This window comes from Vicia villosa, unplaced genomic scaffold (genome assembly GCF_029867415.1).
Source record: "Vicia villosa cultivar HV-30 ecotype Madison, WI unplaced genomic scaffold, Vvil1.0 ctg.000643F_1_1, whole genome shotgun sequence".
Classification (NCBI taxonomy): domain Eukaryota; kingdom Viridiplantae; phylum Streptophyta; class Magnoliopsida; order Fabales; family Fabaceae; genus Vicia; species Vicia villosa.
Genome location: NW_026705287.1, coordinates 428858 through 500946, shown reverse-complemented (window position 1 = coordinate 500946; position 72089 = coordinate 428858). Strand labels below are relative to the sequence as shown.

Below are 72089 nucleotides of genomic sequence, written 5' to 3'. Positions count from 1 at the left end.
ATGTGGAAGGATTAAAACACAATCTTCTTAGCATTAGTCAATTATGTGATGATGGCTATGAAGTTAGTTTTAATCAAAATTCATGCATTGTAAAAATCCCATCTTCTGACAAAATTATTTTTCTAGGAAAAAGGCACAAAAATCTTTACACATTTTATTTAGATAATCTTTCATCTGAATCTTGCCTTTTATCTAGGGAAAAGGATAAGTGGCTATGGCACAGAAGATGTGGTCATACAAGTATGAAGAATATTTCAACACTTTCAAAATTAGATCTTGTTAGAGGTCTTCCCAAACTCAATTTTGAAAAAGACTCAATTTGTGAAGCTTGCATAAAAGGCAAACAGGTCAAAAGTAGTTTTCATTCAAAAAATATTGTGTCAACACACAAACCTTTGGAACTCCCATATTGATTTATTTGGTCCTGTAAAAACTTCAAGTCTAAGTGGAAAAAGATATGGCTTTGTCATTGTTGATGATTTCTCAAGGTACACATGGGTACTTTTCTTAAAAAATAAAGATGACTCTTTTGAAGCATTCAAAATCTTTTGCAAAAAAGTTCAAAATGAAAGAAACTCAAATATTGTTGTTGTAAGAAGTGATCATGGAGGAGAATTTGAAAATATTTCCTTTAAAACCTTCTTTGATGAAAATGGTATATCTCACAATTTCTCTTGTCCAAGAACACCTCAACAAAATGGTGTTGTAGAAAGGAAAAATAGAACTTTACAAGAAATGGCTAGAACTATGATAAATGAATCAAATGTTGAAAAATATTTCTGGGCTGAAGCTATCAATACTTCTTGCTATGTTTTAAATAGAGTAACCATAAGGAAAATTTTGAAGAAAACTCCTTATGAACTATGGAAAAATAGAACTCCAAATATTTCATATTTTCATATCTTTGGATGCTATTGCTATATTCTTAACAACAAAGATTCTCTAGGAAAATTTGATTCAAAATCTGAAAAAGGCATCTTTCTTGGTTATTCCTCAACATCAAAAGGTTACCGAATTTACAATTTGAAAAATCAATGTGTAGAAGAAAGCATGCATGTTATGTTTGATGAACTAAATGTTGCAGCGTTAGAAAATTCTCACGAGGATGAAGTAACCGATTTAGAAGCAATTCCTAACACTCAACCAACAGATACAAGCAACACTATGAACATTATCCAAGAAGCTAAAAACAACTCTGAACAACCTACAACAAATCCTCCAAAAGGATGGAAAAGTGTAACTGATCATCCTCATGAACAAATAATAGGAGACACCTCTGATCAGGTAAGAACTAGAAATTTCTTTAAAGATAACTCTAATAACATGGCAATGATATCTCAGGTAGAACCAAAAAATATCAATGATGCATTAAAAGATGAATATTGGATGGAAGCCATGACAGAATAATTATCTCAGTTTGAGAAAAGCCAAGTTTGGAAACTAGTTCCTTACCCTCAAGATAAAACTATTATTGGTACAAGATGGGTGTTCAGAAATAAACTTGATGAAAATGGAAAAGTAATCAGAAACAAAGCTAGACTCGTAGCTCAAGGCTATAATCAACAAGAAGGTATAGATTATGATGAAACATATGCACCAGTGGCAAGGTTAGAAGCTATTCGAATTCTTTTAGCATATGCTGCTCATAAAAATATTAAACTCTTTCAAATGGATGTAAAAAGTGCATTTTTAAATGGGTTCCTAAACGAGGAAGTATATGTTCATCAACCACCTGGTTTTGAAAAACATTCTCATTCTAATCACGTTTTTAAACTAACAAAAGCATTATATGGTCTTAAACAAGCTCCTAGAGCTTGGTATGAAAGACTTAGTATTTTTCTCATTAAAAATGATTTTCTCAAAGGAAAAATTGATACAACTCTTTTCAAAAAATCACACAAAAATGACTTACTAATAGTTCAAGTTTATGTTGATGACATCATATTTGGGTCAACCAATGAAAAAATGTGTGATGATTTTTCAAAACTGATGCAAAGTGAATTTGAAATGAGTATGATGGGTGAACTCAACTTCTTTCTGGGTTTACAAATAAAACAACTCAAAAATGGCATTTTCATATGTCAAGAAAAATACATTAAAGATTTATTAAAAAAATTTGGAATGAATGAAGCAAAAATTATGGTAACACCTATGCATCCATCTTCTAATCTTGATAAAGATGAACAAGGACTATCCGTATCAGAAAAAGAATATCGAGGTATGATTGGTTCATTATTATATTTAACTGCCAGTAGACCTGACATTGTCTTTTCAGTAGGTCTTTGTGTACGTTTTCAAACTGACCCTAAGGAATCACATTTGACTGCTGTCAAACGCATCTTTCGATATCCCGTTGGTACCACTGACATTGGTTTATGGTATGAAAAAGGAAATCACATCAACTTAATAGCTTACTGTGATGCTGACTATGCTGGAGACAAAATAGAAAGAAAAAGTACAAGTGGAGCCTGTCAATTTCTAGGACAAGCTCTTATTACATGGTCTTGCAGAAAACAAAATACAATTGCTCTATCAACAACTGAAGCAGAATATGTGTCTGCCGCAAATTGCTGCTCACAAATTTTATGGATAAAAAATCAACTAGAAGACTACTCACTTCAATACTCCAAGGTATCAATTTTTTGTGATAATACTAGTGCTATAAACTTGTCAAAAAATCCTATTCAACACTCGAGATCTAAACACATTGAAATAAAACATCATTTTATTAGAGATCATGTTCAGAAAGAAAATATAGAACTCATTTTTGTAGATACAGAAAATCAATTAGCAGATATTTTCACCAAACCTCTAGTGGAAGATAGATTTAATTTTCTAAAATCAAAATTATCTATTATCAAAATACCTAAGTAAATATTTTTTTATATATTAGGTAATAAAATTAAAAAAATAATAAATAAATAAAAAATATATCACGTGTGTTTTTCTTGAGTACATATATATATATATATATATATATATATATATATATATATATATATATATATATATATATATATATATATATATATATATATATATATATATATATTTTTTGCTCTTAGTAATATATATATATATATCAGATTTTTATATTAATCAAAATATTGCCTATATTAGAGTTTTCAAAAATTCACGTGTGTTTTCTCATTGTCTTTCTCGTTTCTCTATATCTCTTCATCATTACAAAAAAAGCTGCCTCTTCCCATACCAATCAAATCAGCACACCTTCTACCAACTTCCCATCAAATCCTTGCTCTTCCCAACGATCACTAATGATTCAACTTAATCTCTCTTAAATCTTTCAAATGGTATTCAAAGTTATAACTATCATTGTTCCATTTGCTGATACTATATTCTCTCTTCCTTCCAAAACACAGAAAACCCTCTCCATGGAAAAACCACCCACCAAGCGCCGCACCACCACCACTCGACAAAAAACGACCATGAAAACCACTGACTCTCGACCAACACCCACCACTCCCACCCGTCGCTCAGCACGACATGCAAACATCTCTCACGATCCAACTCCCTCTGAGCAAACTACAGAAGAATCTCAAAACCCTAATCTTCCTCTTCCCTCAACCCAGATCGTCTCTGCTCCTCAACCCACCAAACCATCCTCCTCACACGTTTCCACTCAATCAAGCGAAGGAACCTCTCTCGTCTCCTCGTCTTTCCAAGCTTATGACCATCCATCTGAAATCTCAACAAAAGAATTCATCTCTGATGATGATGTTCGTGCTCTCTTTAACGAAAAATGGCGTTCACTTCCTATCGTCGCCGGCAAAACCGTCAACTTGGATAGTTACTCTATCTGGGGTTACGACATAAACGAACTCGCAATAGCCACAGGTTGGACCAACTTTCTCCAACTCTCTGATGTCTTCTACCCTAGACTAGTTAGAAATTTTTTTGCTGCTATTAAACCCTCTGAAAGTGATACACAGCTAATCTCATCTGTAAAGGGTCGTCAAATAACCCTAACTCCAGAGCTCCTTTGCGACATTTTGCATGTCCCAAACAATGGACTTCATCTCTTTAATGATGACTGGCCCTCATCTTATGACCTAGACATTGAATCCTACAGACTCTCAATCACCAAACATCAAACTGACCGTTTTGTGTCTGCCAACCTTGAACCCCTCAGCCATATCATTCATAACTTCTGCATTCACACTATCCTTCCAAGAAAAGGCAGTATGGAACGAATCACTGATAAAGACCTCCTTGTTATCTATCATTTCTCAAAGAAAACTCCTCTCAATATAGGATATTTGGTGCTCAACTATATCAAACACACTGGTCTTAGAGCAAGAAGCGCCCCCTATGGTATGCTTCTTACCAAAATATTCAAGCACTTTAATGTTCCTCTGGACGATGAGGATTCCTTCGAGATCAACAAAATCCTGGATGCCTCCAAGTTGAAGCGCATGAAAATTCCTTCACTCAAGCGTGCACCATCACCTAAACCTGAGGCCAAATCAAAGCGCAGGCGTCTTGTCAAGCAATATGCTCCAACTGAACCTTTAACAACAGGTACTGAATCTCCCAACTCTCCAAACAGCCTGACCACAAATTCTCCCATTCCATTATCTGTGGCTCTTCCAAACACTGCTGACCTAGAATCCCCACAAGACCCCTCACCGATCTCTCCTCATGCCTCTAAATCCGTATCTCCAAACCCAAAGGAAACAACTAAACAATCTCCTGTAATCACACAATGCATTGACCTCACATCTACATCACCAATCCCAGTAGAATCCTCACCACAAATAGTTGTCATCACTCAAGCTCCAGTTTCTCTCCAAACTGAAACTCTCTCAAATGTTTCAAGTCCTCCAACCCTAGAGACTTCTAACACTGACATGATCAACATTTTCGCTCTTGAAAACCTTCTCTCAAGTCCTCCTAGTGCTTCAGCTCATCAACCACCCTCACCAATATCTCCTCACACTCCTGCTTCAGCTCAGCTGTCCTCACTCATATCCATGCTTGAGGCTGAATTATTAACTCCACCCACTTCAAATCAACAAACTTCAATTATTCCCCATGTTGCCACATACACTTCCCCTACTATGATAACAAATCCTCTCTCCACGACCTCACCTCTGAACTCTCCAAATTCCTACAAAGAACCTTCTCCTAGAAGAATTCAACTCTCCTCCATCAATCATACAGACTCCAATGATCTCACTGCTCAGATTGAAGCTTTTTTTAATAACTCCGTTCAGCTATCTGAACAAGATGATCCTATAGAATCACACGCCATGCCTTCTGTTCCACAACCTGATCCTTATGTCTTCCAAACAAACTCTCCAATATTTTCTTCTCCAAAGGAAGATGATGATAACTCCTTCAATGTTCAAACACTGCTTGCTCCGAGGTATGACTCATCACCTCCTAGAAACACCACCGATAAATCCAATACCCTTCCTCAGATTCCCATCACTTCCATCACATCCTCATTTTTTAACAACTTCCCCAGCATTGGTAATCGTCCTCCCGTTTATCCTCGATCTGCAACCTCATCTGAAACGGTTAACCCCCATCAGGGCGTCAACCTTCGATCCTACACAGCTCTCCAAAAGCAGTTAATGGCTTACCAAAAATTCTGGATTGATTATGTCACTGAACAAGTATGCCCGAGGTTTCCAGGAATGCCTCCTCCGGATCCCTCTCAGATTCAGTTTCCATTTCTGCCATTATCTTCTGAGGCAACATCTGATGATGAACAATCTGGTTCTTAATCTTCTCGTCCTCTGTCTTTTGGTGCCCCCTTTCTTTTTGTATGTTTGACAAAAGGGGGAGAACAAGCTTTGACCAAAGCTTTGTCTTGTTTAAGTTCTTTGTACTTTATTTATCTTTAGTTCACTAGGACTTTGCATTATATTTAGCAGTAATCCTCTAGGATCTTTTTGTGTTTGTGTATCAAAATATTGATGTAAATCAATTAATATATTGTTCCTCAAACATTAATCAAAAACTGTTATCTAGTCAACATGTATTTCAAATGCTGATAAATTTATTTACTATATATGAACTAACATTGAGGGGGAGCATTTGCCCTTTCAAAGTATGCATCTTTTCAGGGGGAGTTTCAAAGTCCTTACTCAAAGAAATTAAAATAAAAAGTTTGTCACCATTCAAAAAGGGGGAGAATGTTGAAACATATTCTGTTAATGTTTTGAATATTACAAACTATTTTATCTAAAGAAACTCCAAAGTGATTTCATCAATTAATCATCTAAATAATTTATGGTCTCTATCAAACAAAGAGTTAAAATGATGATTCAAGATTGAGCTGACAAAGAATAAAGCTTTAAGAACATATGGATTCTCAGAAGTTAAACAAGTTACTCTTCAGAATTATGGTCCCAGAGTTACTCTTCAGAATGACAGTCCCAGAGTTACTCTCCAGAATTATGGCCCCAGAGTTACTCTCCAGAATCATGGTCCCACAGTTACTAGTCCCAGAGTTACGTGTTCCAGAGTTACTCGTCCCAGAGTTACTAGTCCCAGAGTTACGTGTTCCAGAGTTACTCGTCCCAGAGTTACTCGTCCCAGAGTTACTTGTCCCAGAGTTACTCGTCCCAGAGTTACTCCTCCAGATTTACTTTGCCAAGAATAAGTCTTTGTTGAAATGGTCAAATGTCAGAACTTGCAGATTGTCAGCAGTACCAAGTCAAGCCAAGACCAAGTCCAAAGCTGCCAGCACTTCTCATGAGAAACTCTCGGCACTTCCTTCTCCTTTGCTTTGCTCTATAAATACAAGACTTATGCTTCATTCTTATGCACCAAAAAAATATCCACAAGCATACAAAGAAAACCAAAGTCTTTATTCACAAAGCAATCATACTCTCTATATATTATCTTTAGCTCTCACTACCATATAGTGATCAAAATATATTAAGAGTTATCATACACATTCTATATTTAAATACTCACTGCCATATGGAGAGTATTTAGGAACTTATTGTAAACCTACTAAGATCACAAAGTATATCATAGATATACAAACCAATCATTTTGTAAGCTATCTGTAAGCTATACCATTCAGAAGTGTAAGCCTGGTGAGGCTAAGAATACATAGAAGAAAAAGCCATTGTAAGAAGTATTTGATAAAGGATAATCTCACAGGGTGTGGGGACTGGACTAGCCAAGTTGGTGAACCAGGATAAATTTTCTTGTGTTCTTTAGTTATTGTCTTGTTCTTATATTATTCATACACTATATTTTATCACACACATTAACACTAATTATTTAAACCTCTAAAGACATTACTAATCACTTTCTTCTTATTAAAGGCAACCTTTTTAAATACTAAGATAAATTTTAAAAGGGACACAATCCAACCCCCCTTGTTGTGTCGCACCTTATTCCATCAGGTTTATGCTCCTTTCATTCATTCAAGTCCTTAGAATACAAGGCTGATTGAACTTCTTCAAACGTCAGGGACTCCCTTCCATACAAGAGAGTTTCTTTGAAGTGAGCATGTGATCGGGGCAAAGAACACAATAGTAACAGCGCTTGATCTTCATCATCGATCTTCACATCAATATTTTCAAGATCAAGAATCAACTTGTTGAACATATCTAACTGCTCAGCCAACACTTTGTCTTCAATCATCTTGAATGAATACAAAGCTTGCTTCAGGTAGAGTCGATTTACCAGCGATTTGGTCATATACAAACTTTCAAGTTTCACCCATAACCCTGATGTCGTCGTCTCCTTTGATACCTGCCGGAGAACCTTACCACCAAGGCTCAACAAAATTGCATTGTGTGCTTTTTCGATCATATTCGTCTTCTCCGCTGTCGTCAATTCTGCATTCATGGCTGCCTCTCCCTTCAACGATTCCAAGCAACCCAGCTGGACCAGTAGGGCTTTCATCTTCAAGCGCCACAGACCAAAATCATTCACTCCGGTGAACTTTTCAATCTCATACTTTGTTGACGGCATCTTCTCCACGCTCACCGCACCAATTTGTTGTGAAAAACGATGTCAAGAACAAAATATAATAGGAATTAGGGAAGATAAGAAGAACACAAGAATTTGTTATAACTGCTATTCTTTTACTTTCTCTTAAAACAAGATTACAAGTTTACAAGAATAACAAATAACCCCTCTCACCCTAAATTAGGATTTGCAGCTTAGCAATGATGAGAGACTAATATGATATTTATAATAAAACCTAACATACTAACTAATGGGTTTTTTCCACAAGGCCCATTATACAAGCCAACTTAATAAACAAGCTAACTTAAAAAATTAGGATTTAAACACTAAAATCTAATTTAATGCTAACAACCCTAGCATCTTCGACACAAGCATGTGAACAACCTTCGACTTCATGCTTAATCGTGTCGAACCAAGAAGCTACCATTCAACCATACTAGAGTTCGATCCAATATCTCATATATATATATATATATATATATATATATATATATATATATATATATATATATATATGCAAGTGAGAGCATTTTTTAAATGAGAGATGAGAGGAAGAAATATCAACCATTGAATTCAAAAAGAGAGAGAATGTTAATACATTAATGAGGCTATTAATTTCTCTCTCTTGATGAATCCAATGATTGATATTTCTTCCTCTCATCTCTTATTTAAAAAATGCTCTCACTTGATATGCTCCCATATAATATATATATATATATATATATATATATATATATATATATATATATGAGAGGAGGAATCAAATTACACTAGAAGATATATATATATATATATATATATATATATATATATATATATATATATATATATATATATATATATATATATATATATATATATATATATATATATATATATATATATATATATATATATATATATATATATATATATATATATATATATAGGGGACGACTCAAGTGAGAACACTTGGTTATTATGAGAAATGAGAACAATGAATCACGACCATTAAATTTGATTTTAATGGACTGGATTGGTTTCTCTTTCTAATATCCTTAATATTTAATGGACTGGATCTTAGAAAGAGAAACCAATCCAGTCCATTAAAATCAAATTTAATGGTCGTGATTCATTGTTCTCATTTCTCATTATAACCAAGTGTTCTCATTTGAGTCGCCCCCTATATATATATATATATATATATATATATATATATATATATATATATATATATATATATATATATATATATATATATATATATATATATATATATATATATATATATATATATATATATATATATATATATGAGAGGAGGAATCAAATTACACTAGAAGAGTTACACCACAAGTTATATTCACTCGTAATTTCATTTCGAATAAATATTTTTTGAAATCAACCGTTGGATTGAAACATACTATCATATATATCATATCTATAAAATTTGAGATTAATCTATAATGATTTACATTACCATCAAGATATCAAAAGATTAACGTCAAAATGAACTTTCATATAACGTTAATTTTGATGTAATTCAGTGACATAATAAATCATTATAGATTAATCTCACAGTTTATATGTATGATTTATATGATAATATGTTTCAATCCAACGGTTGATTTTAAAAAGTATTTATTCGAAATGAAGTTATGAGCAAGTGTAACTCGTGATGTCTAAAATTTCTATACTAAGCTTATACTCCTGATGTTGGTTTGGAGATTAAGTTCTGCCTGTAATTTGCAGACTTTTTATATTTTTATATAGTGAATTTATTATAACTGTTTAATGCTTAATAGATTAACTATTAATTTTATGAAGGGGGACAACTTCTCTACCCATCATAAAATGATGGGCAGTGTACCTCCAACCAATCACATGATTCCATCTCATTTAACACATTTAATTATTTATTAAAATACTATAAATATTTGTTGTTTTCAAAGCATTTTACAAAGGAGGTAATTTTACCTAACTTTTTGAGTTGGGTAAATAAGAATTCACCTTTACGAAGAACTGCATTAAGGGACAGACTTATGTTGCACACTCTGAGATGAAGTGAATTCTCATGTTGACTCCATTGTCAATTCAAGTTGATAAAAATAACTAATATGTATGATTTATATGATACATTTGTATATTTATCTTTCCTACTAACGTGTATAACGGTTTCCAAATAAATTATTAAAAAAACTAAGCAAGCAAGATTCGTAACTTCGTAAGTTATAATTTCAATATATTATAGTAAAATAAACCACAAACGGTTCACTTTAATTCTTCTAGAGTGAATGATATATATATACATATATACATATATATATATACATATATATATATACATATATATATATATATATATATATATATATATATATATATATATATATATATATATATATATAATTATTTTATAGAAAGATGTTTCTTTTTTGTGATGTTAAAATAAACATTTAAAATTTTTCAAAATAATAATAAAATAATAAAATTGGTTTTAAAATTGAGTTTTTTTTATTAAACTTTTTTTAACGGATTCTTTTTAAGAAAATAAAAAAAAAAGTTTTGAGAGAAACCGGTTTTAAAACTTTTTTTTTAAATTGGTTTTTATAAGATATCGGTTTAAAACTGAAACGATCCACATATAAATCGATTTTAAAGAAATCGTTTTAAGATTCAAACCAAATCATATATATTGTTCAATTTAGTTTGATTATTGATCCATACACACCCCTATATTTGAAATGCTTCTCCTCGGTTGTCCAACAACAGGCATGTCCAATACTATAACATGACAACACAACTTTTTAATGTTCTTCCATAACTTGGAAGTATGGATACATAAGGGTATTTTTTATGAGAATTTCTCAATGCACCCCATGATTCTCTCAGCCATCTGACGAATTTCCATTTATGCCTTCTGCTTTCTTAGATGTACATCCGGAAGCATATATTTTTTCAAAAAATTTGGTTTTTTCCGTAGATGCATCTTCGAAAGCGTGAAAACCATTGTAAACGGTGGAAAAATACAATGAATTTCAAGTCAACAATTATTCCGTAGGTACATCTACAGAACATGTTAAAAAAGAGTATTTTGTAGTTGTATCTACGGAAGAATTGCTGATATATTTTAAAAACTTTTTATAGAATTGAGCTCGTGGTGAAATTCCGTAGCTCTAATGGTGTATTCATTTGGTTGAAACAGTTAAGAATCATGATTTTTCCATAGTATTTCATAATAGTATAATGTAAATGTAATGATATATAGTACACGAAAAGAAAACATCTTATAAATCTTACAAATAGTGTCAAACATAATAAAAATAAACTTACATCAATCTAATAAAAATAGAGACATAAAAAATGTCTCAAACTGAGACTGATGAGACTAGTAGTTCTAATTTATATTCAAACAAAATAAGGCCCCCAAAAAAGCCTAGCAAACATCATCAATAAAACATAACTTTGTTGACGTTATCCAAGATAACTGAACTCTCCCAGAGCATAGTCGACCAACACATCACCGTTTGTTGTATGATGAAAATAGATTCAATGAAGAAGCTATTACGTTTAGCATAAGTTATTAGTAAAACTTTGTATTTGATCTCCACTCGATCTAATTTCATCATACAACTCATGGTAATGTTGGTCGACTATGTCCAGAAGAGTTCAATTATCTTAGATAACGTCAAAGAAGTTATGTTTTACTGTTGATGTTGACTAGGCTTTTTTGGAGGCCTTATTTTGTTTGAATATATAACTTATGTTTTGCGGTTGATGTTGATGCATGCTGTGCAATCCTCCTGGTCGGCCATAATATCTGCGTAATACAAATAAAGTCGAATTAGATACAATTAAAATAGAAAAGAAATGATTTTTCTATATTCCGTAGATTCAACTACAGAATGACCTAACATTCATCTCTACCGTAGATACATCTATGATAGTTTATGAAACTCTCAAAACCCAATAATGGCGTCGGATCACTGTTGCATAGGGTTAAAAACCTCATTTTTGGTGGCTTAAACGTCATTTTAACACATCAAACAACACCTTTATTGTCTCTAAACTATATTTTTAAAACAATTCAATCATTGCTACACCTAAAAATCGAATTCTAACTCTATATTACAAATACTCTTAAATAATTCAAAAAGTCGAAAATTTACCGATTAAATTGAGTTTTGAACTTGATAGAATGTGTTGATAGTTGACCTTGATGTTATCGGCCGAACTCGAGAAAAAGAAATGAACTTGTTTGAAAGTTTGTTTTTTTGAGTTTGAGAGAAAGTGAGGTTTTGAAAATGAGAAAGTGAAGAATGGGGGAGAAGAAGAGTCTGGTGCGAATATAACATCAAATGCTTCCGTAGATACATTTACGGAAGCTTCCGCATGTACATCTACGGAACAAAACAACGTTAATTAAAAAAATGTGTTTCCGAAGGTACATCTACAGAAGCAAAGGGACAATTTTGTCAAATCAGTGGTGCGTGAGAAATCTAAGGGATAGAGTGAGAAATTTTGTTTTTTAATGTTCTTCCATAACCTAAGAAGTATGGGTACATATGGGTAGTTGTAAAATGGTGAAGTATCTGTTCAGATACTGATACATGCCAAATATTACATAAAAAAGAGCAGACACTTAGATATCCCTTAGATATTTGTGGTTTAAACATATATGCGGCATGACAATTCTTATTAGTTGCATAATTGTTGCACCCCAAAATTTGCCCTCTTCACTGTGCTATAAGTTATGGTAGACGTTTATTTCGTCGGCCAAAAATCAAGAAAAATAATAAAGTTTTCCTTTGAAGATCATACAGTTAGAGTGACATCCTTATGTTTCAAATTCCTCACTATCAAGTAGGGATGGCAAACAGACCCAAATCCACGGGGCCCACCCGCACCCGAACCCGAGTTGACTGGGTTTGGGTTTGGGTTCGGGTGCCACCCGATATTTCGGGTTCGAGTTTGGGTAGTGAAACCCGCACCCGAAACCCGAAATCACACCTGCATATATATATATATATATATATATATATATATATATATATATATATATATATATTAGAAAGTTGTAGGAAAAATGTATTTTGTGTATTTTGTTACGGGTTTGGGTGAAAAAACCCGAAACCCAGCGGGTGTGGGCGTGGGTGTTGTTTTGCCACCCGAACATTATTTGGATTTGGGTTCGGGTGTCGATTTCGAGTGCGGGTTTGGGTAGTGTGAAACCTGACCCGACCCGACCCATTGCCATCCCTATTATCAAGGATTTCTCAAGGAGAGTCAATTTCGGCTTGGATTGTGAGAGATAGAGTTAGAGGCTCATTGGAAGTGCAAGTAAAGATGGAAGTACAAGGCAATGTGAGTTTGTTCATTAGAATTGGATTTTTGTTTAATCAACAAGGACCGAAATTTCAATGATTCAATCACGATTTGCAATTCAAAATTCAAAGTTATTGAGGCACTTATTTGTTGTTAAGAGTTGACTCAAAGGGTTCACTTAATATTACAAGGAGAAACTTGAATCTAAATTGAAGCATAATGGAGGGAAATTATTATTTGGATTGGTACTACTTGGTATACAAAGCTATTATCAAGTCAATAACTAATTCAAATTTTATCACAAACCAAAGTTCAAATATAAGATTCAAGAGAGTTTACAAAGAAAATCAATTACAAGGAACTTATATCAAAGTCCAATCCACTACAATCCATGTCATGCTTCATAATATGGGGATGGACTCATATTATGAAGCATGGCATGGATTGTAGTGGATTGGACTTTGATATAAGTTCCTTCTCACCAATTCCCCTTCCACCTTCTTCAAAGCACTCTCCATCTTCTTCATTACACCAGAAATCACACAGAAAAACCTGCAAAAACTCTCAACATACTCCAACTGAATCCAATCTAACAGCGTTTCAATTGAATTTCCACGCATCACCATCATCGCTCGTTCTTGGCATCATCGCATTATTGTCACCATCAAGAATCTAAACAGCAACAACGATCAGTTTCGTACTCGATTCTGCAAATCACATCTCAACAAGAAGAAGGAGGAAGAATATTGTAGAAGGAGTACACATACCTGAAGAAATCGCACCAATCTTCAACGCATATCTCGCATCGCCGATAAACCTTCATCATCGTCCTTGAATCATCAGCATCTTCCAATCATCATCACTACTTGCAACAACAATGATGTTCAACGTCATCATCCCCAACGCATCGCAACAACATTCATCGTCATCATCGTGGACTTTAACAACAATTACAACCTGCCAAAGATTCCACCGATAAACTCGACCACAAGTCGCAACCAACAAATCTCTAACACAACGAACAGAGAGATCAGAGAGATGAGAGAGATGAGCGGAGAATTGATAGAGAGCTTAAGGCGGAGAAGCTCCGATCGGAGGAGAACTCGAGCCACCGTCGCCGCCGTTTGCAATCTCGTGGGAAGGAGGAAGGAGAGTTGAAGTTGAAACGTCACATGTAAAAAACCCAATCCCTTTTTAGTTTTAACATTGTTTTTAATTTGAGTAATTGTGGATAATTGAGATTAATTGAGTAAAAGACAAATTAATCTGATCTGATAATATGAATTTTGTTTGAATCTGAGTTTTGATATTGGATCAATATTTTTGGGCTTGCTATGCGATGTACTGTTCACACACCTCCTTAGCCCATTGCATTTCCATGCATTTTTGTGCTGATTGAAAACTGTAACAAAAACAAACCTGATTGGGCCAGTGATTGGGCTGCAGCGCCCACACACCCCTGATTTCCACAATAAGTCCCATGTTTCTCATATTTCTCACTAGAATTAGAATTTTTTATCCTTACTTTTTTAGCATAATAAAAGATAATATAAAAAAACATGTGATCTCTTATTTTTGTTAGTTTTTAGATAGAAAAATGCCATGAAAATTACAATAATTTTGTTAGTTTCTTAGCATGATAAAAAATTAATAAAACATGTAATATTTCCTTGTTAGAATTTGATATTTTGTAACTTAGTCTTATTCTTTTATGTTTAGATAAAAATGCCATGAAAAACAATTTGCCCTTGTTAGATTTTGTTTTAGAATCTACTTAGCATTTAATTGCTATTATTTTCTATGGCGGTGTGCGTTTGTCTTGTTATTACTGACCGAATTGTTAAGATCTGCAAGGTACTTTTAGATAGCCTTCGATTGCGATTCGACTTGTTTTGTGTTCCACTTTATTTGTGGGACACGAATTCGCTTCCGGTGCGATTGATTTGCGTCGTGTTCCACTTTATTTGTGGGACACGAACTTATTCCCGATGTGATTCATCTGATCTCTCATTCATTGAGATGTATATTCCTGTATTGTCTGGCCTGTGTTCTCTTGCAGGTTGCTCGTGTGGTTATGCTCGACGTGTACCACATGTCGCTCGTGATTTATTTTCACGATGACGCTTTCTGACTTGCTTTGCTTGATGATGGCTTACGCGAAGTATTCCAGACTTATCTGCTTACGCTTGCTAGCTCATTGCGAATTTGCTATCCGTTCGGTATTGTCTCCTTGTCTCTTTTACTCTTTCGCACACCATACCTTGCCATGAGAAGTAGGGTAGGCATTCATGTGGCCAAGCCCTCGAAAGAGGCTCTGTTCTTGTTGGTGTGTTTATATTTGTGCTTTGCGGCAGGGAGTCACGGTGTAATAAGACCTTTAAAGGCATTCCGTTAAGTCCTCGTGGAAGGCATGTAGAAAGGGTTAGTAATCAACCCCCGCTTAGTCTCATCGAGTCCGTTCAGTATGCGCATGCTACGCGTCGTTTGCTTCTGAACTAGCACAAGATCCTGTTATCGATTATGTCAGGTAAAGGGTTCATGCAGTTGAACCCCCGCATTTCCTATAGCTCACGTTGTCCGACGTTGATGCTCGGTGTACGCACGCACCGTTTTCCTTTTAGATCTGTGACGGCTTGGTTGCTGAGAGGGATTCACTCCTCTTGTCTATGGCCCGATCGCTTTGCGCGAGGTCTAATGCTTGGTTAATTCGGGTGATGCGCTCCCCTTGGCTATAGCGGAACCGCTTTTCTACTACTTGGCCTGCGCCAGTAGGTGTTTGCTTTACGAGCGAGACTCGTTTGTGTGATACTATTGTTTGCATTCGCTTTTCCCCACAGGTTGCTAGCTTAGCTTAGACTTGTACCCTTTGTATGATAACATAGGTAGCAAGCTTTCCCCCTTAGCTTAGGTTTTCCTCATGCATTCTTTAAAACACAAACCAAACTCTTTGATTTTATTTTCTTAAGAGCTTGTTATTTCCGCTCCATTCCCAAGCGTAAGCCTCCATAGGTCGAGCAGCGGAGTGCGAATGTAACTCGTTCACCTAAAAAACACAAAACAAACAAAAACTAGTTAGTCGAGCTACGGTACCTCTGATTCTTCAAAAATGATACGTAGGTAGCGGGGTAGGGCCCGTGCGAGTATAACTATTTCTTTTCCCTACATTTTGCATGCATACTAGTTCAGTTTAGGCGTAGATTTGTTACACACCCATAGTTTTAGACATAAGCGTGGATACCATCGAGTACGATGGGCGCGAGGGGTGCTAATACCTTCCTCTCGCGTAACTGTCTCCCTTACCATTTTTCTCAGGTCGTGAGACCGTTGTTTTGTTTTGTGATTTGCTGGCATTCCCTTCCTTTTTAGGATAAATATGTTAGTGGCGACTCTGTTGATTTTCGCGGTAGCGACAATAATCTATTCAGACCTTGAAGCATATAGGTAACCCTGAATGATTAAAACTTTCCACAGGTAACATATTGTACCACTCACTAAAATGAAAATTTTAAAGATTGTAACATCTTTTCTTAGTCAATTTAGCTTTGCAGTTATTGCTTTAAACACTCATAGTTCAACTTCAACATCATTAACCTGAAAGGGAGTTGCAATGTTTGAGTTATGCTAGGTAAAGTGCAAATCTAAAACATACACCGTAAATTCATATTTATCTGAGGTGTGTCCCTAATAAGTTCGTACAGAATTTGACCAGATCCATCGGAGCTGAGATCAACAAATAACATCTGCCTCATTTTGCAATGCATTTTTCACGCACAAGGCCTAAGCAAAATTATTCTATCGACACATTTAGGTAGAAACATAAAGTGGAAGAGAGCTCTGCAAATACAACTAATTATTATCATTTGTGCATGAACAATATTTACCAATATGGTGGAATTTGCAGTGTGAAAGTCTAAGTATGCATCAAGCCTCTAAGTTAGAAAAATATAGAGAAGCCAATATAACAAAGCATATCTGGCACCCTTCTCCAGTTACCCAATAGCATTCATGTTAAGTAAATTACACTACAACATGAAAATCAAAATACAACTTTAGAGCATCTCCAATGGTGGTATTTTTCAAAATACACTACCAGACATCCTACCTACTAGGCTCAATCTAGGAAGAAAGAAATATTCACCTATTTATGCGCTGCCACATGATATAATTGACCTGCTTCTCTTCAAAGTTGGGGATTCATGTCCCAAAGGCCAAAAGTCCTGATCTGAATACTTGGCAGCTAGAGTGCCTAACATCTGATGTGATAGGAATTAGGAACATCTCAATAAAGTCAATCAGGCCAACCCAAAATTAAGAAATCAGTCCACTCAACCAACTCTCTTTGTTTGCACGTTGGTTAAAAACATATGTTGATGTGGTTAAAAACATATTTAGCAAGATAATCATTGAGTTTGATGTTGACTGAGATTATGATGAAACTAAAAGAAATCACCATGAACAAATTCGCTCAACTTCACCCAAATATGGAAAACAGTTGTTGCAAATACAAAGGTTTGCAGACACCATAAGAATTGATTTTCACTCGACCATTGTTTTACCATCTTTCGTTGATTCATTCCATTCGATTTTTCTTCTTTCTGTTTTGATTGAAGTCATCGGTGGGCTCTTCTTGAGTAAGAAATCTCTTGATAGAGCTTTCATTTTTATCCTTGCTACAAGCAATGACATTCAAATCTGGTAATTGATATAGATCAGTTTTACCAATTGGTTTATCGAATACAAGATAAACCGCTATCTTCTTCACAATGAAACTGTTCTCGAAAACAACAACCACCTCCACTTTGTTACCGGGTTCTAAACTTGATATTACTCTCTGGCTCTCTTCATCTTTAAAGGAGAGTAATGCTTCTCTCTTATAGAGCTGAATGGTGGCCTTTGTGAAATTGTTCACCAACACATTTTTAAGGCCATCTGTTGTTATGTTATCTGGGGTGGAAGTATAGACAATACACATCATTGTCTTCAAGTTACGCCCTTCCACTTGAGGGACTTTAAAAGTTACCGAAGAACCTTCGGAATTAAAGGTTAACCAATCTGGATAACTATCATCAGGGAACAAACAACCACCACTCCCATTGGCATCCATATTCTGTAAAAGAAAATATAGGCTCAAAATTTAATTGACAAGTATATTTATATCACCTAAAGTATCATACAAGCATTATAACTATGAGACCAGTATATAGACAAGATCATGACAAGTTACGGCCTAAGATGTCATTTCAATGAATGCCATTTTTCTAATGTAATCTCCTATTCCAAGAAGTATTTCAGTTATAAATGTTCTTTCTACTCCTATCAATGGCACTTCCTGTGCATCTTGAGGTTTAATAGAAAAATATGATGATAAATACAAGCATTTCAATTATAGATTAGTGATTTAGTATAACTTAAGTCAAAGTATGCAAAATAAGAGAGTATATCTTAAAAAAAGGTATAATAAAGACTTACATGGAAGGATTTCAATTGTATGCACTTACATGTATTTTACTACACTTACACAAAGAATTCAAATGTATGAGGTGATACACATACAGAAAGACAAACATAAAAGGGGGGACAGAGCGAGTATGCCAAACCTGTAAAATTTTCTCTTTGAGAATATTGGTGACTTGGCAATCCATTCCCATTTGAATTAAAAGAGACTTTAAGGAATGTTTTGAACCCAAAACCTGCACTTGACTGCTGTATTGAATCAATGTAGAAGTAGTCATATTTGATACTTGTGATGTAGTTGCAGTTGATTCAATTTCCTTAGAAACTGTAGCATATAAAGCATCCAAAATTATTTTAGCATCTAGAGAAAGTTGGTCTTCAGAGTTGCAATCCACCCAAAGACTTCGAAGCCAAGGAAGGTGGTAAGAAAAAGATGATAGTTCATGTGAACTACTACTTGGTACATCAAAAGAAACAAGGGATGACATGGCAGCAGATGTTTGAAATTGGGATGGGAGATTATTTGATGGTGACATCCAAGACCAAACGATAGATGGAAACACATCACGTGAAAATCCTTGATAGCCGCACAGAGAAATATATCCAATGCTTTTGGACCTTACCACTGAAAAGGGCACTCTTGTTATTGCAGTGTTATTTGCAAGTAGGGTGGTTAAAGATTCCATTTGTTCCAAATCCTCTTCCAACTTGTCAATCTTTATACAACCAGAAAGAATGAGAGTTTTCAATGATTTCAACTTATAGATGCTTCTTGGGAGGCTAGAAAGGCTAATGCAATCTTCCAAATTTATCAGAAGAATTTCATTGAGATGTCCAATGCTAGGAGAAACCTCAGACAACATTGGGCAATCCTTGAGTACTAGCTTTTCAAGATTAGGCATGTATGAAAAGTCAGGAGTGTGTGTCAAATAATGTGAATGGCTAAGGTTGAGAATTTTAAGATTTCCCATCATCTGCAAGAACAAAAAATATTAAATATTAAAAGGGAAACTTATGTAAGAAGCTTCAAAATACGAGTGGAAGCAGTTACAATATCTCACTAACCTTCAATTTTTCCTATACCAATACTAGTGCATAAAGTATTAAAAGCCTTGTCTATTGCTAATTTTGATTCATGCTTAGTATAAAATCTCTTTAAACTACCTTCCAATTCTTTAATGCTAAAAGCTTGAAAAACTTTCATTATCGCAACCACTTTACTTGAAATATGAGATTTTGATTAATGTGTAAATACATGACCGGATAACAGTATAAAATAAGTTTTAAAGTTTATAATTTTAAAATTTAGCTGAACTATTGTTTTATAGCAAAAATTAATATGCTTCCCAACTTGAATATTTGGAAAACTTTTGGTACTTGTAAAATTAGAAAGACTGACAGAAACAAAGACAAAAACAATGTCTAAAAGTGTTATATAATAAAATAGTATTTCATTTTGAGATGCATATCGGAAAAAAGAACTCATGAAATGCAACAACTACAAAAAATACCTGGGCCTCTTTCCATAGAATTTTGATATTGCTGCTCTCTAACTCGATGGAAACCAAATTTTCTCGACGAAAGTTTGTAGGTATATGTGTTAAAGGAAATTTGTTCCAAGATAGCCACCTCAGTTTTGGTGAAAGATATCCAAAATCTCCATCAAGTTTCACTCCAGCAAGTTGAAGCAATCTGAGTTGCGTCATCTTCTTAAATGCTTTAGTACTAAAACATTTTGCATAAGCTCTTGGTAACTTCAAAGCCAGCCCCTTGATAGCTTTTGTTCCCTATTAATTAAAATCAATCATAACATAATATATACAAGGCACATATACTAGTATTTAAACCAATCACTTATTACAAGCTAGCCTGGAAGCACAAAACAATTCACAGCCAAGCTACTATTCAAATCACAGTTAAACTAATGAATGCTAACAAATGACTTAGATTTTTGTTTTGTTTTCCTTTCTCAAGCTTTAGATATTTTAATTGAATAATTGAAAAATAAGTATATGAAGTTCTTACAGATTGGTCTGATAATACTTCATGCACATCATCATGAAACCACAACCTGCTACGCTTTTCAAGCACCCTTGGTGATTCCTCACGAATGATTTCTCTTCCCATATCTCGCAACAAATCATGCATTCCAAGCTTGTTCTTATCATCAACAATTACAAGGCTTCGCTCAATAAGAATACTTATTCCAATTTCTGCAAAAAGTCCACAGCCATTTAGTACAAGCATAACATCATTTCGGTCCATCCCAATAAAGAAACAAGCTATGTCAAGAAATATTTCTTTCTCGGTGTCATCACTTAAACCATCATAGCTTATTTTTAACTTCTTTTGTACTTGGTCATTAGGAATTCTTTTTAGTTTCTCCAATACAGAATGCCACTCAGTTACCGCCCTATCAAACAAATATGACCCAAGGACTTCCAGAGCCAATGGCAATCCCCCAGAATACTCAACTACATTTTTGGAAATTCCAACAAAATCTTTTGTAGGACCTGCTTGCTTGAATGCATGCCAACTAAATAGCTCAATTGATTCCCTATCATCCATATTCTTCATTTCATATACTTGATTAACCCTATTCCCACGAAGTATGTGTCTATCTCTTGTTGTGATAATTATTCTACTCCCCGAACCAAACCATTTATGACTTCCACACAAGGCATTGAGTTGGTCCAACGTATTAACATCATCAAGTACAATTAGTATTCTTTTATGGCAGAGCCTATCCTGTAATATGATTTTTCCTTTTTCAATGCTTTGTATCTTGGTTGTCATTTCTTTGCAAATATCAGAGAGAAGTTGTTCTTGTAAATTCACTTGACCAACACCAGCCTCCCAAACTTCCCTAATATTTGCAAGGAAGCTTCTACCATCAAAATTGCGGCCAATTTTATTATAAATGGCTTTGGCAATGGTAGTTTTACCAACTCCTCCCATACCCCACATCCCTAATAGGAGAACGTCATTTGATTGTTGGATATCTTGTTCTAACAATTGAATCATATCTTCCACTCGAGATTCAACACCCACTGGATTATTAGCAATAAATAGGTCTGTCTTGTCAAGCAAACGTGTAACATTTTCAACAATATCCTTGATGGCCTCACTTTCATTCCTACATAAAATAAACCAAATACGGACTACTTTTCATCATAAGTTTGAATAAACTTGCAAGTGTTTTTAAGAAAATATACTATTTAACAAGATTCTGACTATGTTTATTGCATAACATTTTTAGACAATCATGTAATCAAATTTCACTGATGTTTTTTTAAATCTTTGCATAATATTTTTTTCTCATTATTTGTGTATGATTAACAAGTCCTAACAAAAGTGTAAATATATATTAACAATGAACAAGTAAAAATTAGAGAAAACATTTTGACTAACTTAGGAGAGCAGTTTGATATTTTGTATACTAGGAGTCCCAAATTGCAAGATACATCCAGTTTTAAAACAGAAAAATGGGGGTTTACACCAATAATGTAGAATTTGAATGCAACAATAATCAGAATCCTTGCTTCATAGGAAAACATTAATAATTAGAGTTTAAAGGTAGTGCACAGAGACACTGTAAACCAATATTACACTTGCCACCAATCAAAATCCTTATATTTAACATGTTATATGATCAAAATCCTTATATTTAACATGTTATATGATCAAAATCCTTATATTTAACATGTTATATGAGTATTTTAAAAATAAAACTGTGTTTAATTGAATGTTGACTGTAAACTATGTGCTATTCCTTTATCTCTAATAATTAAGAGGAAATAGATTATGTAATACTGAAATTACCTGGAATTCAGGACCACGAAGCCAGAAAGGCTAGCGGCCTCATGAAGCTCTGGATATTGACGAAGCGAGTTTACAGAACCTATCCTCAATTCTAAATCCAGCATTTCATCATCTTCATTCTCCTCCATTGAAATCTTATTCAAAAGATCACCATACGCTTTTCCAAATTCACCTCTCTGATGACGAACTTCAGACGGATCAACACCGTAGAACACCGGTAGAACAATTTGGCCCGTGGTTCTGTGACACTCCATTATTTTCACCAACTCTAGAAGACACCATCGCGATCCGGCGTAATTGATTGAAAAAACGATAATAGAAATGCGAGAACCTTCGATTGCTTGAATAAGTGAAGATGAAATGGTATCTCCTCTTTGAAGTGAATGATCGTCCTTAAACACATCAATTCCGGCGTTTTGAAGAGAAGCGTAGAGATGTGAAGTGAAGGAAGAACGTGTATCTTCGCCTCTGAAGCTTAGAAACACATCATGGATCCTTGATTGGATTTTTACTGTATCATCTTCATCAAATGAAATTATTTCGGCGTCTTGGGGTAAGTCATTGGAGAAATGCATGAATTCAACAAATTATTAGGAAAACTGTGAAGTGAAGTGAAGAAAAGTGTGCGGATTCAACAAAGATATGATGAAAAGGAGGAGAAGATGCGGACTTGCGGAGTCAACATAACGTCTTTATCCTATTGTGTTTACTTGTTTATTCAGTCAACATTGGCGTTCCACAGGTTGAATAGGGTGTCCAATTTGGACAGACAAATAAATACAGATTCGACACTTTTTGTCATGATGGAAGAAAAGATAAACTAATCATAAAAAATACTCTATTTATAAACAAACATTATATTTTTAAAGGTAAATTCTTATGTACTCCTTATATTTGAATGGGTACCGATACCCAAATGATGTGGATGCACACGTGGAATATTTTTATATTTTTATATTTAAAAGTTTTAATTCAGAAGACACAATGTCTATCTTCTTACAAAATTGTACTGACAAATAATTGAGGCTGGGTAAGGTGATTCTAGGTTTACCATTAATAAAGGATTTCACAAATAACAATGGTTGCTAAGAATCACAAAGTTGTTGAAGCCATTGTTTTTCATCTAATATTACATTTATGATATAGTCCATATACCTAACAAATATCGAGTGAATTGCTAGTCAGAATCATAAGAATTGCGTTGAAAAATATATACCCATTTTAAATAGGTTTCATTTGCAGGTCTCCGCAAAAGGAAGAAGATGAATAGTGTGAAATAGAAGAAAAAATATATTTGAATAAAACATATTTAAAACATTTTAAATCTATAAAATTTCACCAACAAAACTTCTTTAATTCTAAACAAATCATAACAACTCGTTTGCAAAAACACAGATTCGGGCGAGAGCCCAACAATTTCCAACCACATTGTTGATTTCATCAAAGAAAAATCCAGAAGAACTGGAAAAACAATTTTCAAAAGATTTTCAATATTAATTTTCATTAAAAATGTCTTCGATATAAATAGGTTGAAATTTGATATTTTCTAATAGAAAATTTAAGTGGCATGACGTATGAACAATAATACTTCAATCTATGAAGATAGAAGAGGGAACAAATACTACTACACAAGTTATTGGAAGTTTTTATTTAAAAGTCATTACTATTGAATTGAAAGATATTCTGCAATTTCAAATAATAACTGATTAATTGGTAATTAAAGTGGTCAGAATGACATGTAAGTTTTTTATTGGATACAGCTCACTTGGGTACTTGTACCCAACACTTTCTCTAGGGTACCGTAGTCCTCACCATTTTTAAATTAGTTAACTTCAAATATAGACTAGATGTATTGAACTTTTAATACATTTGAAAAATAAAGATTTGTTTATAAGGGGAAACAGCAAGTTTTCTCGATCTAGATTGCATATTAACTTTCCCTGCTAAAAAAACTGCGATCACATCTTTTAATTCATGCCACAACATCTTTTTTATTTTTTAATAAAAAATTATTAACATATTATCACTACCTTTCATGGATTGAATATTATTGCCACTAAATTTGTGATTTCTTCAATATTTTAATTGTGTTTTTTGTTTTGATTTGTTTTTAAATAAAAAATAAATTTTCATTAGCGAAACCATTATCAACCCTAACATTTAGTGCTGGAAAAAAACACCATTTTCAACCAAATGCATCTTCATCATTCATTAACGAAACAAACTCTTTTCAACCTAAGAAGTCTTCATCGTTCAACCAATTTCACCGTTCTTGGCTTACGTACCTTCGAGGAGGAAGACGGCACCAAATTAATTGTTCTTGGCTCAACAGCCGTCGAGGAGGAAGACAGAGAATCTCACAACATTTATTTAACTATTTTACTTCTTCGTCACATTTTCGGTACGTAAACTTTCCCCCCGTTCTTTTCAGTTGCCATTTTTGTTGATATTTATGTTTCTATTTTGATGTTGAATGTTTTATGTTTTATGTTTATGTTTTTGATGTTGAATGTTTTTGGTTATTGTTGTTTTTTAATGTTTTTGGTTGTTGTTGTTTTTGAATGTGTATGATTAGATTTGAAAATCCTCACTACGTGGCAGACAAATATAAATTTGCATTAAACCTTTATCCTCCTAAATTTCCCCCTTTGCCTAGCAGTGAGTTGGCTTTGGCTTTTCGACCTCTATATCCTCTGTGGTTCGTTTGGATCACATTTAAACGTGCTTAAGAACGAATGTTTAAAATCTACTCAACTAGTAGTTTCGACTAAGCATGATATATACAGTTTCAAGGGTCACCTTCTTGTCGACATACAACATGTCAAGGTTCTTTCTACAAACATGAATGTGATGGAAGTGAAGGATTTTCGACCAACTTATCTTACTATTTCCATCGTGCTCTTCTTACACATCCTTTGTTGCTTTGTTTGCAGCGGTCGAACATAGAAAGCAAACCATAGATGCCGCTAGTAAGGTTGTTGCCACTTCCCACAAAAGAGCTCGAGAAGTACAAGCTCCAGTCGAAGAAAAGGAAGTGCATGTCCGCTTCCTACATCATTGGATTTGTATGTACTTTGTGCGGTTTTCTTCTTGTCTCTCATATTTTTTATTAATGTTTCAGGTTGAAGGGAAAAATCGAACTACTCCTCCTAAGCGACAAAAGGTTAAGCAGAGTAAAGACCCTGAGGATCAGGATGTTGTCGAAAATTCCTCTCCTGAAACCCCTAAATAAAAGACGAAAGGGAAGGCAAAAACTACTGGGGCCGGATCAAAAAAGTTCCATCCTAGTCCATGTGTTGCCCCCAGTGTTAAGGTAAAGAAAGGAAAACTACCACTTCTCAAGCTATCGAAAAGGATGTCGAGGCGAAAAGGCTGCCTGTTTTTGGCAATCTTGAAAGTGTCAGCTCTAGCCCTGTTATGGGTGTGCCTAAGATAAGCCTTTTTCGACTCAGAACTTTCTCTTGGCAATCATTTTTCCAATGTTAACCAACATATTTCTGCAGGGAAATCCTTTTGGGTAATGTTGCATCAAGTATTAAATATCCAATCCCTATCACTACTAGCTCTCCCTCCGTTCATCTTAAATCAAATAAAGGTTCAACTAGTGAGGTCGACCAGACTTCCAAAGTTCATAAGAAATTTCTTGGTTATGATGTCAAGAGTCAACAGTCTAATGAACCTCCTTAAGTGATAGTGGCGATTTAGGCCACAAAAAGATGGACTTCATCCTTGACGATGAAATTCTTGAAGAGGAGGAATATCACAAGGACTTTTCCCTTGATGGTCATGATCATGGTGAAAGGTGATGATGTTTCTTTGGAGGATCTGTCAAAAGTTGACAGAACTTTTGATCCCGTTTTGAATGCCAAGTTTCCTCTTACAGTAGCTAATTCTTTGTCCCAAGATGAGTTGGAAAACTTCAAGGAGACAAAGCCTTTTGAATACTTGAAGCTAATGGTGAGTGCTCAAAGAAGCTTTACTGAAAAATGTTCAAGTTCTTCGACCATCTTTGGGAGAGATTCACCTGTCAAACCATCTGAGGACGTGCTTCGCAAATTGAAGACTAAACTTCTTGGTGTGGATTTGTTTGTAGCCCTGGAGAAGGACCCGCTGCTTTACTATGGGATTAAAGATCTGATATTAAAAGATTGACATTCTCAGTGCCCCTCTTACTGTTGTTGGGTTTATAGTTGAGTTCGGGCCTTTGCTTGATCAAATCAATGTTGAAATATCTCTTAAGAATGATGCGCAAACTAAACTTCCACCCAAAAAAGGCTAAGTCTAAAGAGTGGGACTTGGCCAATAATTCCAAAAGTCGAGTCGAAGATTTAGAAAAATATTTTCAGAAATAAAAAATAGAGCTTAACGCTTGTGTTCTTAATATTCTCCAGTGGAAATAACAAATTGAAGATTTGCAGTCGAAGATAAAGGCAGCTTAAGTTAGGAAGATTGAACTTCAAAGCATAAGCTAACGGCAGATGGATAGTGAAGCTTTAGTAAGAGTCTGACTGCAACTGTATTTCTATAGGGAGTACTGCATCATGCCCATAGGTAAGTCGAAATGGTGTGGAGTTAGTAGACTCTTTAGGTGAATTTCGACAAGCCTACAACACTTGGTATAAATTCATATGCCAATTTTTTGGTTTTTGACCTATGTGTTTTTAGTCAGACCAATCATAATCTTGTTGGTAGCTTCGACCTGGCTTTTAACTTGAGCATAGTAGGGCGTTGAGGTTAACAGCTTAAACCTTGTCTATAAGGTGAAATCTTCATTTTTCGTCTAGTAAACATTGAACTTTGATCTGTGGCAATCTTTTCAAGGAATCCGATTCTATATATAATGTGATTGTGAATAAAGGTAATAATTGCTTCTTGGTCGACATTAGGTAGAGGGGTTTCTTCTATCCATTTGGTAAAATAATTTATTCCAACTAAGATGTATCTATGCCCCCTTGATGACGAAGTTTTAATTTCCCCAATGATGTCTAAAGCTCAGCCTCTAAAAGGCCATGATTTGACTATCAAGTGAAATTCGCTCGTAGGTACATGTTGGTCCATGAATGCCTTTGGCATTCTTGATATCCTTTGGTGAAGTCTATGCAATCTTTTAGCATAGTAGCCAATAAAATCCAAGTCAAAACAACAAGCATTTCATCTTATATGGATTGTGTAACTTTGAAATCACCTAGAATTTAGGACTATGAAGCCAAAAAGGCTAGCGGTCTCATGATGTTCTGGATATTTCCGACGCGAGTTTACCCAACCTATCTTCAATTTTAAATTTAGAAACTCATCATCTTCATTCTCATCCATTGAATTTTTATCCAAAAGATTACGACACGTTATTCCAAATTCACCTCTCTAATGTCGTACTACAGATGGATTTACACCGTAGAACATCGACAGAACAATTTGGCACGTGGTTATCTAACACTATTATTTTCGCCAAATCTAGAAGACACCAACGTGATCCAGCCTAATTTATTGAAAAAACGTAAACATACATGTTAGAACCTTCAATTGCTTGAATCAGTAAAGATGAAATGGTGTCTCCTCTTTGAAGTGAATGATCATTCTTAAAAACACCAATTCCGGCATTTTGAAGAGAAACATAGATCCATGTTAGATCCATACATGTTTCTTCCTCCAACCTCCATCAAGCTTCTCCTCCTCTCCGCCATCAACCATCAATCGCTTGCAACCCCAAAATCAAGTCCACCAACCGATGGCCTAGAGTGGTATCGACATGGAAAACGACCTCCACCGGAGCCACGGCCACAGGAAGATAAGGAGGCCCGGAGTTTATGTGTGTCTGTTCCTGTAATAGTTTATTTTATTGTGTTTGTTTTGTTGTGGGTTTTATTTTTTTTTCTTGGTTTGTTTTGTTGGGAGTGTTATTATTAGACCTAGTTTGTTTTAAATTTTTGCTCAAGGTATTTGATGGAATGCCTCAAAGAAGCTTGGATGAAGGAAATGTGTTTTTGAGTAAGAATCTTACTAGGGGTGTGGCAAGTCAAATTCCTCTTTTCAGTCAACAATTGTTTCATTCATAAGTTGTGAGATTAATCAATATTGTGAACCTGGATATCGATTTGAGCGTGATAAAGCTAGTGCCAAAGCTAAATATATGATCCGTAACTAGATAGATTTATTTGGGGCTCCAAAATTCACTTGTCTCATGCGGAAGAACTTTGATTGGTTGATTGAATTAAAGTTTTGGATTGGTACCTTCATTTTGGTTTCTAACCTCTAAAAACTTTCTGATGTCCATAGCTTGTTAGTCTTAATTATTAGTGCTATTGTTAATGTGTGGATGGAAAATGTCCTAACACATTTTCTTTCTCTATGTTTGTTCTCTCTTTTTCATCTAATAAATGAGATTGTTTTCCATAAAAAAAAAAAAAAGAAAAAAAAAAAAAGAGAAGCATAGAAATGTGAAGTGAAGGAGGAGCAAGTGTCTTCGCCTCTAAAACTTAGAAACACTTCATGGATGCTTGGGTGGATTTTTACTCTACCATCCTCATCACCCAATATTAATTTCATATATAAGGAGAGATGATACCATATTTAAGGAATTTTAATCTATTGCCAAAAATAATTTTAAATTTGAAGTTGACAACGGTGATAGATCAATATTGCTCTATTTTATCAGTTTTAGAAATTAATACCATAATGTTGACATTCCAATAGATTTTCTCACAAAAATTGTAAGATTAAGATATAAGCATTATCGCCTACACCGAAATACTAGTGTGGATCAAGATTAATAAGTTAACAACAACTCATAAAACAAGAGTAAATAAACTTAATGCCAAACGCACACCAAAATCAGGTTAGACCAAGCGCACATCACTATCCTGACATAAAAATTGCAAAATCTATTCAAAGCCAACAAAATTTCATCATAGTGTATACTCTAATTGCGCACTCCAAATTACAACAAGTGGCAGTAAACTAATAAAATTGCATCAGAAATTTTGTTTCATCTAGCCATCACCATACATTGTTTAATCAAGCCTCAAAGGTAGTTCCTTCCACCTAAAAATCTTCACCCAAAAACCAATATCTAAAATCCTACACCTCTTCATATTGACTCCAAATCCACAAAAGCATCACCCCAACAACAAGAGACACTAGTAGCTTAAGAACATATTGTACACAAACCAAAAACTAATGGTGTTTAAACTAACAACACTATGAAAAAAAAGGCTGTAAAAAAGAGATCAAGACGATTGTCTAAAACTTATAGCATCAGTACAAGAGAAGTGGCAACATTTTCACTAATAAGCATACTAAGCAAACACATACTCATGCTCTACTAGAGATTAGAGAAGTGGCAATACCCCCTCAAAATTCAATTCATGCAAAAGAAGTCGTTACCCTCATACTAGCAGATCTGTAGAGGCGAATATGTGCACCATTAAAAGGATGTATTTAAGCAGGATTAGTACAAACCCCGAAAGGGAAGCCTCCTCATGAAACTCTGCACTCCAGCTTCTCTTGGAATAATCACTAATCAAGTTTCCCTGATTTATCCATAATTCCAAATTTAACGAGTAAGTAACCAAATGAAATTTGAAATGCTTTTCCAAACTCACTTCAGATGGATCTACATTATAGAACATAGGCAAAACAATTTGTCCTATGGTTCTGTTACACTGCATGATTGTAGCACCAACACGATTCCGCATAATTTATTGAGAATACAATAACAAAATTAGTGTAGTTGAAATGTGATCTCCTCTTTTAAAAGTAAAAAACATCTCAACAAACATCTATTTCAGAGTTTGAAGAGATAAGATAATTAACGGAACAATATCAGGCATCAGTGGGGCATTGGAATCAAAGAAAATGGTAACAACATAATACATCTAGGAATTATTTACATAATGCAAGAATGGTTTCCCCTACATTACAGGAGATTATTGTTAAAAACGAATGATAATCAGAATACTCTATAACTATTCAAAGTAACCAACTTACACATTAAAGTTAACACTTAATATCAAAAAAGCTTTTACATGCCTTTAAAATGGGTACTGTTTCTATCAAAAATGATTTTTAAACTTTTTTTAAGATATGATTCACAATGAGATAACCAAATAAGACATCGAGTGTGAGATAACAGGACTTATAAAGACCAAAAGAACAAAAACTAAACCAAAGGCACACAGTAGTAACAAATTTATAACAACATTTAGCAGCATATCATAAATTTCATACAGAGATTGCCAAGTTTGTCCTCAAACTGAATGACTTCTGAAAAAATGGCTGATTTCCACCTACAAAATCAAGTCCAACTTGACTATCCCCAGCACTCCACTAATCTACACATAAAATTTGTAATCCACTGTCTAAAACTATATTTGACAGATCCACAACAACTACCGGCACTAACATTTTTTTCCACGAGTTCCACTTGTGGAGAGCTCGTCCTTAATATGCTTTCATTTTCATCAGCACTATAAGCATTAGCATTTTCGTCTGGTAATGGTTCTTCACATTGTACGCTTTCATTTTCATCCGCACTATAAGCGATAGCATTTTCATCTGCCGCTTCACATTGTATGCTTTCATTTTCATCAGCACTACAAGCAATAATATTTCCTTCTGGTGCTTCACATTGTTCCCTTTTTTCTCCCATTGGTTCATCATATACGAGATAAACTGTAGTTTTCTTCACACTGAAACCATTCTCAAAAACAACCACCACCTCCACTTTATCTCTGGGTTCTATACTTGATACTACTCTCTCCCCCTCCTCATCCTTAAAGGAAGCTAGTGTCTCTTTCTTATAGAGCTGAATGGTGGCCTTCGTGTAATTTTTCACCAACACATTTTTAAGACCATCCGAAGTTAAGTTATCCGGAGTTGATGAATAGGCAATGCAGATCAATGACTTCAAGTTATGCCCTTCTACTTGAGGGACTTCAAAACTTACAGAAGAACCATCACAATTGAAGTTTAACCAATTGGGATAACTATCACCCAGGAGCACACAACCACCACTCTCATCGCCGGTCATATACTGTACAAGAAAAATAGGATCAATTTTCAATCTTACAATATATTTATTTGGTCACAAGGGAAACCACAAAATTAGGAGATCATCACATTGAGTTCATAACAACTACCTTAAGGCTTTGGATATATGGATCTCATCATGTATATGTCACTTAAAAGTCATTCACATTTTCATCTAACATGTTACTTCTTATTTACATTTGAAAGAGCAATAATATTAACAATAAAATACATGCAAAGGAGAATGAGTAAAACCTGTAAAACTTTCTCTTTCAGAATATTTGCAACTTCGCAATTCATTCCCAGTTGAATGAAAAGAGATTTCAAGGAATTTTTTGATACTTGTGATGTGGTTGTTGTTGGATCCAATTCTCGAGAATTTAGGGCATATAATGCCTCTAAAATTATTGTTGTATCATGAGAAAGCTGATCTTCTGAGCTGCACTCCACCCAAAGACTTCTAAGACTTGGAAGGTACTTGGAAATCGATGATAGCTCCTGGGAACTACTATGTAGTACATCTAAAGGAACAAGAGATGACATAATAGTAGATGTTTGTAAATGGGGTGTAAAATTATTTGTTGGAGACATCCAAGACGAAATGATAGCTGGAAACACATCCCGTGAGAAACCTTCATAGCCGCACAAAGAAATGTAGCCAATGCTTTTTGATCTCACTATAGAAAACGGAACTCTTGTTATTCCAGTGTTATTTGCAATCAGAGTGGTTAAAGATTCCATTTGTTCTATGTCTTCTTCCAACGTGTCAATCATTAAACACCCTGAAAGAATTAGAGTTTTGAGAGATGTCAACTTATAAATGCTTCTTGGAAGGTTACATAGGTTAATACAGTCTTCCAAATTTATTAGAAGAATTTTATTGAGATCTCCAATGCTGTTGGAAACCTCAGATAACATTGGACAATCTACAAGTATTAGCTTTTCAAGATTAGGCAAATTTGAGAAGTTTGGGGTCTGCATAAGATGATGGGAATGACTAAGGTTTAGGATTTTCAGCATCTCCATTCTCTACAAGAACATAGATATTAAAAAGAGGATTTAGGAAAGAAGCTTACAAAAATAAATGGAAGCATTTACCATGATAAGTAAAAACAATACATGAAATGCAAAGAACTAAAATCAATATTAATACCGGGGTCTCTTTCCACACAAATCTCATATTGCTGTTTTCTAACTCCATGGAAACTAAGTTTCCTTGATAAAAATTTGAAGGTATGCTTGTTAAAGGAAATCCATTCCAACATAGCCATCTTAAATTTCTTGAAAGATATTCAAAATCTCCATCAAGTTGTACACCAAGAAGTTGAAGCAATCTGAGTCTCTTCATCTTCTTAAATGCTCTAGTGTTAAAACATTTTGAATTAGCTATTGGCATCTTCAAAGCTAGTCCCTCAACAGCTTTTGTTCCCTGTGAAATTAATGGACCAAATGTAAAACATGGAGAACTTTAAGAAACAAGACAAAAATATGAATATGAATATGAATAAGAAGTGCTTACATTTTGATCAAATAAAACACCAAGCACATCATCACGAAACCATAATCTGCTACGCTCCTCGGGCTCCTTGGGCGATTTTTCACGAATGATTTCTCTTCCCATATCTCTTAACAAATCATGCATTCCAAGCTTGTTTTTATCATCAACAGTTAACAGACTTCGCTCAACAAGCACACTTATTCCAATTTCTGCAAAAAATCCACAAGGATTTAATATCTGTATAACATCATTTCGGTCCATCCCAATAAAGAAACAAGCTATGTCAAGAAATATTTCTTTCTCAAGGTCATCATGTAAACCATCATAGCTAATTTTTAACTTCTGTTGTACTTGATCATTGGGAATTATTTTGATTTTTTCCAATACACACTTCCAATCTGTTAATCCTCTGTCAAACAAATAGGAACCAATGACTTCCAGAGCTAGTGGCAATCCTCCACAGTATTCAACAATATTTCTAGAAATTTCAGCAAATTGTTTTCTAGGACTAGGCTGCTTGAATGCATTCAAACTAAAAAGCTCAATTGATTCCTTTTCATCCATTTCTTTCATTGCGTATACTTTGTTAACTCGTAGTTCTCTAAGTATATGTTTATCTCTGGTTGTGATAATTATTCTACTCCCAGAACCAAACCATTTACGACTTCCACACAAAGCTTTTAGTTGGTCCAAACTATTCACATCATCAAGTATGAGAAGTACTCTTTTATGACAAAGCCTATTCTTCAATGTAATTTTCCCGGACTCAATGCTTTGTATCTTGGTTTTTGTTTCTTTGAAGATATCCAACAGAAGTTGTTCTTGTAAAGACACTTTTCCAGTAGTTCCTTCCCAAGTTTCCCTAATATTTGCCAGGAAACTCCTACCTTCGAAATTGCGGCCAATTTTGTTGTAAATGGCTTTTGTAATGGTAGTTTTACCGGTTCCTCCCATACCCCACATCCCTAGGAGTAGAACTTTATTTGATTGTTGGATATCTAGCTGTTGAATCATATCTCGCACTCGTGATTCAACTCCCACTGGATTATCAGCAACAAACAATTGTGTCTTGTCAAGCAAAAGAGTAACTTTTTCAACAATATGATTGATAGCCTCCCTTTCATTCCTAATAAATGAAAATGAACCAAAGAAATGATAAATAAAAGAGTAACTTTTTCAACAATATGATTGATAGCCTCCCTTTCATTCCTAATAAATGAAAATGAACCAAAGAAATGATAAATAAACCAAAGCACACATAGACAATCACCTACCAAGTCCAGCGCCAATCACCACTGGACCAACTAACGATTGGTTTAAGCATCAATTTTATTATGTCACATATTAATACTCTATTTGGTTGTAATATAAATTGAGAAGAAAAATATTGTTTCTAAAAATACAATGCTCCTAACTTTCAACTCCTAGTTACTGAAAACAAAATATTTTCCGCTAGTAACTGAACCTAAATTACCTTGCATCTAGAACTACGAAACCAGCGAGGGCAGCAGCTTGACGAAGTGCTTCTCTCCATTTGAGAGACTTTTTTTTCTTGCCCTTTGAAATCCTATCCAAAAGACTTCGAAATGCTTCTCCAAACGCACCAGTTTGGTGACGAACCTCAGATGGATCTACACCATAGAAGACTGGAAGCACCACCTGCCCTACGGTTCTCTGACACGACATTATTTTCACCAATTCTGCCAAACACCATCTCGACTCAGCATAATTTCTTGAGAAAACAACCACAGAGATCTTAGTGTCTTCAATTGCTCGCAGAAGTGATGATGAAATGTGATTTCCTCTTAGAAGCGAATCCTCGTCCATGAAAACAGAGATTCCATCGTTTTGAAGAGAAGCATGGAGATGTGAAGTGAAAGATGCACGAGTGTCATCTCCTCTAAAACTTAAGAATACTTCATGTTCGTTGATCACTCTATTAACGTCAAACCCGTCCTCTTGAAAAGAAGCATAGAATTCTGAAATGGCATATTCATAGCCTTTAATGCAACCACGGATAAGTGAAGTGAAAGATGCACGTGTGACTTCTCCTCTTAACAATACTTTAAGTTTTTTAAGAGAACGACGGAGACGTAAAGTGGGAAATGGTTTCGGTTCTATTTCTAAAAGGATCTCTCTATTGACGTCCACTTGAAGAGAAGAAGTGAGTTCTGAAATGAGAGATTTAAGGTATGGAATAGATTGTGAAGTGAAAGATGCATCTGTGTTTTCTTCTCTCAAACTTTTGATGAACGTTTCCATTTCACGGAACAGTTGAAGAGAAGCTTTAAAACGTAAAACGCGCGGATAACGATAGTCTTCTGTTACAATACTTCGTAACCGCGCTTTATCCCATTTTAATTCCTTCAATATGTCGAATTTTTTGTCCTTTTTTTTATCTCTCGCTAAGTCTTTTAAAACTGTAGAAAATAAATTATAAATTATGAAACAAATTTTTAAAAAGTATCGAAAGTAAAAAAAATAGAGTTTGAGGGTTTAGAATCTAACCTTTTCTTCTAATCTGTCCGCTTTTGGGTTGAAGTGGCACAATAGATGGAAGCTTTGAGGAAGACATGAACGATTGAATCAGAAAATTAAAGTCTGCAGATTCAACGCAGAATAAAACGGATGTTGCTGCTTTGCTGTAGCACAAGGCTATGTGAAAAAAATGGAATCTCTTACCTTGAATATGGATATTCAGTGTGTTTGGTTGAACTACAATACATCCTTTGACTTTTTGGAGGAAACTTTAGGGACTGGGTTTATTCGCGGCAAAAGCTTGTAAGTGGACCTCTCTCTCACCAACAGCTCTCTCTCTAAAGTCAACTTAATCTTTCTTTTTCTTTTATTTTATCTTTCACAAAATATGTTAAAAAAATCACTTTGGATCCTCTCCATCAATATTCTCTCCTTCTCTCCTTCCTCTCTATCTCTCTCTTAATCTCATTCTCTCTCTTAATTATTTTATGCTTTTTAATGATGAGTGAGAGTGAAATTAAGAGAGAGATAGGGAGGAAGGAGAGGGAAGGAGAAAATATTGAAAGAGAGGATCCAAGTCCGTATATTTGAACTGAACTGTATTGTATTATAAAAAAAACTAAATCACTTAAATGGTTAATGAACTAAATCATTTAATTTAAACAATTCAAATTTAGTTTAAAATTGACTTAAAACCGTTTTTTTATAAACTGGTTTAATTATATAAATTGGTTTCTTATAATAAATAAAAAATTAATTGAGAAAAAAAATCTGAAAATAAAAAATTAATAATTTTTGTCACTTTTTTTTATAAAAATAATACAAAAATTTTGAAAATAAAAAATACTTTTTGAAAAAATATATTTGTTTGAGATAATTTTTTGCATTTACTCTTTAAAAATGGATGCAAATTTATAAAAGAAAGTCATTGATGAAGGCGAAACAAGTTTTTATTTCCCTTAATTTCTTAGCTTATTTTAATTGAGTTTTATTTTATTTGTATGATTTATATCAAACTTTAATTCACCCGCATTTATTTATGAGTTTTTGATTTTCTGCTATTAGTTTTTAAAATTTGTTGTGTTCTATACCTAAATTTTTGAGGATTAAATTCTAATTTAAAATATGTCTAAATCATAAGATTGTAATATTATTTTTTTTTTAACATCTGTTCACTACTTCACTGCATGGGTTTTGTTTACAATTTTAAAAAAATATTGCTGTTTTTGGTGTCTCATCCATCTAAAACAACTCATTTCTCTTCTATATTTACACTTGGTGTTGTTATTATGACTTTCGCATTTGATTTTGCAAACACAAGTCTGAATTATAACATGTCCATGCTCTTTCTCTAAAATATTTATTAAGAAAACTGCATGGCGTTGTTTCAAGTTTCAAAACGGCTGTTTATCTTTTTGTTATGTTAAATTAGTAATCTATTTTTAAAAATATTTACACTGATGAACCAAGTTTTGGTTAAAGCTCAACCTGTGATAAAATCTTGTCTCTGTTTGAGATCAACCCAGTCGTAAAATCTCTTAGATTCTTAGTTAGTCTGGTATAAAACCAAGTTTTAGTTCATGAGCTTAGTCTGGTGTTAAAAGCTCTCCAAAGTTCAAGATTAATCTGTGATAAAATATTTGTTTGGAAGCTTGAAGACTAATCGTTCTAATTTTTTTTGTGAAAATAAGACTAACCGCTTCGATTCATCGTTTAGAAGGAAAACTCACTGCTTCACTCCTCATTTTGCTGTTTGGTTGGAAGTTAAACACAAACCTCATTTTTTTTTATATAAGGGGCTCAAGAGTTTAACCTAAACTCTTAAGTTTATTGGATACTCTCAAAAATAATTATTGAGAAAAAGATTAAGTATTTTTCTCTTTTGACCGAACCTTTATAACTTTTGGTGTCTTTTCTCTCCCCTTAACTTTTTATATTTATGCGTTTTATCTTTTGCAATTTTATTTTTTGCTGCATAACTCTAAAAATTTTCTAAAATATTTTTAAACTCTAATTTTAAACTTAAAAGTTTTTCGAATTTAAGTTTTTTTTAAACTCACAATTCACCTTCCTCTTTAGTGCGAAGTCACATGTCCAACAAATGAAATATAAGTTACCTTTAAAATTTGACAAAATATCAATCAAACAGAACTCTCAAAGATTCGCACCTAAGGTCAAATTGAAGAACAAATCTAAGATTGAAAGGCTACTTGGAGTCCAAATTCTTTAAGATGGTATTCATAAGAAAAACTTCATCGTTAAAAATGGTATTCATAAATAACTTTTAGCGGCCCAAGTGTCCTCGGAACGTTGGAAGTGTTCTAGTCTAAATTGAAGAAATATTATTTAAGTCAACTGATAGCTTTCAAAAAGATGATAAAACACAACTTGAAACTGACCCAAAATGTGTGTTTGTTTGATGTAAATGCAAGAAATTTGTTAAGGTTCTCTATCCTTTGAAAAGGTGTATCTGTTGGGTGATAAATTAGCTGATAGTTTATAGTTTATGGTTGATGATTGATAGTTTATAGTTTATAGGTGATGACTGATGACTCATAGCTGATAAGCTAATTAAATTGTTTGATAAAATTAGCGGTTTAATTAACTGATAAATTTAATTGACATAAAAAGATATTTTTTATTAATAATTAAATGTATATTTAAAATTATTAAAATTTATAAGGGTAATAATGAAAGAAAAAATAATAAGCTATAAACTAAAATGCTATTTAAAATAGCGTCAGTAAAATAAACTATAACTTGGTAAAATAAGCTATAAGCTCGTGATGAAAAGACTGTTAATAGATCTTTTATTATCATACGAGCTTATAAGCTATAAGTTATAAGTTCAAAATAGAACTTACGAAGAGAGTTAAAGGTGAAACCTCAAAATGACCATAGTTTGATAGTACACCCTCCGTCTCAAAATAAATGTTGTTTAAGGTTGTTACACACACTTTAAGAAAAGTAATGATTGAGTCAATAAAGATAACATTTTTACAAAAGTACTCTTAATTACTATTGGTTACTATATGTTGTCATTACTTGAAAAGGGTGTAGATATGGGGTAAAGTTAATAAAAATTAGTTAATGTTATATTGAAAGAGTAAATAGACTATTATTTTGAAACAACTTTTTATGGTTAAAATAACACTTATTTTGAGACATTTTGAGACAGAGGTAGTAGCATATTTGTGACATTCCTTACATCCTTAGAAAATTTTGATACAATCTTTGGCCAAAATATTAAAATTAATTTTAAAAATAAAAAATAAAAAATTGATGATTCCATACAACTCTATATATAAAAAGTTTTGAAATTAAAATTTCTCTAATTTTTTCTCTTAATTTTCTTACTCTCACATTTTCCTCTTCATAATAAATAAGAGAATTTCTTTATTGGCCCCTCTATGGGGATGACCCCCAGCGAAATTCCCAAGTTGCCCCTGCTTCGGAGATGTATCTCCGAAGTATTTTTTTTAGATTTTTTCAGACTTTGGAAATGCACTTCCGAAAACGCCAAATGGGGGGTGTTTTCGGAGATGCACTTTCGAAAACACCTTTTTTCACATTTTTGGGGGTTTTCGAAAGTGCACTTCCGAATTATGCAGAAATTGTGTTTTTTTTAATGTTTTTCTTAACAGTCCCGTATTTTTAAATAAACGAAAACGCCGAATAAAATAAACGACATATCAATATAAAATACTAATATAATAAATACAAGCCGAATAATATATACAAGCCGAATCAAATAGTAATAGTGTGCGAAAATGTACGTGAATGTCAAGAAATACAACCCGAATACAATAAAATCCAAGAAAAATAATCTGGAACCCCTACTGTGTATGCCTAACCCTAACTCCCTAGGACCTCCTCTGCCTCCTATATGCCGCCGCACCGCCCGCATCACCGACCATCCTCTCCACCACGGCGACTGCCTCTGGACCGCCCTGATCAATGATACTTCGCTCCAACGCGTCCCGCCCAAGCATCTCTATCCGCTGGCATATCGGCAAGAGATCAATGGCATGGTCATTCTCGGCCTGCTGGTTCTCTAGGATCTCCTCGTATGTTGGCCTAGGAGCGCCGGGAGCGTCGGCTGTCATCAGAGGATGTGACACCCGATAGAACCATGTGACGTACCCCTCTACACAATGCCACTCTTGGGTGGCCTGCATGCGACGATACTCCTCCGGGACCAAATGATGCTCCCAGTCCTCAAATATGGCAGTGAGCTCCACTCGGGTAACTGTGTCGGGAGCAGCCTCAAACGGTGACCTCGGTATCATCTGCACATGTCCAAACTGCCGCATGCACCGCTCAGTGAGATACCTCACCATGGAGGTATCCACGATATGGTCCCACTGCATTGTTCCCCCTTTGGAGAACGTAGCGGGCGGCCCTGGGCATGGCGTCATCGTACGCATGATCAATGGCGAAGCCGTGGATGCGGGGGTAGGTCACGTCGACGTATCTTACACTCTTGTCCACAAAGAGTGCAGTGCCTACCAAAAACATAAACCAGCACCAGAGAGCGCAGGCACGGTGATACTCCATAAATAGGTCGTTACCCACCTCCTCAAAATCGGCCGCCGCCACCAAGTGGTGCTCATACTGATCGCTTAATGTGGAGAACCGGATATGAGGCCCATTTGTCGTCCGGCACTCATAATGATCCATATAAGGGTCCATACCCAAATAGATCCCCATCCACTCGATCGCATCGACCCTTTGGATCCGGGAATGGTTCAGCAGCATCCCCCTAATCGGCAAGTGGAGAAGACAATGCACATCGTGCAAGGTGATCGTCATTTCCTCAACCGGTAAGTGGAAAGAAGACGTCTCCCTATGCCACCTCTCCACAAAAGCCCCCTACATGTCGTGGCTGATGGTGGTATACCCGGTCATGCACAACCCACCTAGCCCGGAAGCAGTCCCCGCATCATTAAACCACTACGCCTCTGGTTTAAAGAGACCAAAAATCTTCCGCGCGTGGTTCACCATTTTTAAAGTCGGCCTTTCCTGTTACAACAAAAACAAAAACAAAAACAAAAACAAAAAACATTGTTAATTAGACCGTTAAGAAAATGTGGAATAAAAAGTTAAATAAAAAACGGTTAAATAATAAAGTCGAATAAATTATAAAAAATACCTCTCCCTCCCAAACACGTCGAGCGACGTGCTCGTGGTAGGAAATCAGCACGGACGTGTCCCTAGGCCCTCCCGGGTAGCCCTCCTCCTCCTCCTCCTCCCCGTGTGGAGGATCAGCATCAGGTATCTCCTCCTCCGCCTCCTGGTATCTCACCTCCTCCTCCTCCCGTACTTCCTCCTGACGGGAAGAAGATACCCGAGCCAGCCGACTCCTCAATTCAGACGAGGAATCAAACTCATCTGTCTAGACGGGTGCTCGTACTCTACCCTGTCCCCGCGTCGATGCAATCTACGCCGCCCGCTCGCGTCTAGCCGACGCTGTCTGTGTCTCTCTCCCCTGTCTAATTCTAGCTGGGTTGCCTTCCATTTTCCTAAAACAATTGAAATCCATAAGCGAATAGGTTAGAAGGCTAAACAATCAACAAAAAAAAACATTTGGGTCAACTTCGGAAGTGCATTTCCAAAACTGGTCAGGGAGGTGTTTTCGAAAACGCACTTCCGAAAACACCTGCGGCACCATTTTTGCAGAAAACCCAAAAGCTTGCCCTAAGTGCATCAAAACCTCAATTTTCCTATCTAAACAACACTAGTGACATGTAATAACTTAAATGAACTACACTATAACACCCCTAATATCAATTTCAATCCTAAATTGAAAGTTTAGAAAACTTACAGATTTGAGATGTTGTTGGAGGTGCTTTAGAAGTAGTTTAAGAGCCTTTTGAGCAGCCTTTGATGGTCTTTGAATTTGCCTTTGGTGGTTATGCAACTGGTTCAGACGAATTTTTGAATGATTTAGGATAAATTTTGGGGGGAGGGTGTTTTGTTTAAACAGCAAAAACGCGCATTTTCGAAATATTTTTTTTAAGTAAAAAAAAGGTGATTTCGGAAATGCATTTTCGAAATCAGTCTTTTTTTCAACTTCAAAAATGCATTTTCGAATTAAAAGGACAATTACAGAATTTCGCTGAGGGTCACCAAGAAGATAGGGAGGTGGATAAAGAAATTCTCATAAATAATCACCATTTGCTTTATTGTGTATCCAAACAATGACATTAGATAACTTTAGGTATTTTTCTAACATATTTTGTGAAAGAAAAAGTAAAAGAAAAATTAAGTTGACTTCAGAAAGTTGTTGGTGAGAGAGAGCGAAAGTTACATGCTTTTGCCGCGAATAAACCCAGTCCCTGAATTTTTTTTTTCAAAAAGTCAAAGGATGTATTGTTGTTCAACCAAACTCACTGAATATCCATATTTAAGGTAAGATATTCCATTTTTTTCATACAGACTTGCCCGACGGCAAAGCAGCTGACTTTAACTTTACTCTCATAATTTTCTTATTCAATTCAATCATTTATGTCTTCCTCAAAGCTCCGATCTATTGTGCCACTTCGACCCAAAAGCGGACAGATTAGAAGAAAAGGTTACAATCTGAACCCTCTGATTCATTCTTTCTTTTTTTCTAAACCATTTTTTTTTTAATTTTTGTTTCATAATTCGTTTTATACAGTTTTAAACGACTTAGCTAGTAATAAAAAGAAAAACAAAAAATTCGACATATTGAAGGAATTAAAAGTGCATAAAGATAAAGCGTTGTTAAGAAGTATTCTAAAAGAAGACGATCGTTATCCTCGTATTGTACGTTTGAAAGCTTCTCTTCAAGTGTTCAGTGAAACGGAAACGTTCTTCAAAAGTTTGAGAGAAGAAAACACAGATGCATCTTTCACTTCACATCTCCATGATTGTATTCAATACCTTAGATCTCTCACTTCAGAAATCACTTCTTCTCTTCAAGTGGACGCCAATAGCCAAATCATTTTTCAAGAAATGCTCTCAAGTTTCGAAAGAAAAGCCTCGTCATATCCCGCTTCACGTCTCCGTGATTCTCTTAAAAAACTTGAAAAATATCTGATTTTACGGTTTGACTTTAATAGAGATATCCGTGAACTTGAAGTGTTGTTAAGAGGAGAAGTCACACGTGGATCTTTCACTTCACTTCTCCATGATTGCATTAGAGGCTATGAAGATCTCATTTCAGAACTCAGTACTTCTTTTCAAGAGGACGGGTTTGACGTTAATAGAGTCATCCACGAACATGAAGTGTTCTTAAGTTTCCGAGGAGATGACACACGTGCATCTTTCACTTCACATCTTCATGCTTCTCTTCAAAACGATGGAATCTCTGTTTTCATGGACGAGAATTCGCTTCAAAGAGGAAATCACATTTCATCATCACTACTGCGAGCAATTGAAGACACTAAGATCTCTGTGATTGTTTTCTCAAGAAATTATGCTGATTCGAGATGGTGTTTGGAAGAATTGGTGAAAATAATGAGGTGTCGCAGAACTGTAGGGCAGGTGGTGCTTCCAGTTTTCCATGGTGTAGATCCATCTGAGGTTCGTCACCAAACTGGTGAGTTTGGAGAAGCATTTCAAAGTCTTTTGGATAGGATTTCAAAGGGCAAGAAGAAAAAGTCTCTTAAATGGAGAGAAGCACTTCGTCAAGCTGCTGGCCTTGCTGGTTTCGTAGTTCCCAATTCAAGGTAATTTAAATTCAGTTACTAGCAGAAAATATTTTGTTTTCAGTAACTAAGAGTTGAAAGTTAGGAAGATTATATTTTTAGAAACAATATTTTTCTTCTCAATTTTATCTCACAACCAAATACACTATTAAGATGTCCTCATTCTATATAATTTTTCTCATGTGGAAGAATCATTCCATGTTTGCTTAATATGTAAAATAATGATTGATGCAAGAATTGTTACTCAAAGCATACTTTGAAGTACAATTTACTTCTTAGTGCTTTATGGACAACATCTTCGAAAGTCATTCATTGCGCTCAAATTTTTCATATACTTTTGACCCCAATTCGCACACACACACACATATGCCTGTCTGTGCGCGAATGATTGTGTGTGTGTTTTGGTTTATTCATCTTTTCTTTGGTTCATCTTATAGGAATGAAAGGGAGGCTATCAATCACATTGTTGAAAAAGTTACTCTTTTGCTTGACAAGACACAACTGTTTGTTGCTGATAATCCAGTGGGAGTTGAATCACGAGTGCGAGATATAATTCAACAGCTAGATATCCAACAATCAAATAAAGTTCTACTCCTAGGGATGTGGGGTATGGGAGGAACCGGTAAAACTACCATTGCAAAAGCCATTTACAATAAAATTGGCCGCAATTTTGAAGGTAGGAGTTTCCTGGCAAATATTAGGGAAACTTGGGAAGGAACTACCGGTAAAGTGTCTTTACAAGAACAACTTCTGTTAGATATCTTCAAAGAAACAAAAACCAAGATACAAAACATTGAGTCTGGAAAAACTACATTGAAGAATAGGCTCTGTCATAAAAGAGTACTTCTCATACTTGATGATGTGAATAGTTTGGACCAACTAAAAGCTTTGTGTGGAAATCGTGAATGGTTTGGTTCTGGGAGTAGAATAATTATCACAACCAGAGATAAACATATACTTAGAGGGCTACGAGTTGACAAAGTATACGCAATGAAAGAAATGGATGAAAATGAATCAATTGAGCTTTTTAGTTTGAATGCATTCAAGCAACCTAGTCCTAGAAAACAATTTGCTGAAATTTCTAGAAATATTGTTGAGTACTGTGGAGGATTGCCACTAGCTTTGGAAGTCATTGGTTCCTATTTGTTTGACAGAGCACTCACAGATTGGAAGTGTGTATTGGAGAAAATCAAAATAATTCCCAATGATCAAGTACAAAAGAAGTTAAAAATTAGCTATGATGGTTTAAATGATGACCTTGAGAAAGAAATATTTCTTGACATTGCTTGTTTCTTTATTGGGATGGACCGAAATGATGTTATACAGATATTAAATCCTTGTGGACTTTTTGCAGAAATCGGAATAAGTGTGCTTGTTGAGCGAAGCCTGGTAACTGTTGATGATAAAAACAAGCTTGGAATGCATGATTTGTTACGAGATATGGGAAGAGAAATCATACGTGAAAAATCACCCAAGGAGCCCGAGGAGCGTAGCAGATTATGGTTTCGTGAGGATGTGCTTGGTGTTTTATTTGATCGAAATGTAAGCGCTTCTTATTCAAATTCATATTTCTGTCGTGTTTCTTAAACCTCTCCATGTTTTACATTTTGGTCCATTATATTTCTCAGGGAACAAAAGTTGTTGAGGGACTAGCTTTGAAGTTGCCAATAGCTAATTCAAAATGTTTTAGCACTAAAGCGTTTAAGAAGATGAAGAGACTCAGATTGCTTCAACTTGTTTGTGTACAACTTGATGGAGATTTTGAATATCTTTCAAGAAATTTAAGATGGCTATGTTGGAACGGATTTCCTTTAACATGCATACCTTCAAATTTTTATCAAGGAAACTTAGTTTCCATGGAGTTAGAAAACAGCAATATGAAATTTGTGTGGAAAGAGACCCCGGTATTAATATTGATTTTAGTTTTTTGCATTTCATGTATTGTTTTCACTTATCATGGTTAATGCTTCCATTTATTTTTGTAAGCTTCTTTCCTAAATCCTCTTTTTAACATTTATATTCTTGTAGAGAATGGAGATGCTGAAAATCCTAAACCTTAGTCATTCCCATCAACTGATGCAGACCCCAAACTTCTCAAATTTGCCTAATCTTGAAAAGCTAATACTTGTAGATTGTCCAATGTTATCTGAGGTTTCCAACAGCATTGGAGATCTCAATAAAATTCTTCTAATAAATTTGGAAGACTGTATTAGCCTATGTAACCTTCCAAGAAGCATTTATAAATTGACATCTCTTAAAACTCTAATTCTTTCAGGGTGTTTAATGATTGACACGTTGGAAGAAGACATAGAACAAATGGAATCTTTGACCACTCTGATTGCAAATAACACTGGAATAACAAGAGTTCCGTTTTCTATAGTGAGATCAAAAAGTATCGGCTACATTTCTTTGTGCGGCTATGAGGGTTTCTCACGGGATGTATTTCCAGCTATCATTTCGTCTTGGATGTCTCCAACAAATAATTTTACACCCCAATTTCAAACATCTACTATTATGTCTTCTCTTATTTCCTTAGATGCACCACATGGTAGTTCCCAGGAGCTATCATCGATTTCCAAGTACCTTCCAAGTCTTAGAAGTCTTTGGGTGGAGTGTAGCTCAGAAGATCAACTTTCTCATGATACAACAATAATTTTAGAGGCATTATATGCCCTAAATTTTCGAGAATTGGAACCAACATCAACCACATCACATGTATCAAAAAATTCCTTGAAATCTCTTTTCATTCAACTGGGAAGGAATTGCCAAGTTGCCAATATTCTGAAAGAGAAAGTTTTACAGGTGTTACTCATTCTCCTTTGCATGTATTTTATTGTTCTTTCAAATGTAAATAAGAAGTAACATGTTAGATGAAAATGTGAGTTACTTTTAAGTGACATAAACGTGATGAGATCCATATATCCAATGCCTTAAGGTTTTTGGCTAATATGTGTGTCTAATCCATTTGCGTAGTTGCTCTTAACTCAATGTGATGATCTCCTAATTTTTAGGTTTCCATTGTTACCTAATAAATATATTGGAAGATTGAATTTTGATCCTATTTTTCTTGTACAGTATATGACCGGTGACGAGAGTGGTGGTTGTGTGCTCCTGGGTGATAGTTATCCCGATTGGTTAAGCTTCAATTGTGATGGTTCTGCTGTAATTTTTAAAGTCCCTCAAGTAGAAGGGCGTAACTTGAAGTCATTGATCTGCATTGCCTATTCATCAACTTCGGATAACATAACATCAGATGGTCTTAAAAATGTGTTGGTGAAAAATTACACGAAAGCCACCATTCAGCTTTATAAGAAAGAAACACTTGCTTCCTTTACGGACGAGGAGGGGGAGAGAGTAGTATCAAGTATAGAACCCAGAGACAAAGTGGAAGTTGTTGTTGTTTTTGAAAATGGTTTCAGTGTGAAGAAAACTACAGTTTATCTCGTATATGATGAACCAATGGGAGAAAAAAGTGATCAATGGGAAGCACCAGAAGGAAATGCTATCGCTTATAGTGCGGATGAAAATGAAAGCGTACAATGTGAAGAACCATTACCAGACGAAAATGCTAATGCTTATAGTGCTGATGAAAATGAAAGCATATTAAGGACGAGCTCTCCACAAGTGGAACTCGTGGAAAAAAATGTTGGTGCGAGTAGTTGTGGATCTGTCAAATATAGTTTTAGACAGTGGATTACAAATTTTATGTGTAGATTAGTGGAGTGCTGGGGATAGTCAAGTTGGACTTGACTTTATGTGTAAATTTTATCCAGAAGTCATTCAGTTTGAGGACAAACTTGGCAATCACTGTATGAAATTTATGATATGCTGCTAAATGTTGTTATTAAATTTGTTACTACTGTGTGCCTTTGGTTTAGTTTTTGTTCTTTTGGTCTTTAAAAGTCATGTTATCTCACACTAGATGTCTTAATTGGTTCATTGTGAATCATATCTTAAAAAAAGTTTAAAAATCATTTTTGATAGAACAGTACCCATTTTAAAGGCATGTAAAAGCTTTTTTGATATTAAGTGTTAACTTTAATGTGTAAGTTGGCTATTTTGAATAGTTAAAGAGTATTCCGATTATCATTTTTTTAACAACAATCTCCTGCAATGTAGGGGACACCATTCTTGCATTAAGTAAACAATTCCTAATGGCACTATGTTGTTACAATTTTCTTTGATTCCAATCCCTCACCGATGCCTGATATTGTTTCGTTAATTATCGTATCACTTAAAAACTCCGAAGTAGACGTTTGTAGGGATGTTTTTTACTCTTCAAAGAGGAGTTCACATTTCAACTTCACTAATTTTGTTATTGTTTTCTCAACAAATTATGCAGAATTGTGTTTGTGTTTGGAAGAGTTGGTGATATAATCATGCAGTGTTGCAGAACCATAGGGCAAATTGTTTTGCCAGTCTTCTATTATGTAATTCCATCTGAAGTACATCATCAAACTGGTGAGTTTGGAAAACAATTAGGAGAGTGATGTACCTTTGGTCTAACATGATTTTGGTGTGCTTATGGTGGTTAGCTTGGTAATGATTGTATACTGAGGTCCTATCTAAGGTGTTTGGAGATTAACTTGTTCTTAATCATGATCCACACTAGTATTTTAGTGTAGGCGAGAATGTTTATATCGTAATCGTAAAATTTTTGAGAAAATTTATCCCATTGGAATGTCAACACTGATATTAATTTCTGTTTTTTTTTAAATTGAGCAATATAGACCTATCACCAATGTCAACAAAATTAAAATTACTTTTACGGTTCTTGTCAATAGATTAAGATTCCTTATATTTAGTATCATCTCTCCTCACCAAAGACTTCATCCAGGGAAGCAAAATTGGTGAATGTATTTGTATAACTTCTGAGAATATCAATTTACAATCCGATAGATCTTTTAAAGGTGGTGACCTTGCTATGAAAAACTGATATTTGAGAGGCTTTTGACAATGTGGATTTGATTTGTTGTTGTTGCTGCTGCTGCTTAAAGTGCTTAATTTCTTGGGATTTGATATAATATTCTACAATTTGATTCATCTTATCACCCGAGGAAGATCCAAAGTCACTTTATATTAAGCTGTACTCCGCTGATGATGATTCGAAATCACCTTCTGTTAATACAAGATCATCATCGAGGAGTCAAAATCACCTTCTGCTGAGCCAAAATCACCTGACGAGATTTATAAGGACCAGCTGATGAGACAAAGTCACCTGATCAGGAACCAGAGTCACCTACCGATGAGACAAAAACCGAAAGAGGACTTAAATTTGCCTGCTTATGCTGATGAGACAAAGAAGAGTTTTGATAATACATTGGTCGCATGTCATTTGGCAAAAGAAGAGGCATTGATGAACGCTGATAAATTTGCAGTTGCTTAAGAAGAAGCTAGAGTAGCTTGTGCAGCTTCTGAAATAGAAGCTAGAAAACAAGCTAAAGCAGCACGTGCAGCTGCTAGGGCAGAAATTGAAGCAAATGAAACACAGCAGAGAAAAAGACTCCAAGAATTGCTTGAACAAGAAGATGTAGATATTATGAACTGAATCTATCTTTCATTTGATTGTTGTAAAAAACAATGATATCTCATTGATTTGGCTGTGTATACTTTCATACAATTAAACTTGAGGGTGTTTCATATGCCCCTGTTATTATATAAATAGTAGGATTTTTGCCTTGATTCACTTATGTCTACAGCGCAACAAATTTTACCCTGGATGCTATGTACAAAGTTGGAATTGGTGCACCTGAGCACGTTTCCGATATAATTGTGGCTGCGGGCCAGAAGTTTTATTCACCTGGATTGGGTGAAATCTACCAGGAATATATTTTTACGACAATACTCATCCCATTCCAAAGGGTTATGGAAATATATCTCTCGGCTCAATCTAATGTGGATACAGAAATGTATCTCTGGACGCACTCTTTTCACACACACATCAGCTCAAATTATTGACACTTTTATTTTGTTAAAATTTAGTTCGAAAATGCATATTTGTATCCACATTAGATTGAAACCAGAGATATATCTCCATAATCACCCGTAATTCAATATTCAATGAGTATTTCGGAGATGCATCTCCGAAATATGATGCATTAGGTCAAACAAAAAACAATGACATAATAATGAAAAAACAACATAAATTAACATGAAAATAAACATTACATAGATAATCGTTAACATTAATATAAATTTAACATTACATTTCATTACAAACGGGTGGTTCAGGACGTTGCAACATTCTTAAAATAAATTCGACTAATCTTGCAACCGTCACATCCATTTCGATCGAACTCTTTGTTGAGTAACAGTAAAATGTACTCCACATAACCTTCAAGTCTTCATCCATCTTCAATTCAAGCACGGTGAACCGTATATTTCATTCTTTGTCAATCGAGAGTAAACGGTACTTGAGCTTGACAACTCTCTGATTTTATGGATATCGCATGGAAGTATGTCATTGAAGACTCCACATACCAAGTCCATGGTCAACTTTTGGATGGATAATTGGTGTGGTGTGTAGTTGGCTAGTTGATTTAACATATATGTCAATTTTCACAGAACCCTCACGGTTACTGTGCAGAACTGGATTTGCAATGGAGCTTGGTTGATTCCTGCTGGTATCCTTATTGTGTTTTCGGGCCTGCAACCGCTTATTTCGCAAATTCCTCTTCATGAGCTAGACATAGTGGACTCGGTAATTTGGAAGGGCTCGGTCAATGGCAATTTTAGTGTTAAGCAAGCATTTGAGTCTGTTCAAAAGCCCAATAGTTCTGCTGTCTAGAATGATTTTCCGTGGGATAGAAATATCCCTCCTTTGTTAGTGTGGAGGTTTCTTCACAACAAAATACCTACGCACGAATTTTTTTGGCTTAGAGTATTCCTATTATCTCTAGGTGTTTTCTCTGAATGCTTAGCTTTGAGACATCTCATCATATTTTCTTCGATTTTCCTTTTGCGAGTTGTATTTGGAAGTGGTTGATGGATAAATTTCAAGTTACCTTGCATATCCGGGATATGTCGAATTGTTTAAATTTCTTGAAAACTACTTGGTCCCCTCAAGCAAAGGTGGTGGTATTCTCCTGTGTTATGAGTCTTTTTCATCATATATGGAGAGCTAAAATTTTGAGTAGATCTGAGGCATGAATATTCATTGGAAAACTTGTTTGTTGGTTATTTTGGCTAATGCAAAGTTGGTTGGGAACGGTACTTCTAGATGTTCGAATAACTCTATATCCAACTTTTCCCTTTTAAAAAAGGCTTCGACATTTGCATTCATCCTAGGAGGCCCTTAAAAGTAGTGGAGGTTTTGTGGTTTCCTTTGCCTTTAGGATGTATTAAAGCGAATATTGATGAGTTTGCTCGTGCCAATCCTTCCTTGACTTCATGTGGTAGTATTTTCTGGGATGACAATGCTTGTCTTGTAGGAAGTTTTAGCGCCTTCCTTGGGGAGGGAACACCCGAATCGGCGGAGTTACTTGCGGCTATTATCTCTATTGAGAAGGCTAAAATGTTTAATTGAAAAAAACTTTGGATAGAAACGGATTGCTCTCTTGTTGTGAAAGCTTTTTCTAACTCTAATTTAGTTTTCTGGAAGATGATCTCGTTGGCTTAAATGTCAAACATATATTTTATCTATTGATTTATGGTTTCACATATTTATCGGAAAGCCAAATTTTGTGTTGATATTCTAGCTAGTATTGGTTATTACAATAGAAATTTTGTTTGGTTCAATTATGTTCATTTAGAAATTTTGATGAATTACCTTTAAAATAAGGTTGATACCCCTAGACTAAGACTTTGTTCTCCCTTGGTTTGGTCCCCTTTGTGTCTTGTATTTTCCTTATGTTTTTTTGGTTTAATGGATTCCTTCTTTTGGTTTATAAAGAAAAAAAAGTTAACAATTTAAAATTAAATGAGCTAGTTGTTAAACAAATATAAATTAATATTTTAAATTCAATTTTGAACAATAATATTCATTTAAATTTATGTATTAATTTATTGATATTTATAAACTAAAGTGACGTTAAATTTAAAAAATAGCAAGTAGTATTTTTTTAAGCTGGAAGGTGTGAGAGAATACATTTTCTCAGACAGACGTGCGCGAAGAAACTCTTTTCTACTTCCTTCTGTTTCTTTCTTTGTTGAATCCGCACACACTAAGCTAACTTCATCATGTCTTCTTCAAAGCTCAGATCTACCCGGCCATCTCGACGCGAACAGATTAAAACACAAAGTTAGAGTCTCAATAACACTCAAATTCATTTCTTTTTTATTTTTCTATATTTTTATAATTAGTTTTTTTCATAATATTTTTTTCTTCTTCAGTGGCAAAAAGCATGATGGATTCTATACAAAGAAACACAAAAGGAAGTGATATAAGAAGCTATGAAGTGTTCTTAAGTTTTCGAGGAGAAGATACCCGTGCATCTTTTACTTCACATCTCTATGCTGCACTTCAAAATGACGGAATCACCGTTTTCATGGACGATGATTCGCTTCAGAGAGGAGATCATATTTCAAACTCACTGCTGCAAGCAATTGAAGAGTCTCGGATCTCTGTGATAGTTTTTTCAAAAAATTATGCAGATTCGCGGTGGTGTTTGGATGAGTTGGTGAAAATAATGGAGTGTCGTAGAACCATAGGTCAGGTGGTGCTTCCGGTGTTCTATGGCGTAGATCCATCTGAAGTTCGTCACCAAACTGGTGAGTTTGGAGAAGCATTTCAAAGTCTGTTGAATAGAAGAAAGAATCAGGAAGACTCTGTATCGCAGAAATGGAGAGATGCACTTCGTGAAGCTGCTGGCCTTGCTGGCTTCGTTGTTCTAAACTCGAGGTAATTCATTATCAGGGAATAGAAAATTAAGAAGAATATATTGAGAAAAATGATGGATCTATATTCTTTTTTGTTTATAAGTTTGAGTGAACATGAAAATAGAAAATACGGGAACTCACCTAGACAATATCATTTTTTGAATATAAGTTAATTCAATCGCTAATTCTTCTTTGCTTAATATGTGACATAATAATTGCTGCATGAATTGTTTACTAAAAATATAATTTGATATACAATTTACTTCTTATTGGTTACTGGACAACCTCTTGAAAAGTCTTTGGGAATTATTTTAGAAAAGTTGAATGGCTGTGTGAATTGGATTAATCATTTTTTCTTTGATTCGTTTTTATAGGAATGAAAGGGAAGCTATCAGTCATATTGTTGAAAAAGTTACTCTTTTGCTTGATAAGACAGACTTGTTTGTTGCTGATAATCCAGTGGGAGTTGAATCTCGAGTGCAAGATACGACTCAACAGCTAGACATCAAACAATCAAATAATGTTCTACTCCTAGGGATGTGGGGTATGGGGGGAACCGGTAAAACAACCATTGCAAAAGCCATTTACAACAAAATTGGCCGCAATTTCGAAGGAAGGAGCTTCCTTGCAAATATTAGGGAAACTTGGGAGCAAACTACTGAAAAAGTGTCTTTACAAGAACAACTTCTTTCAGATATCTTCAAAGAAACAACAACCAAGATACAAAACATTGAGTCTGGGAAACTTACATTGAAGGATAGGCTCTGTCATAAAAGAGTACTTCTTGTACTTGATGATGTGAATAGTTTGGACCAACTGAAAGCTTTGTGTGGAAATCGTGAATGGTTTGGTCCGGGGAGTAGAATAATAATCACAACCAGAGATAAACATATACTTAGAGGGCTGAGAGTTGACAAAGTATGTGCAATGAAAGTAATGGATAAAGATGAATCAATTGAACTTTTTAGTTTGAATGCATTCAAGCAACCGAGTCCTAAAAAACAATTTGCTGAAATTTCTAGAAAGATTGTTGAGTACTGTGGGGGATTGCCACTAGCTCTGGAAGTCCTTGGCTCTTATTTGTTTGAAAGGGGAGTAAGAGATTGGAAGTGTGTATTAGAGAAAATCAAAATAATTCCCAATGACCAAGTACAACGGAAGTTAAAAATAAGCTATGATGGTTTAAATGACGATACTGAGAAAGAAATATTTCTTGACATAGCTTGTTTCTTTATCGGGATGGACCGAAATGATGTTATACAGATATTAAATGCTTGTGGATTTTTTGCAGAAATCGGAATAAGTGTGCTTGTTGAGCGAAGCCTGGTAACTGTTGACGATAAGAACAAGCTTGGAATGCATGATTTGTTACGAGATATGGGAAGAGAAATCATTCGAGAAAAATCACCAAAAGAACCCGAGGAGCGTAGCAGGTTATGGCTTCATGAGGATGTGCTTGATGTTTTATCGGATCGAAATGTAAGCACTTCGTATATTTAAAGTTCTTCATCTTTCATAAATTCTTCATGTTTTACGTTTTGGTCCATTATATTTCACAGGGAACAAAAGCTATTGAGGGGCTAGCTTTGAAGTTGCCAATAGCTAGTTCAAAATGTTTTAGCACTAAAGCTTTTAAGAAGATGAAGAGACTCAGATTGCTCCAACTTGCTGGAGTAAAACTTGATGGAGATTTCGAATATCTTTCAAGAAATTTAAGGTGGCTATGTTGGAATGGATTTCCTTTAACATGCATACCTTCAGATTTTTATCAAGGAAATATAGTTTCCATGGAGTTAGAAAACAGTAAAATGAGATTTATGTGGAAAGAGACCCAGGTATGTATCTTGACTTTAGGTGTTTGCATCTGATGTATTGTTTTCACTTTTTGTGGTGAATGTTTCCATTTATTTTTGTAAGCCTCTTCCTTAAATTCTCTTTTTAATATTTATGATCTTGTAGAGAATGGAGATGCTGAAAATCCTAAACCTCAGTCATTCTCATCATCTGATGCAGACACCAGACTTCTCTCATTTACCTAATCTTGAAAAGCTAGTGCTTGTAGATTGTCCAATGTTATCTGAGGTTTCCAACAGCATTGGAGATCTTAATAAAATTCTTCTAATAAATTTGGAAGACTGTATTAGCCTATGCAACCTTCCAAGAAGCATTTATAAGTTGACATCTCTTAAAACTCTAATTCTCTCAGGGTGTTTAATGATTGACACGTTGGAAGAAGACATAGAACAAATGGAATCTTTAACCACTCTGATTGCAAATAACACTGGAATAACAAGAGTTCCGTTTTCTGTAGTGAGATCAAAAAGCATTGGCTATATTTCCTTGTGCGGTTATGAAGGATTCTCACGAGATGTGTTTCCATCTATCATTTGGTCTTGGATGTCTCCAACAAATACTTTTCCATCCCAATTTCAAACCTCTACTATCATGTCATCTCTTGTTCCTCTTGATGTACCACATAGTAGTTCCCAGGAGCTATCATCGATTTCCAAGTATCTTCCAAATCTTAGAAGTCTTTGGGTGGAGTGCAGCTCGGAAGATCAACTTTCTCATGATACAACAATAATTTTGGAGGCATTATATGCCACAAATTCTGAAGAATTGGAACCAACAGCTTCTACATCACAAGTATCAAAGATTTCCTTGAAATCTCTTTTCATTCAATTGGGAATGAATTGCCAAGTTGCCAATATTTTGAAAGAGAAAATTTTACAGGTTTGACTCATTCTCCGTTGCTTGTATTTTATTGTTAATATTATTTTTGTGTCAAATGTTAGATAAAAATGTGAGTGACTTTTGAGCAACATAATCGTGAAGAGATCCATATATTCAATGCCTTAAAGTTTTGGATGAACATGTGTATCTAATCCACTTGTATGGCTACTCTTAACTCAATGTGGGAATCTCCTGATTTTTAGGTTCCCCTTGTGACCCAACAAATATATTCTTCGATTGAATTTTAATCCTATGTCTCTTGTACAGAATACGACTGTCGATGAGAGTGGTGGTTGTGTGCTCCTGGGTGATAGTTATCCCGACTGGTTAAGTTTCAATTGTGATGGTTCTTCTGTAACTTTTGAAGTTCCTCAAGTAGAAGGGCATAACTTGAAGTCATTGATGTGCATTGCCTATTCTTCAACTCCGGATAACATAACATCGGATGGACTTATAAGTGTGTTAGTGAAAAATTACACAAAGGCCACCATTCAGCTCTATAAGAGAGAGACATTAGCTTCCTTTAAGGATGAGGAGGGGGAGAGATTAGTATCAAGTATAGAACCCGGAGACAGAGTGGAAGTTGTTGTTGTTTTTGAGAATGGTTTCAGTGTGAAGAAAACAGCCATTTATCTCATTTATGATTGACCAGTTGGAGAAAAAAAATGGAGCAATGTGAAGCATCAGAAGATAATGCTATTGCTTGTAGTGGTGATGAAAATGAACATATAGTAACGACGAGCTCTCCACAAGTTATGTTGGTGCTAGTAGTTGTTGTGGATTTTGTATATATAGTGTCAAAGAATGGATTCCAAATTTTATTTGTAGATTAGTGGAGTGCTGGGGAAAGTCAAGTTGGACTTGAGTTTGTTAGTGGAAATCAGCCATTTTTCCGGAAGTCATTCAGTTTGTGGACAAACTTGGCAATCTCTTGATGAAATTTGAGATATGCTACTAAATGTTGTAATTAAATTTATTTATACTGTGTGCCTTTTGTTTAGTTTTTGTTCTGCCGGTCTTTATAAATCCTGTTATCTCACCAAATGTCTTAATTGGTTATCTCATTGTGAATCATATCTTATAAAAAGTTAAAAAGTCATTTTTGATATAATCAATACCGATTTTAGAGGCATGTAAAAGTTTTTTTTAATTAAAAAAGTATTAACTTGAATGTGTAAGTTGGCTATTTTGAATAGCTAAAGTATTCTGATTATCATTTTCAAATAAAGGATATTTGACTGGTAGTTTAATTTGATGCTATTCAGTTTAGCTCTTTTTTATTTCAATTGAATGCAAACTATTTGATAAATGCTCTTTGAGGTGCATATACAAAAGATTCTTGGGAAGAAACATGTGGTTGATGAATGTAATTGGAGATGAGAGTGTATATGTTTTAACAACTAATATTTGCTTGGAAAATTGCGTGTTTATATATTTGTGTAGTTTAGCCATTTTTAAATTTAGGAACACTTGAAACTAACCATGTTGATAAAACCTTTAATTTTGGCGAAAACTAGGAATTCGTAAAAGAGTGATACCCATACATATTTTGTAATCATGACAAACTTGTGATACAATGTTGGTGAGGTGTATTGCTGTAAGGTTGTAGAGACCAAAGACAGAACACTTGTACAACTAGTTGGTTCAAATAAAGAAATATGTCATAGGAGGTTAAATGCGAAATAGGTTAAATCTTTTAGCAATCAATTTGCAATGATCTTTAATATAATAATTAAGGTGAATTTTAAATCCACCTCGTATATTTTTAATAGATAGTTCAAGAACTCTATTTTGACTCTGTTTGAAAAGATTCATTCTTACACTTTAAGTCTAGAACTATCCGCTGTTAATATTCCGGGGTTATCCTAAAATATGAAGATGGTGTACCTTGTTTATGATCTGCTAAGGCTCTGTCTTTTATTTTTAGAAGGGTGGCTTGGATATGGAAATATGGAGTAAAATTGTTGTGAATGCTGTTAGTGACGTGAAGAGGTAGCAAAAATAATAATTCCACTGGTACCTCATTAGTCATTACCTTACCTCAAGCACCATCATCCCCCAAACCCAACCCCTAAAATTGGCAGTAGCGATATAACATTACCAATAACATGCTATCAAATTCTAGTTTTTTTCTTCTTCATTTAGAAATAGTTTGATTCCCACCATATAGTAAGGACTGATTTCTTTCTAAAATGAGTGCTGCAATAAAGTTCTCCAACATGCATCAGTCACTCACTGATGATTAAACCACACTCCATGAATCTTTATGAGTGGTTGGCAAGAATGCAATTGAGAATAGAAACCTCACTCCAATGTTTGTGACCATAAAAGAACAAGTTCATAAGAAAATAATTTATCAAAGCAAGGGGCAAAATAATATGATGATGACAAGGAGAATCAAATTACCAGTGAGTTTGAATATGGATTTGGTGGTATTTTGGATCGAACTCTAGTCTCGACAAGGATAGCTTCATAGTTCGACAGAAATAGTGCATGCTATAGTCGAAATATGTTCAAGCGTGCAGGTGTCGAAAATGTGTGTGTTGTAGTCTAAGTTTGTTCTAGCAAGCAATTATTTAAGTTAGTTTACTGTTTAAATTAGCTTAGTGTCTAAGTTAACTATGTACTCATGTATGTGTGTTATCATCATAACATACATAATTAGTAGTCTATAAATAGACTGGTTCTCTCAGGTTGTAGAGAGAGCGTTGGTTGTTATTATTCACTTGTAACCTTTTGTCCTAATTGAAAAAGTGAATAGAAAAATAATTATAACCAACTCTGTTATTTTTTTCTTGCTTCTCTCCCTTCTTTTGCGTAAAACTAAAAGTTTTTCTTGTATTTGTTCAAGAAACCTTAATCTTTCTTATAGTTATGTTTATTCTTGACGACGATCGTTACAATAAATTGGTGTGGTGAGCGTGGATCAATATGTCGCCAATGAAGTATGAGATTGAAAAATTCACCGGAGTGAATGATTTCGGTTTATGGCACTTGAAGATGCAAGCTCTTCTAGTTCAACAGGGTTTGTTAGAAGCGCTGTAAGGATTAGAGAAGATGGATGCTGCTTTAACGGAGAAGGAGAAGACGGCGACGATGATCGAGAGAGCCCACAATGTCATCATATTGAGCCTTGGTGATAAGGTTCTCCAACAAGTCTCGAAGGAGAAAACAACAACAGGTGTGTCGAGCAAACTCGAAAGATTTGTGCATGACTAAATCTTTAGTAAATCGTATGTACCTGAAGTAGACTTTGTATTCATTCAAAATGAGTGAAAATATGGTTTTGTATATGTGGTTGACTTGATGGTTTGTGCATAATGTTGCAGGTCTTCATATTACAACAAGATTTTGGCATAGGACTAGTATTGCATAGACTTAGTTTGTAATATTGAGATAGAAAGTTGAGGCATTTGACATTGGCACAGAACTGCTTGAGTAAGTTCATGATCAATTGAAGTTTTCTTGGACAATGACCATGATAAGAGCATGGTCGGAGCAATGCGATTGAATATGGCAGCTGAAGATCTGAGCATCCATAAGTCCTAGGATGATAGTTTGACTTTGGTCAACTGTTTGACCAAAACGTCAATAGTTGACCAAAAGGCAATTATAGATCAAATGCATTTTTGTATGATTTTTCCATGTACAATGTTCTTGTAATGCATTAAGTAATGTACTTGGCCTTTGGAGATGTACTTCAATGTATGAACCTTGAAAAATAAGAAGTTGACCTCTTGTGTATTTTTTTTCTTCATGTTTGTACACCTTGACCTTATAAATAATCAACACAAACTTGAATCTTGAATCTGGCATATTTGTATGAATAGAACCAATGGAGATAATGACCAAAGAAAATAGCTTAACATGAAATTTGGTCAAAAGGTCAGCCTCTCATGGTTGACTTTGACCAAAGGTCAAAGTTATGCAAAATAGCTCCCCAAATGTTTTTTTCATCAATATGCATATATGCATTAATAATCAAATTCTATATTTGAAAATAGAAGTTCCATAAATTGACTTTGACCAAAGAGTCAGCCATGTCCCAAAAAGTCTTTTTCTTGAGTGAATCTTGGATAGAATAACTCATAACAAATACTGCAAAAACATCTATCTTTTGTAAGAGACCAGATGTTGCAATACACATGTCAGAACATCGGGTTCCACATGTGTTCATTCTACACCAGAACTAGCTTGAACCTAATCCATGTTGTTTTTCTTAATGCAACCAACCCCAAAATGAACATCAAGAACCTTCTTCTTTTCACTGGAATTTGTCAACACCGATGACAACAACCTCAATCTTGTAAGCTACCTGAAAATCTCAACCAAATTTTATAGAATGATTAGTTTCAAGACGACGTCTCCCTCAATCAATTACAAATTTTGCATTATCAAGATTTGAAATCAAACTAGAGGTTGAAGATGAAAGAGTTTCATTGCAAGAGTTTTTTTTTTTAAGGTGAAAGAAACTTGATTTTCACAAAATCACAATGCAAAAATATTGTAAAGGTATGTTTGAAAAATGATGACAAAAATGGATGGAAAAAATTAGTTAGATTTGAGTAAAATAAACAAGTGAAGTGGCATAAGGAAAAAGAATTTGACCCATTTCTCATCTAATTCGAATCAAGTGTAAAGTCTAATTCGAATTCGATAGCACGTGATTTGAATCAAGTTTAAATTCTAATTAGCATCAATTCCAACAGAGCCAAAGAGTAATGTGGAAAAGTTGTGTTATTTGAATTAGGTGTAAAATCGAATTTGAATCAAATCAAGTATAGGTGACCCAGAATTGCGTGATTTGAATCAAGTATAAATTTTAATTCGAATCAAAGTGTTTGAAAAACTTTGGTTTGCCTTTGTTCAATTTGATTCGAGTCAGAATATGTGTTTGATTCGAATCAAACACACAAAATCTCAATTTTTCATAATTTTCAAAATATTTTGAGATTTTATTTCCACTTAATTTGAATTAATAACACACATAATTCTTATTCAACTAACTCATACAAATGATTAAAAGCATCATAATTAAGCAAAAATCATTTATAATTATTATATTCACGATCACTTTTGCAAATTTACCCCTATTTTTTTTTTTCACATTTCCATGCTATTAACAATTTTAAAAAAAAATAAGTAAAATTAGAAAGGACAAATTTAGACATTTTTTTCACTCAAATATATTTAGACATTTCTCTCAAAGGACAAATTATTTTTTATAAAATTGATTATATAAGACCGGAGGGAATAATTCCTTTTAAAAGAGAAGAAAATTCAAACATTCTTAACGAGTATACTAAGAACAGTTTTCTATTTTCGCAATTTTTTATTTTTTAGGATACATTTTATGCTAAAAATATAACAAGACAGATTCATTATAATTTATAAAATAAATAAATAATTGCAGTTTTCATTTTTCTTGGAAATTTACTTGTGAGTTTTTCTTAACAATCCTAATCCTAAGCCATTAAATTTTAAAATATTAAATTAATAATGAAAGAAATGTATATGGGCAGACAAACTTAACAACTGTGTACCATAAAAGCCACCATAATAGTGTTAATAATATTTATCAATTTCTTAATACATATGGAGCAAAAACATTGACCTTTTGCTTTCTCGTGTCTCAATCAACAGCACTATGGTTATGCTTTTCAAAGATGAACAAGTCAAAAAAATTAACAAAATAATATATTTTGTATTAAAAATAAGTTTTTAAAACTGGAGTATCTTTCACAGTCTCATGCCTCTCTCATGGACAAATTTGTGTCTCCAAATTACTCTTTCTCATTTTTATTATGTCATTTAAAAATTAACTAAATTATAAATTATTTTAATTTATGAATGAATTATAAATTATAGTTTTTTAATATTTTAACTATTATTTAAATGTATATATCTCAAAAAATTAATAAAAAGTAATCTTATAAAATTATTAATTATTATTTTTAATATTAATGTTAACTTAGTTTATATTTCTCATATAATTAATAAAGGTAATCTTGTAAAAGTGTTAATAGTTTTTATATTTCTCATTAAATTATGATTTTTGAAATTAATTTTATATGTTAAATTCAAATAGTTTTAATTTTTTTTATACTTTTGGATTTAATACTGATTATTTATCTATTTTAAAATTACAGGTCATTTAGAAAATGTGACAAATTATCCTATATAAATCAGGATAAAATTTTAAAAATAAAATATATAAATTATATGTGATTGAAAAATGAAAACGTCTTCCATTTGTAAGTGTATAATTTGAGAAGTGAATCATAACTTTTAAAATTAAAATAAAGGAATTAATACAAAAAAAATTATAAGAACCAAACAGAGAGAAAATATTCTAATAGATGAAACAGAGACATCTCTCAATACAATTTACTATATTCACAAACACGAGAGATCAAACATTAAACGTCTCTTAACTTTAAAGATTAAAGTTTCTTCCATTCAAGCAAGAGGACTAAATTTGTCACTTATGGAATTATCTTCAAGTTTTTTTTGGCACTACTGGAGAACTTTCCCATACATACACGTTACCACAAACTTTTCATAATTTCACAAAATCACATCTTTTAACTCCTTTTTCAAATCTGAACAAGTCAAAGAAGTATTACACCATAGTATTTCATACCCATATATATATATATATATATATATATATATATATATATATATATATATATATATATATATATATATATATATATATATATATATATATATATATATATATATATATATATATATATATATATATATATATATATATATAGGAACCTGAAATAATTTTAGTTGGAGAACTGATGATCTTAAACCGTGACTCTGATCTCCTTTACAATGACGTGGCGTGGGCCTGCATGATTAGTACTCCAACACTGAATTCAGTTCAAGATTCAAGTTAAGTGTAGTGAAAATAGAGATCAGAGATTGTACCTTGTTATTAGCGTGTGAACTAATTGTATACTTTGAGTCATGTGGAGTGGATTTGAGATAGATTGGGTCTTTGGCCGGTCTAGAACACTTGCCCTCCAAGGCTTGGTCGTTCACTAAAGGAGTCGAAGTAAGCCTTAAATAATACAGGTCGGTCTCTATGATGGAGTCCGGTGCAAAGTGGAACTGAAATGCTTGGGATCAGTTGAAAAGTTGTGGGGAACAAGAATATTAAATGCTTTATTGTTCTATGAACATACCTACTCCCAGTATGCAAGCCCAATGAAATAGGCTAGGGAATGATTCACCTATCTAAGACACTCGAGTACTTCAGCAACTTCAATTTTTACATGGTGGAACGGTGTGGCGATTGCCTTTGGATTGATACCTTACTTTTGATCTAGATTGTTAACTTTTAATTGGTTTTTGTTATAAAATTGGGGTTTCCCCTAGTAGTTCATCCTGCTCTTCTTATTGCTCCTTAGAAGTTGCTTTCTCTATATCATTAATCGTTATCTTCTTAATTCCAGCTTCAAAATTCCACTGTGATTTCCTTTTTCTTCTATTTGCTGCATCATACAACTTGTAACCTCCGATGGAGTGATATCCTATAAGTATCTTCAATTCTCCCTTATCATCAAGCTTCTTTATAAGCTTCCCCGACACCTGTTAATATGTTACATAACCAAAAAATCTCAAATGATCCAGATTCAGTTTAAATTCAGACCATGCTTCCTCTAGTGTTATCTTCTCAAGCTTCTTTGTTGGACACCTATTAAACAAATATGCAGTCGTGAACACCACTTCTCTCCATACCTCTTTTGGTAAGTTCTTCCCTTTTAACATACTTCTCACCATGTTCATAATCAATCGATTCTTCCTTTCAACAACACCATCTTGCTGTAGTGTATAAGGTGGTACTACCTCATATACTATCCCTTCTTGATCACAAAACCTCCCAAAGTCATTTGAGACATATTCTCCTCCACCATCCGTTTTGAGAATTTTTTGAGCTTGTGTCCACTTTGTCTTTCAATCATGAATTTAAACTTCTTAAACACTTCAAATACCTCATCTTTTCTCTTGATTAGGTATGTCCATAATTTTCTACTATGATCATCGATGAATGTGAACTATATCTATTGCCACAAATCAAATCAACTTGCATCCGTCCATACACATCTAAATACAACACCTCAAGGTGATGCTTGATTCTACAACTTGCATCCTTGATAAATTTACCCTTATGTTGCTTCGCTTGAACACATTGTTCACAAATTTTAGCCGATATGTTTACAATGAAAGCTCTGTTACCATTTTGTTCTTTTGCAATGCATTGAGATCTCAGAAATTGAGATGCTCAAGACGATAGTGCCATATCCATTATTCTCGAATAACGTTTGTAGAAAGACACATGTGCTCCTTAATCTTCAACTCAACATTGAAAGTTCTAGTAGCAGCATTGGAAATTTTAGGATCAAAACCCCGCTGGCATACATAATGCACAACGTCTTGTTCTCCATACGAATCTAGTAACCTTTCTCAAGTAATTTGCCAATACTCATAAGGTTACATTTGATTTCGATAATATACAACATATAATTTATCAAAGAGTGTCTACCACCCCTTCTCTTGATCGATGCATCACTGATCCCTTCCGCCGCTAGAGAGGTGTCATCCGCGAACTTCACTTTGTTCTTAATGGCACGATTTCTTGTAACAAACCAATCCTTCATCCCTTTCAAATGGGTATAACATATGGAGTCCAAATACCATTGCTCACATAACTACACTACTTTTTTCAAAGTCACTATTGCATTTTCTTTTGCATGTAACCGATTACGACATTTATGTAATCGGTTACATCATGGGTCTGTAGCGTTTCCAAAACCGTTGTTGTTGGATCTCAGTTTGTTAGTGCTACATTCCCCTTATGTGATCATGATCAAGATTCAAGAGTATGTTCTCACCATCAAATTCTTGCATTGTTACCTTGGATTCATACACTTGAGGTTCCTTCTTGTTCGCATTGCACTCTCTTACAAAATGACCAAATTGTTTACAAAGAAAACATTGCATCTTGCTCTTGTCAATCCTTATCATTTCACCTCTAAAGTTTTCTTGACCGCCATTCTTGTTGGAGCTGCTCCCACCCTTTTGACAAGTCCAATTCTTAGAATTTTGGGATTCTCTTCAACCAAAAGTCTCAAAAATTTCCTAAAATTTTGTTCCTCAGAAGACAAGTATCGCACTCGATGTCTTGACAACTGGTCTGACAAATTAAACCACAATCACCACAACTTGTACAAGATGATAGAGCAGAGAAGAAATAAGTAACACAATCAATTGGTAACCCAGTTTGATGCAACCTGCACCTACGTTTGGAGGGTTGGCTTCCAAGCAACAACAAACCCTATGTTATTCAATGCATTTTCCTAACACTACCCAATAACTTCCTATTTAGGACTCCCCCTAAATATGAGACACCCTCTCACTTTTTGCTTCTCAAACACTAACCCCTAGTGTTTGGATTACAATCACCAAACTATGAGTGATATTGAATCTTACAACTCAACTAGATAAACCTACACTTCTGCCAAGTTACTGAAACATAACGTGGTGTACATAAAATAACATGGACTCTAGTAACCCTGACACTATAAAATCTTCAATGTGAATGATTGAATTTCAATGTAGGTTAGAGCTCCTTATAAACCATAATAAATATGGGCTTTTCTTCATGGATATTTGATATGATTTTGTACAAGAATAATGCATAATCTGTTGGATATTATTTGTTCCATAAATCTCTTTAACAAGATATAATTTGTTTCAATTTAAATATCCATTTAAATATGAATCAATCTTCTTCCAACTGTTAAACAAATCACCTAATAATACTGCTAAGCCAATAGCAATAAAATCTGATCCAATCTTTGACCAGAGAATCTTCCAAAATGCAGCAGCAATGATCTGTTGCACAAAGCCCTGATGTCGTAGCAACATGCTAGGACATCGTGTTTAGCATGTGCCGGCTTTACACCTTCATACAGATTAAGCAATCTAGAGTAATCTTGAACACTTATATATGAGACAAGATCTTCTCCATTTCCTCCCTTCTCCATTTTGTGCATTATCAAAGCTTTAGAAATATTAATTAATAATGTGACATTGGGTACATTTATTTTATATGCACTACATATGTCTCTAAGACTATAGTAATGGAAAGGAAAAATGGAGAGAAAAAATGGAGATGATCCTATCTCCTTATATATGTAGTTGTTTTTCAAAGTGCAACCAATACAAAAAGCTAATTCCAAAGGAACTACATTCCATTTACTCTTCATGGATCATTTTCCTTTCAACTTCTTGTCTTTCTCATTGAAATGAGCTTGCAAATTGATCTCTGCCTTTTCCTTATCACTATTTCTCTCATTCATTCTTTGCTCATGAGCCTCAAGAGAGCTTTGTAGCTCCTCACTGCTCATCGTCACAAGATCCTTCGATTCCTCAATCGCTACAACTATGTTATCGAATCTTGATACCAAAGAACACCAGATTTTCGCAATAACATACTGCTCCATTATCGTTTCTCCACATGCTTTTACTTTGTTTACCTACCGAGTAATTCTCGTCGTGAAATCGTTGATTGTCTCCTTTTCGTCCATTTGAATCAACTCAAGTTGACGTTTGTGAGTTTGTAACTTCACAACCTTTGTCTTGTCAGCCCCTGCGTATGCCTTCTCTAAGATTTTCCACTCTTGCTTCGATGATTCACAATCATAAACTTTCTCAAAATTATTTGTGTCAATGCATTGATGGATTAAAAAACATCGCCTTGAAATCTCTCTTCATTTCTTCCTTATGCGTTGCTCGTTGTGCATCTGTTGCACCTTCTACAAGAGGATTCAATATGTTCTTGATTATTTCAAGAACATCTTGGTAGTCAAACAACACTTTTATTTGCTTGCACAATTTGTCGTAATTCTTCACATCAAGGATGGGTAGGTTTGCAGGGATTCTTTCATTAGAGACCGAATTCATGTTGAACACTAGGTGTTTGGTGGATCAAACCAGGCTCTTGATATCAAATGTTAGAACTTGGAATCACAAGGTTGGCAAAAAATAAAGTAATTGAATGTGGAGAAGGAGAAAGATAGAGAATTAGAGAGTATAATTGAAAGTGAGAGTTTTCATTAACATTGATTGACATACCTCGGGTATTTATATACAAATTACAATGGATTGGGATACAAGTAACAAAATCCAAAAATTGAAAATAACTTTGTATGTATGTAATTGATTATGTTAAGACTTGTGTTTCAAGTTAGTCTCATACATAACTATAAAATGATTATATACCTTGTTAGAATAAATTTTTCTTAAGAATAAAAATGGAGAACTAATTTTACATAATTTTTTGAAACAAAAGGATAACTGTCAATTTTTTTAAAATGTCAAATTACGTCCATTTTTTATAAAAACATATAAATCAAAACTTTCATATTTACAATTCTGAATAACTTATTTCTCGTAATTATTAAATCCTGGACACAATTGCCTCTAAGATAATTTTCCATTTTCAAAGTTGAACAAGTCAGAGAAATAGTAGTAATAATTAGCTACTAGTTGCAATTATCTTCATGTTTTTTAGTAAGACGAAGACTTTTCCCCTTTCGCTACTTTCTGAACTCCACCATTCAACTCAACCAAAAATTCTTATCATCATCACAAACAAACCCTTCTTCACAACTCTTCAAACCCTTCAATTTCACACCTCACACACGGTCTTAACTCTAAAAATCATCACAAACAAACCCTTCTTCACAACTCTTCAAACCCTTCAATTTCACACCTCACACACGGTCTTAACTCTAAAAAAAAACATGAAACCATTAATCAACTTCAAAACCATAATCACCACCCTGTTCTACTTTTCCATCTCCCTCTTTCCCCTTCAAGCCTACGATCCAGTTGACCGTTATACCCTCAACTGTGGCACAACAGGAAACTCTACCGACGGAGAAAGAACATGGACAGGAGACACAAGCTCAAAACTTTTGTTATCACCACAAAACAACAACCCAACAACAATTTCTGTTCCAACAACAACACAAAAACCTTCAATCAACAAAATCCCTTATTCAACAGCTCGTTTATCACACTCAATATTCAACTACTCTTTCCCCGTCACTCAGGGTCCTAAATTCCTCCGTCTCTTTTTCTACCCTTCTACCTATTCCAACGGTTTCAACCGTTACGATGCTTCCTTCACCGTTGTATCTAATGGATTCACACTTCTTAAGGATTTTAATGCTTCACTAAACGCCGATGTTGGAGGTGTTGATACTTTATTCAAAGAATATGTTATCAACGTTGGTGATGATCAAAGGCTTGATTTGAGTTTTATTCCAAGTAGTGGAAATTCTAATAACTATGCTTTCATTAATGGAATTGAAGTCTTATCTATGCCGGATGATCTCTATTATACATCATCCACTGATCCTGGTTTTTCACTTGTGGGGCCCACTAACACAGCATATAGTATTTTAACCAGCGTTGCACTTGAGACAGGTGAACAATTATGTTAACTTTGCATTTTCTTCTCATATTATAGCTTATGAATTAGAGACAGAGAGGACATAAGACTACTGTAATAATCGGAGCACATAATTAGTCCCGGATTTACTGCAGTTAAATCACCCTGCATTCACACATTCCGTAGTATCTGCTTTTCGATTTTGATCACACAGTTCTGATTTCAAACTGGTAATTTTGGAAAAATCAAATCAATTTTTTATGAACCTTGGGATCAAGATCAGTAGCTTGACAGAGTGAATGCGCTAAAATCCGAATTTAGGGATTCAATTTCCACATATTAAGCATGTATCTGTCCTTACAAAAATCCACTCTTAATTTATGGCAAAATCATTGCAGATTTCAGGATCAATGTTGGAGTGCAAGCAAACTCACCAAATGTTCAAGACACAGACATGCTCAGAAACTGGAATGAAACCGACATAGACTATTTAAGAACGCCAACATCACGAGATTTTGCCTTTGGAGACATAAGAGGCACAAATAACATCACTGTAAACCCTGATTACATGGCACCCAAAGACATCTACAGATCATCACGTGACTTGGGCACCAATGCCACTCTCAACAAACTCTTGAACCTAACTTGGGAGTTCCCAGTTGATTATGGTTTCTATTACTTGATCAGGCTCCATTTCTGTGAACTCGACCCCAGCATAACTATCGTAGGTGATAGAGTCTTCATCATCTATTTACAAGGAAACGTGGCGGAAGATCATGCTGATGTTATGAAATGGACCCAAGATCAAAAAGGTCTTGCTGTACAAAGAAACTACGCCGTATACATTCCAAAGAGTAATAATAAGGGTAACAAGAAAGCGAGCCTCTCTCTTCAATTGCATCCATATGCTGATCGTAGAGACACCATATACAGCGACCCGTTTTTAAATGGACTTGAGATTTTTAAAATCAGTGATGTGGGTTCAAAGAATCTGGCCGGACCCAACCCGGATCCGGTTCAAAATCCGGTTCAAGAGAAAAAGAAAAGCAAAAGCATAAGTGGAACGACAATACTTGGCGTCGTTTTGGGAGTTGTATTCGGCGTTATTTTTGTTTCCCTTGTCGTTTTCTTTGTTTGTAGAAAAAAAAGACAAACGAAAGAAGAAAAGGCTACAACGACAAAAGACTCAAAGTCTTCAGCAACTTCGAAGTGGGGTCCACTGTCGTTTGCAACGACCAAGTCAAGCACTACACACAACTCAAATCTACCGTCAGATCTCTGCCGCAGCTTCTCGCTCGTCGAGATACGCGCCGCCACGAACAACTTCGACGAACTCTTCATCGTCGGTGTCGGAGGATTCGGCCATGTCTACAAAGGCTACCTCGACAACGGTTCAACACCGGTCGCGATTAAGCGTCTCAAACCGGGTTCACAGCAAGGAGAAAACGAGTTCATCAACGAGATCGACATGCTCTCAAACCTCCGTCACCTTCACCTCGTTTCTTTAATAGGTTACTGCAACGAGAACAACGAAATGATTATAGTCTACGATTTTATGATGCGTGGAACTTTACGCGATCATCTCTACAACACTGAGAACCCTGCTTTATCATGGAAACAGCGGTTGAAGATTTCAATAGGCGCGGCGCGTGGTTTACACTACCTTCATACAGGTGCGAAACACACGATCATTCACCGTGACGTCAAAACAACGAATATTCTGTTAGATGAGAAATGGATCGCCAAGGTTTCTGATTTTGGGCTTTCTCGCATTGGGCCTACGGGTGTAACTAAAGCCCATGTTAGCACTGTTGTGAAAGGTAGCGTTGGTTATTTAGATCCAGAGTATTACAAACGACAGCGTTTAACTGAGAAATCTGACGTGTACTCTTTTGGAGTGGTTTTATTTGAGATACTCTGCGCTCGGCCACCTATTATCAGGACCGCGGAAAAGAAACAGGTGTCACTCGCTGATTGGGGGAGATTATGTTACAAAAGTGGGGCCCTCGGGAGTATCGTGGACCCTTCTGTGAAGTGGAGTATAGCGCCGGAGTGTTTGAAAAAATTCGGAGAAATCGCTGTTAGTTGTTTGTTGGACGATGGAACGATGAGACCGTCGATGAACGACGTCGTATGGATGTTGGAATTTGCGTTGCAGTTACAAGAGAGTGCGGAACAACGTGACCGTGTTGTTGTGGATGGTGTTGTTGTTGGTGATGACGTGGAAGGTGGTGAAAGAAGAAATAAAAATGATGATGATGATGACGTGTTTAGTAGTAGTGGGAGCAATATTGGAAATGTTTCTGATTTTAATAAGAGTACTGAAGTGAGTGTGAGTACTATGACTGGTAGTAGTAGTGGTGAGAATAGCTATGGTTTTAATAAGGAAAGTGTTTTTTCTGAAATTGTGGATCCAAAAGCACGTTGAGGGGAATTGATTAATCAATAAGCAAACATGTAGTAGTGGAAAATTAGTGTATATGGTCTTTTTAAGGTAAAATGTTATGTTCGAATATATATATACTAGGTGTGTATTTTTTTTCCTTCTATTGTTTTACATGTATGTATTTGAGGTTGTAATAATTTATACAGGAATCAGATTACTTGATCAGTCTCTTGCAAATTTAAGAAATTGCTAGTTTTTATCTTGCAGTAAGCCATTTGTTAATCACTTTGACTAAGTTGATGCTGGAATAACTGAATATAAATCCATCTATTTCCACTAGATTCTCTGAATCAACCATAATCCACACTAAATTTGAAAAGTATTCTACCTATCTATGGTTGCTCTACCTTGACTAGACATGCCAATACATAAGATACGTTTGACTTAAAATGTTGATAAGAGAATGTAATAATATAGAATTAAAAAAAGGTTATTTCTTGATTTACTTAGATTAGCTTAAGTTTATTTTACAATGTGTGGCTAATACCCTCCCTACAGCTTATGTGAATGGAATGAACTAATCATTGAAAAGGTTGAGGTTTCAAAGTCTTTGTTAGAACTTAAAAAATCAGCCAATTGAGTAGCATTGTAAATTAGGGGTGTTCATTTTTTTTTTTGACGGTAAAACAAACTCATTCAATAGATGAAAAATGAAAGGTACAAACATAGTGAAAGAGATTGTGTTAGGATATTTCCCATCCACAATTTAACAACAACACTAATAATTGAGCCAAACAAGCTATGGACTTCAATAAACTTAGCAAAAAAAGAACCTAAAAAGGAGTTACCAAACCAATTCCTTAATCCAATCCACCAAACAGAACTCTTCCGCAAGATACAAATGAGTTTAGGAACCACAATCTTTATATCTATCCAATTAAGGATCATATCTTTAACTTTAACACTAGCTTTATCACGCGCAAGTCGATTATACCGGTTCACAATATTGAAAAAACTCACAATTTGTGGATGAATCAAATGTTGAATGGAAAAAGGAGATTGATTTGCACCAGCCCTGAAAAGGTTCTTCCTCAAAAATACAGCACCATCATCCGAGCTTCTTTGAGACCTATCATCAAACACCTTGAGCACGAGTTGACAACACCCTAAGCCTAAGAGCAATTCACACAGCAAAACAGCATAAACCAGAAACAACAAGAACAAGAGAGACACCAACACCTTACAAGACACAAAACTCTTATGAATCATCTTGACAAAACCCAATAGTACAACATTTACCCATGGCGGCTTCGGTGGAGGACGAGTAGTTTCGGGCAGCGAGAGAGAAGGAGTAGCCGAAGAGCGAGAAGCATCCGCCGAAAAGGTGTGTGGGATGTGAAGAAAACCCACAATTAACTTGTTCTTTGTTAGTGGTGGTGGCTCCGGTGGTGGCCGAAACAGAAGAAAGGGAGACTTAACCGTTGTTATTGTGAAGACTTGAGAAAGACAACGGATGGGAAGGAGGGTGCTCTCAAAAGAGAGGGATGTGACCACCATAGGGGTGGAAGGCAAGGGCCACCATGAGGGTGGGAAAGAGCCACCAAACCCTAAAGGATTTGGGGAGAAATTTCTAGAGAGAAGGAGGAGCATCTCTCTCTAGATTTGTGACATCAGGTCAAATTAGGGGTGTTCATTGATTTGAGTAAATCCGAATCAAGTTAGAATCCAAACCAAACCATATTGTTTGGGTTGGACATATTTTCAGTTCGGGCAAGAATCGAACCAAACCAATGAAATTCAGAAAATTATACCCCGTACCCCTACGTTTATCCCAATACCCCGACAATTTTTTAAAAATTCCAATTTTATCCTTTTTTACTTTTAATTTTTTATTTTTATTTTTTATTTTTTCATTGTTACTGTTTGTACGGACGGTAAGGAGAGACGTGGAGATTGTTACGTTGTCTGAACCGGATAACCAAACATGCAATTTTCCGGTTTGTTTTTTTTCAACTTTCATCAACCGGATATCCCAGGGATGGGTATTCCGGTTTGTTTTGTTTCAACTTTTCCCAACCGGATATCCCCTTTGTGGGTATTCCGGTTCTTGTTTTTTTTAATTTTTTTTCGTTTTTTTTAAATTACTTTAATTTTAATTTTTTAATTTTTTTAATTATATATTAAACTAAATTAATTATATATATTTAGGTGTGGATCCTCCTTTGAAGAAATGCGATGTAACTCAAACATGTGTGGATACAACTGATGTTTTTGTAACTGGTCAAAAATTTGCTACAAGAGAAGAGGCGATAAGTTGGATTAAGGACGTTGGAATCAGGAATAAAGTGACAGTTATAATAGCTCGTTCAGATATCAAAACAGGCAAGCGAGGAAGAAGTGATAAATTAATATTTGGTTGTGATAGAGGTGGAAAATAAAAAAAAACAGATAGCGAAACCC

At 34.8% G+C, this 72089-nt stretch overlaps 5 protein-coding genes and 1 pseudogene across 5 annotated transcripts; 3 read left to right on the top strand and 3 right to left on the bottom strand.

Annotated features, from left to right (window-relative positions):
• Positions 1 to 3308: 3308 nt before the first annotated feature.
• LOC131630086 (uncharacterized) lies at positions 3309 to 5750 on the top strand. The gene has a single exon (XM_058900883.1). It carries the CDS (start codon positions 3309 to 3311, stop codon positions 5748 to 5750), a length of 2442 nt encoding a protein of 813 aa, XP_058756866.1.
• Positions 5751 to 17222: 11472 nt separating this feature from the next.
• LOC131630066 (disease resistance protein RPV1-like) lies at positions 17223 to 23299 on the bottom strand. The gene is made up of 5 exons (XM_058900864.1): positions 22540 to 23299; positions 20743 to 21853; positions 20229 to 20504; positions 18861 to 19691; positions 17223 to 18370 (listed from the first exon to the last, which is right to left on the bottom strand). The coding sequence occupies exons 1-5, from the start codon at positions 23112 to 23114 to the stop codon at positions 17834 to 17836; spliced, it is 3330 nt and encodes a 1109-aa protein (XP_058756847.1). The 5' UTR covers positions 23115 to 23299; the 3' UTR covers positions 17223 to 17833.
• Positions 23300 to 30538: 7239 nt separating this feature from the next.
• Positions 30539 to 35844, bottom strand: LOC131630065 (disease resistance protein RPV1-like). The gene is made up of 6 exons (XM_058900863.1): positions 35570 to 35844; positions 34536 to 35481; positions 33083 to 34187; positions 32717 to 32992; positions 31819 to 32592; positions 30539 to 31567 (listed from the first exon to the last, which is right to left on the bottom strand). The coding sequence occupies exons 1-6, from the start codon at positions 35634 to 35636 to the stop codon at positions 30845 to 30847; spliced, it is 3891 nt and encodes a 1296-aa protein (XP_058756846.1). The 5' UTR covers positions 35637 to 35844; the 3' UTR covers positions 30539 to 30844.
• A 6112-nt stretch (positions 35845 to 41956) lies between these two features.
• Positions 41957 to 55888, top strand: LOC131630064 (uncharacterized; annotated as a pseudogene).
• Positions 55889 to 66311: 10423 nt separating this feature from the next.
• On the top strand, positions 66312 to 69884 carry LOC131630062 (receptor-like protein kinase FERONIA). The gene is made up of 2 exons (XM_058900861.1): positions 66312 to 67278; positions 67642 to 69884. Exons 1-2 carry the CDS (start codon positions 66348 to 66350, stop codon positions 69669 to 69671), a joined length of 2961 nt encoding a protein of 986 aa, XP_058756844.1. The 5' UTR covers positions 66312 to 66347; the 3' UTR covers positions 69672 to 69884.
• A 417-nt stretch (positions 69885 to 70301) lies between these two features.
• Positions 70302 to 71290, bottom strand: LOC131630063 (uncharacterized). The gene is made up of 2 exons (XM_058900862.1): positions 70929 to 71290; positions 70302 to 70801 (listed from the first exon to the last, which is right to left on the bottom strand). The coding sequence occupies exons 1-2, from the start codon at positions 70930 to 70932 to the stop codon at positions 70326 to 70328; spliced, it is 480 nt and encodes a 159-aa protein (XP_058756845.1). The 5' UTR covers positions 70933 to 71290; the 3' UTR covers positions 70302 to 70325.
• Positions 71291 to 72089: the final 799 nt, after the last annotated feature.

Excerpts from the sequence above, each read along its gene's own strand:
- LOC131630086 (XM_058900883.1), top strand. The coding sequence starts at position 3,309 with ATGGTATTCAAAGTTATAACTATCATTGTTCCATTTGCTGATACTATA.
- LOC131630066 (XM_058900864.1), bottom strand. The coding sequence starts at position 23,114 with ATGCATTTCTCCAATGACTTACCCCAAGACGCCGAAATAATTTCATTT. Across the intron at positions 20,505-20,742 it reads AAGTATTATCAGACCAATCT|GGAACAAAAGCTATCAAGGG; the intron begins GTAAGAACTTCA and ends TTTAATTAATAG. Across the intron at positions 19,692-20,228 it reads TTCTATGGAAAGAGGCCCAG|ATGATGGGAAATCTTAAAAT; the intron begins GTATTTTTTGTA and ends TTGTTCTTGCAG.
- LOC131630065 (XM_058900863.1), bottom strand. The coding sequence starts at position 35,636 with ATGTCTTCCTCAAAGCTTCCATCTATTGTGCCACTTCAACCCAAAAGC. Across the intron at positions 34,188-34,535 it reads TTCGTAGTTCTAGATGCAAG|GAATGAAAGGGAGGCTATCA; the intron begins GTAATTTAGGTT and ends TTCATTTATTAG. Across the intron at positions 31,568-31,818 it reads TGAAAGAGAAAGTTTTACAG|TATATGACCGGCGATGAGAG; the intron begins GTTTTACTCATT and ends TTTCTTGTACAG.
- LOC131630062 (XM_058900861.1), top strand. The coding sequence starts at position 66,348 with ATGTTTTTTAGTAAGACGAAGACTTTTCCCCTTTCGCTACTTTCTGAA. Across the intron at positions 67,279-67,641 it reads CAGCGTTGCACTTGAGACAG|ATTTCAGGATCAATGTTGGA; the intron begins GTGAACAATTAT and ends AAATCATTGCAG.